This window comes from Aphelocoma coerulescens, chromosome 2, assembly GCF_041296385.1.
Source record: "Aphelocoma coerulescens isolate FSJ_1873_10779 chromosome 2, UR_Acoe_1.0, whole genome shotgun sequence".
Taxonomy (NCBI): domain Eukaryota; kingdom Metazoa; phylum Chordata; class Aves; order Passeriformes; family Corvidae; genus Aphelocoma; species Aphelocoma coerulescens.
In genome coordinates this window covers 166,993,082-167,053,430 of record NC_091015.1, presented here as the reverse complement: position 1 = coordinate 167,053,430, position 60,349 = coordinate 166,993,082, and the positions used below count along the sequence as shown (strand labels likewise).

The 60,349-nt window shown below is 50.3% G+C and overlaps 2 protein-coding genes across 6 annotated transcripts; one reads left to right on the top strand and one right to left on the bottom strand.

The window, feature by feature from the left end:
• Positions 1 to 1,185: 1,185 nt before the first annotated feature.
• On the bottom strand, positions 1,186 to 27,215 carry RHPN1 (rhophilin Rho GTPase binding protein 1). 2 transcript variants are annotated; one of them, XM_069005587.1, is made up of 15 exons: positions 26,572 to 27,215; positions 18,875 to 18,993; positions 14,726 to 14,854; positions 12,431 to 12,506; positions 12,171 to 12,248; positions 11,196 to 11,320; positions 10,663 to 10,829; positions 10,017 to 10,204; positions 9,730 to 9,886; positions 7,561 to 7,680; positions 5,546 to 5,740; positions 5,233 to 5,309; positions 4,369 to 4,515; positions 3,298 to 3,456; positions 1,186 to 3,211 (listed from the first exon to the last, which is right to left on the bottom strand). In XM_069005587.1, the coding sequence occupies exons 1-15, from the start codon at positions 26,659 to 26,661 to the stop codon at positions 3,011 to 3,013; spliced, it is 2,028 nt and encodes a 675-aa protein (XP_068861688.1). In that variant the 5' UTR covers positions 26,662 to 27,215; the 3' UTR covers positions 1,186 to 3,010. The 2 variants fall into 2 exon arrangements, with proteins under 2 accessions (XP_068861688.1, XP_068861689.1); XM_069005588.1 differs by having other exon boundaries at positions 1,186 to 3,208.
• Positions 27,216 to 30,034: 2,819 nt separating this feature from the next.
• Positions 30,035 to 49,436, top strand: TOP1MT (DNA topoisomerase I mitochondrial). 4 transcript variants are annotated; one of them, XM_069005582.1, is made up of 21 exons: positions 30,035 to 30,160; positions 31,125 to 31,222; positions 31,449 to 31,542; positions 31,652 to 31,731; positions 32,195 to 32,288; positions 34,450 to 34,508; positions 36,514 to 36,586; positions 36,709 to 37,925; positions 39,689 to 39,804; positions 41,040 to 41,161; positions 41,695 to 41,817; positions 42,163 to 42,350; positions 43,098 to 43,242; positions 43,978 to 44,121; positions 44,609 to 44,794; positions 45,292 to 45,360; positions 46,504 to 46,618; positions 47,095 to 47,222; positions 47,908 to 48,002; positions 48,465 to 48,614; positions 48,816 to 49,436. In XM_069005582.1, the coding sequence occupies exons 2-21, from the start codon at positions 31,182 to 31,184 to the stop codon at positions 48,916 to 48,918; spliced, it is 3,342 nt and encodes a 1,113-aa protein (XP_068861683.1). In that variant the 5' UTR covers positions 30,035 to 30,160; positions 31,125 to 31,181; the 3' UTR covers positions 48,919 to 49,436. The 4 variants fall into 4 exon arrangements, with proteins under 4 accessions (XP_068861683.1, XP_068861682.1, XP_068861685.1 ...); XM_069005581.1 differs by lacking the exon at positions 30,035 to 30,160 and adding an exon at positions 30,388 to 30,518; XM_069005584.1 differs by lacking the exon at positions 30,035 to 30,160 and adding an exon at positions 30,388 to 30,518 and having other exon boundaries at positions 32,198 to 32,288; positions 48,816 to 49,435.
• The last annotated feature ends 10,913 nt before the right edge of the window (positions 49,437 to 60,349 follow it).

Below are 60,349 nucleotides of genomic sequence, written 5' to 3'. Positions count from 1 at the left end.
TAAGAGCTGCATGAACTGGTCCCAGTCTGGGATATCCAAACATTCCTTGGTTCCTGATTCCCCAGGAGCTCCTCTCTGCACGGACAGAGAGAGCTCAAGTTCTTGGTTAATGTAAAGTTACTTTTGCCCTATTTTTTGTGCTTTTGACCATGTTTTACCCTACAGGACCCCTGTGCCTCCTGGTCAAGCTGGAAAAGACACGCATGGAAAGATCCACCTCCATGGATTTCAGGGAAGAGGGAAGGAGCACCAGGCTCTTGCTGAAGCAGCACAGATCCCACCTGAGCACACGTCACCAGAGGGGGAGGTGATCCCGGCTCCGGAGTCACGAGTTTCCCGCATCCACTGAACGTGGGTGGGAAAAGGATCTTCTGCAGCAGAACTACTTCAGTGTGGGTGGCTTCCAAAATCTGGCACAGGAGGGCTGATGGAAGGGGAAACTCCTTATATTCCGAAACTATGTCCCAAAAAAAAGCTGGATGCTGTTTTAACCCCGGCTTGGCAGACGGAACAAAAAAGCTCCCACCACATTCCATAAATAAATCCAATTTTGAAAGTCCTGGCCCTGTTTTTTTTCCCATTTAAGGGGGTTTAAACCCACCTTTCTCCTGTGGGATGCATGTTCCCATAATCCGGCCCTAAATCCATGGGCTTCGTCATCTTCCCAGGGCAGTGTCCAGGTCCCAAGGGAAAATAGGGGCTCCCATGCCAAGTATTTGCTGTTTTCCAGCCTGAATTCCCACTTAGCTCTTCCAAAAAGAAAAAGGGATCTGAAATCCTTTATGGAAACCCAAAAAAAGCAGTTTAAAACCTGCTGTGTGAAGCAAAAATGACATTTTGGACCAATTCCCTTTTTTTCCCAGGAGAAAAGCCCTCATGGGATCCAACCTGAGCCCCACCCTTCACTTCCCATGTGACTTCCATGAATTCATGTGACAAAGCCACCATCTCCCATTGCACCACACTGAAAATGGAGACCACAGCTCACCAAATTTAATTTGGATGCTTGGGACCTTGGTTTGCCTGGAGCAGCCCATCCTGGATCCAAAGGCTCCCTCCCAACTTCAACAGCTCTGGATTTGTGTAAAAATGCCCCAAAATTGATTTTTTGGAAGACCAGCCAAGGTTTGTTTCCCCTCATGAGTGGTGTACCTGTAATTCCCAACAAAAGTGCTACAAACTGGATTTGAATCAGTGCTTTTTAATCCGTAAAAGGTGAGAATCCATGTACAAATTAAAAAAAAAAAAACACCAAACCCAACCCAACATAAAACCCTGGAATCAGGAAAATGATCCCAATCCCACAAAACCCAACCCCTTTGCCAACGCCGGGGTTGGGTGATGCGGGTGGAGCGCGACGGCTTCTCCTAAATAAATCCCTCTCCAGCTCGGAGACGTCTGTGGTGGCATCCCACGTTTTTAGGACGGTGGGAAGATGCTGCCGGGATGTTTTAAGGGCACGGTGGCCTTTTCCGCGACCCCACCCCCTCCTTTCCTTCCCGCTCCCACGCCGAGCAGCCGGGAAGATGACGTGGGAAGTCTGGCTGCTCCAGATGGCCCCTTGCTGGAAGGCGGATCCAGAATCCGCTGTGGTGATGCCTCAGGCTATGGAGAGGCCTCTTGGACAACAACAGAGCTAAAACCCCCTCCTTGAGCTCATAAAATCCCAGGATGGTTTGGCTTGGATGGGATCTTAAAGCCCATCCTGTTCCACCCCCTGCCATGGGACAACTTCTACTATCCCAGGTTGCTCCAACCCCGTCCAACCTGGCTTTGTTTCTGGAAGTTTTTCCTTAAATAAAATCAGGATGAAGAGCTTGGCAAGTGGACAAGGAGCCACCGAGAAGAAGTCCCAACCCCAAGGGGTGCTGTCATGACGAGATTCTGCTGCTCTTTAAACCGCCCCTAAAAATTCCTTAAAAAGTACAAAAATACAATCCCATCTCTCCCGAGGGAATTTTATACCTCCCAAGATCATCCGAGCACTGAAGGCCGGACAACTCCTGAGCTTTCAGAAAAACAACAGTGCACCAGGCAGAAAACAGGATGGAGGAAATTTTGCCAATCTGTTTTGTGGATCCAGAGTCTTCCAGCATTTCCAGGACAATTACCAAGATGCCTGGATCCATCAGGCCAGCCCAGGAATGCTGACAGCAGCGTTAGGGAATTAGCAACGTGTGCAAGATCCAAGAGTAGCACAAATTTAGGAGTTTAATAATCTGGAGGAGATATCTTCCTGGAATTTTAATCTCCTCCCAGGAAAAATAAACCCCCCCAAGGCTCTTAGCTATTAATCTCCTCACGGAATATTTAGGGCAATCCACCTCTCCTGATTAAAAAAGCCAGACAACAACTGCACGTTAAGTCCTTCCCTTTTCTTCCAAAGAATCTGGCTGGGCAGCTGGGCTGGATTTGCTGAGCCAAGCTAGGGGTTCATTCCCCCCAAAATAACACCCCAAAAGCACTAAAAATTGTCAAACCATCCTAATTTGAACCCATTTTGTTGGGAGAGCCCCAGCTGGGAGATGCTGCTGGGGTTGGACCCCGTGATGGGATTGCCACAAGTCATCGATGCCCGCGCTGTCCCCTCTCCCAAAAAAGGGGTTTTGGGAGGATTCAGCTCCTTCAGCAGCTCTTGGAGAGCAGTTCCACCTTGCACCTTGCAGAGAAAGCCCAGGAGATGCTACAGAAGGTGACACTTTTGCTTTAATGGCTGGGGCTGGCTTTGGCCAAGCAGAAGACACAAACCAGGCCCTGCTTTAGCACAGCTCCCCCCAACCCCCCTTAAGAGCAAAAAAATAATCCCAAAATTAACAATAAACCCGAGTTTCCCCCAGACTGAGGGGATCGTTGGATGCAGGAGCTGGGAAGCGGAGGTGCCTCGCTCACCTCTCGGTGCGGATCCGACCAGCGGCGCATTCCCGGGTCTGGGAGTCCTCACAGCCCAGCCAGGCTTGGGAAGCTTCCTGGGCAGCCAGTCCTGGAGCTCAGGGGACACCACGGCGTGTGGTCAGTACATGGCCTCGTTGTCCCCCACGGCGGTGAAGGGGACACCGCTGTAGGTGCTCTTCTTGCTCCGCTTGCTCTTCTTGCTCCACACCAGGAGCGTGCTGGCGCTCTTGCTGTTCATCAGGCTCTTCCTGCTGTTCTCCTTGTCGCTCTTCAGCATCCCTGATCCCGAGGACATCACTGCTGCCTTCCTGTCCACCTGCTTGGGAAAGGTGGAGAGGGGCGTGAAGGCAGGGCAGCACCCAGAGCTCCAAGGAATTCGGTGGTTTCCCGTGGGATGTGACTTACGGCTTTGGGACATTCCGAGCCCTGCAGGGTGATGACTCCGATGTCCACCCCCTCCTTCCCGGTGCTCTTCAGTAGCTGGACAACCTCGGCGTGCTTGGACCACTTGCAGTCCTTGCCATTCACAGAGATGATGTAGTCGCCCTCCTTCAGGCCGGCTTCCTGGAGGGAATGAGGGGAAACACACATGGATCGTCACAGAATCATGGAATGGTTTGGAAGGGACCTTCAAGATCATCCACTTCCACCAGGGACACCTTCCACTATCCCAGGTTGCTCCAAGCCCCATCCAACCTGGCCTTGGACACTTCCAGGGATCCAGGAGCAACCACAGCTTCCCTGGGCAACCTGTGCCAGGGCCTGTCCACCCTCACAGGGAAGAATTCCTTCCCAATATCCCACCTAACCCTGCCCTCTGGCAGTGGGAAGCCATTCCCTGTGTCCTGTCCCTCCATCCCTTGTCCCAAGTCCCTCTCCAGCTCTCGTGGAGCCCCTTTAGGCACTGGAAGGGGCTCTGAGGTCTCCCTGGATCCTTCTCTTCTCCAGGCTGAGGAGAAGACGCAACTCTGCTACAGGAATGGACCATATGTGGTCCATATCCCAATCTTTGGGAACTTCTGAGTCTTCCAAAACAGATGTGATCCTGCTGCTAAGAAGAGTGTTGTTCCAGAGATGCTGGGATTTGGATGGATGGGTTGGTGCTGAGGGAGCAGGGAGACCTTTTGGGAATCCCACCAGGATCCTCCAGCATCTTCTGCTGGAAAACAAAGCTGCCCCTGTTTTTTGGACCTGCCATCTTGTTCCAGCCATTGTCACATCCCAAAATGAGGGACAAGGGAGCTGGGTGGGCTTCCAGCAGTTAATAACTGAGCAAAATTCCATGTTTTTTCCTTAGCTATCTCCTAAAAACTAATCTTAATCATTTCATGACGCCCACCTGCAAACCCCAGGCTGAGCTCCAGCAGGGATGAGTCTCCTCCTTGAGCAGTTTGAACACCTGAAAACACCTGAAATCCCTCCAGGCAGCTCCCTTCCAGCATTCCCATGGGAACAGCAAGAAATTGGGATACTCACAGCAGCGCAGCCCCCTGGGATGACCCCAGCAATGAGGACGGGGGAGTCTCCTCGCAGGGTGAATCCAAAGCCGTTCTCTCCTCTCATCAGGTGGACTCTCCGGGCTGGATACCACTTGTTCTTGGCTGAGAACACGGAGAGGGGGCCCTGGGATGAGGGAGAAACATGGAAAGCACCTTTTCAACTCCCTGGAATTGTGCAGCCTTGTAAAAAAAACAATTCCAGGGATGGGGAGGGGGCAGAGAAAGGAATCCTGTCTTTTGCAGGGAAAACATCCAGGAAGGGATGATGGGGGTTGATGCGGTCTGGATCTGGGGGATGCCAGACCTGTTTGGTCCAGGAGCAGGGTGGTGGGACAGGCCCCCACTTCAGGGTCACTTTTCCCCCAATTCTCTCCTATTTTCTTGACTTTTCCCTGCTTTTCCATTCCCACAGGAATGCCCTGGGGTTGAGATGCACAAGCTCTCCCTGGGGAACTCAGAAGGTGATCCCACCACAAATCCTACCACACTCCTGAACCCCATTCCTGCTTCCCAGGGCCCCAAAAACCTAAAGAGGGCAGGGATGAAGCTCTAGGGGGATTTTCCTGGCACCTCCTGCCACCAGATTCCCAAGGGTCCCTTGGGAAAAGCCCCCACAAAATTCCTGTGCCTGCTCCCCTGTCACCAGAGGAGCTTTGTGACCCTTTAGGTGTCACAGAGACAGATCCCAGCCCTCCTCCTGCTGCTCCTCCTTGGAAAACCACAGCAGAGAGGGAAAAGAGGCTGCGGGAGGAAGGGATCCAGGCAAGCAGAGCATGGAAGGGAGGAGGAGGAGAAGACGGCTGCTCCCTCGGGATATTCCCATTCCCGGAGCTGTACGTACCAGCCTGTGGAAGAGGTCGGTCACCTTCACCTGGGAGAAGTTGGGGGATTTGATTTCGGGTTTCTGGTGAGTTTTGGCTGATGGGAGGGAGAGAAAAGCACAGACAGAAGGTGACCTCGGGCAGCTGAGGCAGCTGCTGCCATCCCAAAGAGGGACAGTGTGACCCCGTAAGAGCCAGGACCTAAAATCCTGGCATAGTTTGGATTCTCAAAGACCATCCAGTCCAACCCCCCTCTACAGCAGAAGTCCCTGTGAAGTCTTCCCACCCACAAACCCCCTCCCCACCCACAATCCCAAAAAACCCCCCACTCACGATGGATGTCCGGAGCTTCCCCCGTCTCAAAGAAATCCTCCTCATGGTCAATCTCGGAGTATTTGCTCAGGGAGCGTTTGTGGGCAAAGGACAGGACCTCCTGCAGGATATCCATCTTCCTTAGGATCTTGCACAATCCATGGATCCTCATGGCCTCCTCGTGCTTCATGATGGCTTTTTTGAGGTGAGCTTTGCCTGTGAGGGAGCAGAGGGAGCTGAGCCCGACGGAGCAGCAGCTCCGGTGCTGTACCCGCTCGGCTGCCCACAGATTTCAGGAGCGGTGCCACCACCCTGCTGTGACTCAGGGACAGCCCAGTCACGTTCCCAGCTCTAAATGGGGTCGGTCCCAGCCGATGGAGGGCTGGGAAGGGACCTTGAAGGGTGACCTACTTCGCTCCCCTGGTGCTGGAGCTGGCAGATGTTCCTGAAAAACCACCCCCGACGTCCCTCCTCACGCTTAACCTCAATCTCCTGAGCAAATTAACTTCTCTCCATCGCCTCGGATCCCTCGGGAATGGGAACACGGAGAACAACCCAGCCCCGTCCTCCTTGGGAAGGTGCAACACATCCCTGTTTTCTAGGCTAAGCCTTTTCCTTGTCCTGCAGGTCCTGCTCTCCATCCTCTGCTCTTTGCTCCTCTCCACTTGCCTTCAACGTGTTCCCACCCTTGGGAAATGGAAGTGGTCGGGAAAGAGGAGCTGAAATTCCAGTGACCCACGGATATCAACGCAAAGCATCTCCTCCGTGGGAAACTGCAACCAAGGCAGCCGTATCCAAGGCTGAACTCCCAGAAAAGCTCTCTCCGTGTGTCTCATGGAAACACGTGTGCCTGTGGCATTTCACGCTCAGGACACACGGTGGCAACAGAATCCAGGGAGAGGAGGTTTGCTCCAGACTCCCAGGACCCACACCCAGAGGAACTTACAACCGAGGGAATGCTTTGGGGTTGGATGGGAAACAGAGAGGAGACTCCCCCTCGGAATTTTTATCGAATTCATAAAATGTGAAATCATGAGGAATAATGATAATAATAATAATGATAATAATAATAATAATAATTATCATCATGGAATGGTTTGGGTTGGAAAAGACCTTAAAGGAAGGGACATCTTTCCCCGGTTGCTCCAAGCCCTGTCCGACCTGGTCTTGGACACTTCCAGGGATGGAGATCCACAACCTCTCTGGGCTTTTCCCTTCCTGTAAACCAAATCCAAGCTCAGCTTGGTGTCTGCATATCCATTTTTCACCAGGAATGTTGAACAGAGCCCGTTCCCCCCAGGAAAAACAGGCAGAGCTGGAAAAGCTGGTGCAAACCAGGTGACCGCAGCTGAGGGTGTGGGGTGGTGTCACCATAGAACACTTGGATTTTGGGGTTTATTTGGAGGCTTCCACTTCCCATTCCCAGCAGGGAAATCTTGTCAAGCATCCTGAAGGACTTTGCTGAGGCCAAACTCATTCCTGGTGGGATCTGCCTCCTTCCACACGTGTGCAAGGAGGGAAAAGAGCTCCTGGGGCAGGCAATACCCCAAATTCCAAGTGCTGAGTTTGCGCTCGATGCAGCCCCGTTGAGGAGGGGCTGCCAAAACAAGACTTCAGCTGAATAAGCAGCGTCTGTTCTTTCCCTGGAGCTGAAATTCCGCATGGGAAGAAGTTCTTGTCTCCCAAGAATTCGCTGCAGCTGAAAAAGCCACCCCCTGAGCATCTGCTGTGTCTTGCTTTCCAGCCAAGTCAGCCCAAACCAAGGAGCTTCCAGGATCTCTGTGTCCCTACAGATTTTTCTGTAGCATTGGGTGATGTTACCTGGCTTGGAACACCTGGAATTTTTCCTGTCAAACATGGAGGGACAGGTTGGGACAAGCACCATGAGTTGGTCCTCACACCCTCAAGGGGATTCTGATGCTTTCCTGCTTCCCAGGAGAAGAAATCTCCTGAGAAATTCCTCTTTGCACGGAGAGATCCCCCTAAAATCTCATCATTTGTAGGAATCATGATGGGATCCAGAAATTTGTGCTCACCCAGCTTCCTCCTCTCCTCGGGATCCTGCAGCAGGACACTAAGTGACGGCCCCTCTGGCATGGTGACATGGAATTGCAGGAAAGCCTTCTCCTGCTCCGGCAGCTCAGCATCTGAGGGAGCTGTGGGAAGCAAAGGGATGGAGCTGGGATTAGGGAGAGGTCAGGGCCATCCAGCCTCCTGTGGCAGTGGTGACAAGGGGACCAGGAGCCACATCCACATTCAGGTGGCCCTGGCAGCACCTTCCTGTCATCCAACCACAGCCTGCAGGGAATCATGGATGGGCACAGGGATGATCCCAGCCATGGATGCACCAGGATCTGAAGCTGAGGGCCTCCCTTCCTTCCTTTGCTCCAATCTGGAAGCAGGACCAGGAATAGAGAGCCCTGGGATTTCCCCACCTGGAGCTCACTGACATAGACACACGAGACAACGAAATCAGGGAATCATGGAATGGTTTGGGTTGGAGGGGGCCTTCAAGACATTCTGGTTCCAACCCCTTTCCATGGGCAGGGATGCTTCCACTTGGCTTCAAGCCCCATCGATCCTGGCCTGGAACACTGCCAGGGATGGGGCAGGGGGAAGCCATTCCCTGTGTCCTCTCCCTCCATCCCTTGTCCCAAGTCCCTTTCCAGCTCTCCAGGAGCCCCTTTAAGCACTGGAAGGGGCTCTGAGGTCTCCCTGGAGCCTTTTCTCCAGCTCACAGTGCAATTCATGTCATCCCATGGTCATTCCACTAAAAAGGGAATTGGGAGTCATTCCATGGAAAAACAGAGATGGATACCTCTCTCCCAGGCTCTCCAAACCCCACACTGGGCTCTTTAAACCCCTTTTCCCAGCCCAAATTATTCCTAATCCTCTTTGGCTCACTCAAGGTTGCATAGGAGCCTCTTTCCCTGGACACAGAGTGGGATAAGAAACAACCCAGAGGATTCCAGGGAGCTTTGTTGCTCCAAACAGAGGATCCCAAAGCCTGGTGAGCACAGGGATCCAGAGGGTTGGGAACTGGCAGCTACAGAGCTGGCTCTCCCTGTGCCAGCTCCTGCCACGTCAGCATCCTTGAGGGATGAAACTGCAGCGTAAGGAATTTATTCCCAGCTGGTTATGGAAGCAAAAGATTTGTTATTCTGACAAGGGAGAGGTGGGAGCAGGAATGCGAGATCCCAACAGCAGGCAAAAAAATTCCCAAAGTAGGCATCTCCTGCAGATTTCTGCTTCCCTCAGTGCCTAAGGACACCAAAAAATTTAAGGGAAAGCTTTGCCCTGCCCCTTGGAGCCCCATGGAATTCCATCTCCATCATCATCCTCTCCTGTTTGGATCTTTAAGCCCTTCCAGCTCCACATCACCCCAGTCTCTCCCACCTCCTTGCTGAATAATCCAGCTTCTGCAACGCCCACACGGCACAAGGAAGATTTTGGGCAGGCTCTGGAGCGGGGGAGGGTGTGAGGACAGTCTGGCAGCCACTGGTGTCACTGTCACAGCACCAGTTTTGGCAGCCAGCCCTCAAAAAGCTTCTCAGCCACCCACCAGGTGACACCAAAGGTCACCAGGTAGCACCAAAGGCCACCAGGAGCATCTGCTGCCCACCCCCGGATCTTCTGCTCCATCCCAAAATTGCTCCCAGGGTGTCGGTGGTGGCACAGATGGAGATCAAGGGTCACATCTTGAAGCCACACTCCAAGTGACTCCATGGAGCCATGTGTACCCTGCTGCCACCACCCTGAGATTGCCAGGACATCCATCCATGAGGCTGGGAACCAAATCCAAGGGATTTTCAGATTGATTTTTGAAGCCCTGAGGTGGCCCAACACAAGGTGACCCGAAGGATGTTGGGCTAAGGACACTGACAGGAGGTCAGCAGGCAGGTGACCCCTATTTCCCCACCCAGCCCCAAAGGGGACAGCAGGTGACATCCCTCTAGCAGCTTTTCCCTCCCCTTCTTCGGATTTTTCCCTGTGGAAACCAGAAATACGGGAAAATCTGCCTTGGGGATGAATCGCCGAGCCCATAACCAAGACCCACAGCTCAGAGCATTCCAAAAAACTTCGGGTGTTGCATCCATTGACCTCCCATCACCTCTTTCTTTGGGAATCCCACCTGAAAAACCAGGCAACACGTGGAATCAGCACTTGGATGAGCAAGAAGCTCCCTCCACTCGCCGGACACTCACCGGGGCAGTCGCAGAGAGCGATGGCAGCGAAATAATGGGAGAGGGCTTTGAAATGCTCCGACTTGACATGGACCATGGTGGTCCAGGAGAAGGGAACGTAATCCTTGACGTGGGGCTGGCTCATGGTCTGGTGCACCACGGAATAAACATCTTCCACCTGAAGAGTTGGGAGAAGGGGATGGGATGTGGGATGTCCACCAGGAGATGGTGACAGGAGGTTGTGCTCTCCTGGAAGGTTGTGCCGACCACAAAATCCCACCAAATCCTTTCCTTCCCAAAATCCTCACCCTTGCTGCCTCCTGAGCCAGCTGTAGGCGGGACAGGAAGTCGTTCTGGGCATGCAACAAGGTCATCTTCTCAAAGACACACTCCTGGACCTGGGCCACCATCAGCCTCACCAGCATGGTCAGGGAGGCGGCGCTCATGTCAAGGCTGGGAGCGTTGGAGAAGTTTTCCTTCAAGTAGTTAAAGGCACCTGGAGGAGGGAAAAGCTCCTGGAAGTTACCAGGCTTGTGAGGAGGAGGGTCAGACTTTGGGATCAGGCAGGTTTCCCTCCAGGAACATCAAACATCTCACCATCAGTGGTGGGTATGAAGATCTCGGGTCCAACCCTTGCCATCTAAACCATCCCTGTGCCCAATTTCTTCTCCAAAGCCCTGGGTGATCCCAGTCCAGGCTCCCTTTTTTCCATGAGAAGATGGATCAGCGTCTCTCTTCCCCTCAGCTGGGACATCCCATTGGGTGGCTGCTGGATTATCCCAACTCCTCTTCCCAACCCACACAACCAACGCAGAGCCACCTCGGTGCTCCATTTGTGATCCCTTGGAGGCGCCTCTTCCCACGACTGCTCCCACCCCTTCCTGCACCTCCGTGGATTATTCCCACCTTTGGGAAAAGCTTCCTGGGAAGAGGAGAAGAGGGGAAGCTACGTACCAGCTGCCTTCTGGAAGGCATCGATGGCCTGGTTGAGGCCGGGCAGGGAGGCGCGGTCCTGCCGCGCTCCGATCTGGGTGTGCAGCGCTCCGAGGTTGAAGAGGACACTTCCCTTCTCGAAGGCCAGAGCCCTCTGGTGGGATGGGACCCCCGTCAGGGAGTCGTACCTGGAGAAGGGAAGAGCCAACAGCTGCCCATCCCCTGGTTATGGTCCCCAAATGCCCTCGCTCATGGAAAGGGGCTTGGAACTGGGTGATCTCTAAGGTCCTTTCCAACCTAAACCACCCCATGATCCCCATGGATGCATGAGGAGCCTGAAGGGTTTTCAGTGCTCCCGGGGGGCTTGCAGGCACCGCTCCCATCGTGGTAGGTCCCACGGGATTTGTATTTCCCCCTCCCTCCCCAAATTAACCCACCCAAGGCAATAGCAAACCCAGATCCCGGTGTCCACCAGCACTGGCAGCGATTCCATCATGGAAATTTGGATCCTGACTCCCTCCCCACCCAGGTGCGATGGGGAAAGCTGCACCCACCAGTGGAAGAAGACACCCAAGGTTTTGGTGGGAGGGAAGAACCGGCTGTCAAGGAAGTAGAGCTGGTTGTAATATTCCATCAGGAGCTCCAATCCGGCCTCGTTGCGGCTTGGGGTGCGCATGGCCTGCGGGAATGGGAGAGGAGACACCGATGGGAAAAGAGAAGGAAGCTCCATGGCACAGGTTGAGAGCCCTCAAAGAGTGACGGAGAGCTGGGGGTGTTCACCTGGAGAAGAGAAGGCTCCAGGGAGACCTCGGAGCCCCTTCCAGGGCATAAAGGGACTCCAGGAGAGCTGGAGAGGGACTTGGGACAAGGGATGGAAAGCCAGGACACAGGGAATGACTTCCCACTGCCAGAGGGCAGGGATGGATGGGATATTAGAAGGAATTCTTCCCTGGGAGGGTGGGGAGGCCCTGGACTGGAATTCTTGGAGAAGCTGTGGCTGCCCCATCCCTGGAAGTGTCCAAGTCCAGGTTGGATGGGGCTTGGAGCAATCTGGGATAGTGGAAGGTGTCCCTGCCCATGGAAGGGGATGGAATTGGATGATCTTGAAGAGCCTTTCCAAGCCAAACCATTCCATGATTTTAAGGTTCATCCATGGGGAAAGTCTGGGTGCTGGGACACCCAGATCTGGAAGCAGCAGGCTGGGAACTAAACCATTCTGATTTTTGTTAGGAGAAACTCATGGAAATTCTGATTAGAGAAATCCTCGGGAATAAACAGGATTTTTCCCCCTCCTTTCCCAGATTGCTTTAAATTTCCTCTTCTCCAAGGCCTACCTGGAGAGAGAGTCTGTAACATTTTGGAACCTATAAACAAAAGCCAAGGTGCTCTAGCATGGGAATGCTGCAGGCTGAAATACATGGATAAATGTGGAATTCAGAGAAAGGATGAGAGGACTCCTGGAGGAAGATGAGGCATCTCCAAGGAGTGATCCTGGACAAGCCAAACTTTGGAAGCCACGGGACACCAACCTGTCGCAGCTCCATGAATTCCTTGATTTCCTTTTCAAACAGGACACCCTCCTCTCCATAGTGCTCACTGATGAAATCCTGGATGAGGAAACAGGAGAAAATCCCAATTTTTAGGATTTTAAGGATGACTTTGGACAATTCTGCATAAGGAATTCACCGCTTCTGCCCACAGGGAAACCTCCTCTAAGGAATCATCTCCTCCCTTTCCTACTCTCCAGCATCTCCAGACCCTCAACTCCCACTCTGACCCCGATGCTCACCTTGAGTGGTACCAGCAAATCCAGTTCCTTGGTCTCCTTGAGTCCCAGAGGGATCATGGGAACGCTGATGGATTCACTGGAAGAAGATAAGAATCAATTTGGAGGTTGGATTAAAAATCTTGGATGGATCCTGCGGGTTGGAGATTAAAAAGAAGCAGCTTTTGCCCTGGGCTTGTGCTGCTCCTATTAAGAGACTCCACATGGAAAAAATGCTCTTCCCAAAAAAGATTTGGGAATGGCAGCACAAGAGGAGAGATGCAAAAAACCCCTGAAATCATCCTATTTTTCCAGCACCCAGAGGAATCCTGGATGTTGGGTGGGCAAGGCAGGATCAAGCCCTCACCAACACAACAGCCCCCTCTCATTATCCCCCCAAATCACTGATAACTCGTTAATTAATCATTAATTGGGGAGGAAAAGAGACAAAGGAAGCTATGAAAACCAGGAGAGCAGGGCAGGGAATTTGCACCCATGTTTTCCTTGGAAAAAACTGCTCCAGGAGTTATAATTAGTGCAGAAAGCCATTACTGCTCATTCCCTAATGAGAATTCCACTGGAATCCAATGCCTGGAATAAACAAAGGGGTTTTTGTTTGGCCTGGGCAGGGTTTGGGGTTGTTGTTGTTGCTACTCCTGATTTCTTTTTAAGCCAGGGCAAGCAAGTGGCAAATTGGGAAAACTGAGCATCCCTGATAAGGAATGTGCTGGGAAAAGCACGTGGATGGGCCCAGAAACGTGGAATTATGGAAGGGTTTGGGCTGGAAGGGGCTTTAGAGATCATCTCGTTCCATCCCCTGCCATGGGCAGGGACACCTTCCACTATCCCAGCTTGCTCCAAGCCCCACCCAACCCAGACTTGGACACTTCCAGGGATCCAGGGGCAGCCACAGCTTCTCTGGGAATTCTATTCCAGCCCCTCACCACCCTCACAGCGAAGAATTCCTTCCCAATATCCCATCTAACCTTACCCTATTCCAGTTTAAAGCCATTCCCTGTGTCCTGCCCCTCCATCCCTTGTCCCAAGTCCCTCTCCAGCTCTCCTGGAGTTCCTTTAGGCCCTGCAAGGGGCTCTGAGCTCTCCCTGGAGCCTTCCCTTCTCCAGGCTGGACATTCCCAGCTCTCCCAGCCTGGCTCCAGAACAGAGGGGCTCCAGCCCTTGGAGCATCTCCGTGGCTTCCTCTGGATCTGCTCCAGCAGCTCCACGTCCTTCTGCTGTTGGACCCCAGAGCTGGAGGCAGAATTCCAGGTGAGGCCTCACCTGAGCGGGGCAGAGGGGCAGAATCCTCATTTTCCCTCTGGCCACGCCGTGGGATGAGCCCAGGATATGGGGGATTTCTGGGATGTGAGGGCACATGGATGAGGCATTTCCAGCTTTTTATCCCCCAACACTCCCAAATCCTTCTCCTTGGGGCTGCTCTCCATCCTTTCATCCCCCAGCCTGGATTTGTGCTTGGAATTGCCCCGACCCAGGTGCAGAATGTTGCACTTGGCTTTGTTGAACCCAGTGAGGTTTATGTGGAGCTTATCCAGGTCCCTCTGGATGCCATCCCATCCCATCCCATCCCATCCCATCCCATCCCATCCCATCCCATCCCATCCCATCCCATCCCATCCCATCCCATCCCATCCCATCCCATCCCTCAGCCACGTCACCCACACAACACCTCATGTTACCATCCAACACCATCCACCTCAGGAGGGGAAAAAGAGGAAAAAATCCCAGAATCATTTAGGCTGGAAAAGACTTCCAAGATCATTGAGTCCAACCTGTGACCGATCCCACCCAGCCTGGAGCACTGAGTGCCACATCCAGGCATTCCTTGGACACTTCCAGAGATGGTGATTCCCATCACCAAAATATCCCATTGGGAAGAGCTCCGGTGGGATTCTCAGGAAAGGGGGACAATGCAAGGGAAGATGGTTCTTTCTTCCCTATTCCTCCTGCTTTGGGATATCAGAGTCCAAAGGATGTTCCATCCATCCCGAAACATCCCAGTATCCCCTAGGAAAAGCTGATTTTTCTCTCCTTGCAGCTCTAGAAGGAAAACACTGACAGTCCCAGGATGAAAACTTGCCAGGAATTCTGGCCCATGCCCAAATCCTCCCCAGCCACCACCTCATGGTCCTGATGATGGAAAGGTTTGGGCTGGAAGGGAACCTCTGAAGGTCACCCCAACCCTCGGCCATGGGACAGAGCAGGGTGGACGAGGTGAGAGGAGCTTTGCTCCCAGGAAAAGTTCCATAATAGCAGGAAAAATGAAATCCCAAGGGAACAGGCTGCTCTTCCCAGACCCACCTGTCATTCTGATACACGTCCATGCTGCTGTTGAGCTCTTCCAGCTCTTCCTTCAGGAGCTGAAGGTTGGAGTTGACGTAGCTCAGCTCCAGAGCCACTGTTTCCTTCACCTTATGGTTGCTGGTGGCCCTGCAAGAAACCAATGGATCAAAATTCCCTCTTTCCATCCGCAAATTTATTTTTCCGCTCCAGATTGAGTTATCCAGAGGTGCAATCCAGGTGCATCCAGCCCAACCTTCCCACAGGATTGTGCCTCCAGGTGATGATGGAAAGGTATGGGAGGGAAAAGACCTCAAAGGGTGATCCCATTCCAACCACTGCCATGGGACACCTTCCACTCTCTCAGGTTGCTCCAAGCTCCCTCCAACCTGGACTTGGACACTCCCAAGGATGGGGCAGCCACAGATTCTCTGGGAATTCTATTCCAGGGCCTCACCACCCTCCCAGGGAAAAATTTCTTACCAATATCCCACCTAACCCTGCCCTCTGGCATTCCCTGTGTCCTGTCCCTCCATCCCTTGTCCCAAGTCCCTCTCCAGCTCTCCTGGAGCCCCTTTATGCACTGGAAGGGGCTCTAAGCCCTTCCTGGAATCTCCTCTTCTCCAGGCCGAACATTCCCAGCTCTCCCAGCCTTTCAGGATTAGGAAAGTCAGAACATCCAGGTAGAGGCTGAGCCCAGGCAAAAACTCATCCCAGTGCTGCATCCAGGAATTTCTGCTCCAGAGCCACCTTCCCCTTGCCCATTCCTGCTCCCACCTCCAGCAGTGGCTGTGACCACTCCAGGTGCTCCCCCATCCCAAATAAACGGTGGGTTTTGAGGAGGAAGAACTCATTTTGGGGTGCAAAGAATCCTTGTGGAAGAGAAGGGATTTGCTGAGCTCTCTTCCCTCCCTTCCCTGCTCCCAGCAGGGATTGATTCCAGCTGTTCCCAGCAGGACAAGCTCCCAGGCTGATTATTCCCTGCTTATCTGCTCCGAAGGAAAGCAGGGAGAGATAACTCGGAGCTGAAAGGGGCTCTGGCTGCTGAACCACGCTGGGATCCAGGGAAAACAACACACGGAAACTGCTTCCCTCCAGCTCTTCCCGAGTATTGCCTTTCACGTGGATTTTTTATGGATTGAATCCTTCTGGGCCTGCCCTGCCCTGGTTCAGGGCAGGAGAAAGAGCTCCAAGGTTTTCCTTTGAAAATCTGGTGGTTCAGAGTCTCCTCCTGCCTCCCCTTCACCAGGATTTTCCAAGAGCAAGGAATTTTTTTATTCTAAACAAAGCCAAGCCACAGCACGTCCAAAGATCCCCGTGGCTGCTTCCATTGAAAAATCCCTCAGCATTCCTGCAATTTGCCAGGCAGCACCACCCCATCTTTCCACATAAACCAGTATTTAATCCCTATAAACCAGGTTTTAATTCCTATTTATTTCCCCCACACATCCCAACACCTCCAGGCCACTCTTGGTCCAATTTTCATCCCATATGGATTAAGGAGAGTTTTCTCTCCTTGCTCCCAGCTGCCAACAATTTCTTTGGCTCTCAGCAGCCACCTGATTATTTTCCAGGTGTTTTAGCACAGTTTCCAGGAGGATCTGCTCCATGATTTTGCCAGGAATCTGTCACCAGGTAAAGATCTCCTTGGGGCACTTTACAAGTGCCACACGCAGCGAATAATCCTGGAATGGTTTGGGTTGGAAAGGACCTTCAAAATCATGGAATTCCACCCCACTACCATGGGCAGGGACACCTTCCACTATCCCAGGCTGCTCCAACCCGGACTTGGACACTTCCAGGGATCCAGGGGCAGCTGCAGATTCTCTGGAATTTCTATTCCAGGGCCTCACCACCCTCACAGGGAAGAATTTCTTACCAATATCCCATCCATCCCTACCCTCTGGCAGTGGGAAGCCATTCCCCGTGTCCTGTCCCTCCATCCCTTGTCCCAAGTCCCTCTCCAGTTCTCTTGGAGCCCCTTTAGGCCCTGGAAGGGGCTCCAGAAGCTCTCCCTGGATCCTTCTCTTCTCCAGGCTGGACATTCCCAGCTCTCCCAGCCTGGCTCCAGAGCAGAGGGGCTCCAGCCCTTGGAGCATCTCCGTGGCTTCCTCTGGACCTGCTCCAGCAGCTCCACGTCCTTCTGCTGTTGGACTCCAGAGCTGGAGGCAGAATTCCAGGTGGGATCTCACCTGAGCGGGGCAGAGGGGCAGAATTCCCCCTTTTCCTGCTGCCCACGCTGTGGGATGAGCCCAGGACACAGGGGATTTCTGGGATTTGTGATTTATTTTCTTTCTTTCCAAAAACCTGGACATTTTTCTCTCTCCCATTCCTCCACTCAATCCCATGATTTGAGCAAGGAACGAAAAGGTTTCCTCTGGCTCTTCCCATTTAATTACCCAGCAAACAAATAATGGATTTTTCCACCACATGGATATTTTTTTTTCCAATACCTGACTCTTGCCAACTTTTCCAGGAAAAGACATGGAAAGGCTGAATAGGATCATTTTTTCCAAGCATTGGTGTAGTTTGTTTATAAGTTTAGAGGCAAAAATCCCAGGAAATTCAGCTCCAAACTGCTCCAGGCTGGACAATCCACAGCTTTTCCCCACCAGCACCAGGCTAGAGATCCAAAGGAATTTTATCCACGCAACACAAATCTTTAATTTTAAAAGCAATAAACTACAGACTTGCAACATAATCCCCACTCCTCCTCAGCCTTTAATGTCAGGCTTAATTATTCCTTCCCTCCCCCCCAAGATTTCCCAAAGTTTCATAAGCTTGGAGCACCGGAATGCCGAGAAATCAACTTCGTTACTCAGCTGGATTTGTGGGAGGGAAGGAAAGCGGCACCCAGAGTGCTGAGCCAGCAAAAAAGGAGCCCCCTCCGTGCCTTTCCCTGATAATTAAGATGTGTTCTGCATCCCGTTTTTCCTTACTCCCCCTTCCCCCAGCTCAAATTCCAACCAAACCAGGCTGATTTCTGCTGAGCCAGCACATTTCCCTCTGGTTTGGTGTTGGTGTTTTTTTTTATTGTAACACAGAGGAGAGGCAGAAGTTGGGATTCCATGGCTTTTTTTCCATAATTAAATGAGGCACAGCAGCGGATGCTCCACAGGATGGAGCAGTGGGATGTCCTCATCTGCCATTTTTTTAGGGATCAGCCGTTATTCCCCTTCTTCCAGGTGCAACAGGAACACTCCGTTGGTGTTAAATCATTTTAGTTCAGGAGTGGAAAGTTAATTTTATCTTCTTTTATTTGGGATAAAAACAACCAGAAAACTGGCACAATGTTCCTAAAAAGTTGATTTTTAAGGCAGATTTACGGAATTTTTTCTATTAAAGACCTGCCCAGCCTGGAATGCGCTCCAAAATATTAAGGAAAAATGAAATAAACACAAGTTACGCTAAAAAATGTCACCCTTGGGATAAAATCCATGTGGATGTGGCACCTGGAGCAAGTGGTAGCCTTGGCAGTGCTGGGGGAATGGTTGGACTCAATCCTAAAGGGATTTTCTGATTCTAAAGCTGGATTTCATGGAATGGTTTGGGTTGGATCTTCAGGAACCTCCAGTTCCACCCCCTGCCATGGGCAGGGACCTCTCCCTATCCCAGGCGGCTCCAAGCCCCATCCAACCTGGCCTTGGACACTTCCAGGGATCCAGGGGCAGCCACAGCTTCTCCAAGAATTCCAGTCCAGGGCCTTACCACCCTCACAGCCAAGAATTCCTTCCCAATATCCCATCTATCCCTGCCCTCTGGCAGTGGGAAGCCATTCCCTGTGTCCTGTCCCTCCATCCCTTGTCCCAAGTCCCTCTCCAGCTCTCCTGGAGCCTCTTTAGGCACTGGAAGGGGCTCTGAGGTCTCCCTGGATCCTTCCCTTCTCCAGGCTGGACATTCCCAGCTCTCCCAGCCTGGCTCCAGAGCAAAGGGGCTCCAGCCCTTGGAATACATGGACTCACTCCAACAGTTCCATATCCATTGGATCCACTTCCTGGGTTTTCACACCGGAGCTCTGCATTCCAAGCCCAACCTCATTCCCATTATCCCATCTGCTCCCATCCTGCTTTTTAACAATCTTCCACCAGCTGAATCTTGGATATCAAGACTCTGTTCCTGTCTCCAACCAAATTCCAGAGCCGGGGGATGCTCAGGGGGATCAGGACTCACCGGAAGAGGTTTTCTGCTCCTGCTCTCATCCGCATTTCCTTGTTGATCTGTTGGTTGATCCGGGCCCGGCGGTGCTGGAGTTTGCTGCGCTGGGTCTGGGCAAAGGGGTCACAGCCCTGCTGAGAGACAAGGGCAGGATCTCATCCCAAATCCACATTTTGGGATTCAAAAAAAATTCCATAAATTGTGCACTTTCAGAGCCAGAGTCACGGAACGGTAGGGACACCTTCCACTATCCCAGGCTGCTCCAACCCAGACTTGGACACTTCCAAGGATGGGGCAGCTGCAGATTCTCTGGGAATTCTATTCCAGCCCCTCACCACCCTCACAGCGAAGAATTCCTTCCCAATATCCCATCTATCCCTGCCCTCTGGCACTGGGAAGCCATTCCCTGTGTCCTGTCACTCCATCCCTCGTCCCAAGTCCCTCTCCAGCTCTCCTGGAGTTCCTTTAGGCCCTGGAAGGGGCTCTGAGCTCTCCCTGGAGCCTCCCCTTCTCCAGGCTGGACATTCCCAGCTCTCCCAGCCTGGCTCCAGAGCAGAGGGGCTCCAGCCCTTGGAGCATCTCTGTGGCTTCCTCTGGACCTGCTCCAGCAGCTCCACGTCCTTCTGCTGTTGGACTCCAGAGCTGGAGGCAGAATTCCAGGTGGGATCTCCCCTGAGGAGGGCAGAGGGGCAGAATTCCCCTTTTCCTGCTGCCCACACAGTGGGATAAGCCCAGGACACCGGGAATTTCTGGGATGTGAGCACACGCAGCCAGGTCACATTGAGTTTCTCACCCCCCAGACCTTCCACTGCCCTTGGAGTAACAATTTTATTCCCCAAGTGCAGCCATGAACAAGAATTCCACATCCCCTTTCCAGGCTCTGGACATGAGCCAAGGTCCAGGGGGGGCTGAAGATGAGCTCAGTATGACCCCAAAGCTTGGGAACAGATGTGATCCCGAGGCTGTCTCCGGGATATGCAGCACAGGGAGTCAGGAGTTCACGGGGATGAAGGAATGAGAGGCACAAAGCACTAAATTGATTCCATCCTTCCCTCGGCTCCAGCTCGGAATTTCTGCAGACAGGGAAAACACGTGGAATTCCCAACTCCAGGAAACAGCAGCCAGCAGATTTCCCTCTGGCTTACAGGGTTATTATGGGATGCCCCCAGGGAATGGGGCTGTCACGAGGAGCATCCTGAAATCCAGGGCCATAAAAGCTCTGCTGAAACGGGGATGATTCCCATTGTGCAAGGGAAGATTTAGAAGGATGGAAGGAGCCTCTGGAAGATCCCTGGATAAAAAATCCCTGGTTGGGAAGTTTAGGAGCATGAGGAGTTCTGAGCCTGCAAAGCATGGGAAGGCCCCAAAATCATGGAATGGTTTGGGTTGGAAAAAACCTTAAGGATCATCTCATTCCAACCCCTGCCCTGGCACAGGTTTCCCAGAGAAGTTGTGGATGCCCCTGGAAGTGTTCCAGGCGAGGCTGGATGGGGCTTGGAGCAACCTGGGATAGTGGGAGGTGTCTCTGCCCATGGGATGAGATGACCTTTAATGTCCTTTCCAACACAAACCATTCCATAATTCCATGGAATGCTTGATCGCCACTCCGGTGGGAGCTGGCAAGGAGGAATTGGAAAATTTTGCATTTCCAGGGACTTCAGCTTCCTTAAAATGAATTCCTCGTATTTGAAGTCCAGTGAGCGCTGCTTCCTTTGGAAAAGGGTCTGGGATTAACGTTGCGATTTTCATTTAAGGGAAAGATCGGAGCTCCTAACTGGCACCTTGGAGACTGAGGAATCAGAGGGACTCCAGCTGGTCCATAAATCTGTGGGATTAATGCTTTACAGTAATCCACGAATTTGATGAAAGGAACAAGCTGGAAGCATGAGATCCCAATTATTCTGGAAAAGCAGTTCAGTGGGATTTGAGGAAAACACCCCGAAAGCTGCACAAATCTTGGGTGTGAAACACCCAGGAGCAAATATAGGGAAGTTTGATCCAGAATTGCTACTTCTGGATTTGTTCTGGGGAAAACCCACCCATTCTGTTGTCTCCCTAGGGGGGGAGAAAAATCTAGGAATCAGAAGAAAAAAGGAAAGGATGAGGAAACCAAGCCAAGACGTAAAGAGAAGGTGCTCATTAAAATTTTAAGGCTTAATTTCAAATTTCAAGATGAGATCTCTGAGAACTTGACAGATCCAGGGACAAGAATGACAAAGGAGTATGCAAATATACCCAAATATATGCAAATAAGACAGTTCCGGGCTCCCTCTCTTTGCCCCCAGAGGCACAGAAATCCATGCAAAGCTCAACAGGTGGGAAGTTTCTCTTCTCCGACTCCAGCTCTTCCTGCAAATTCCAGCACCCTGGAGTCCTTTCCGCCTCTGGCAAAGGTTTGCTTGGAAGCAGCCAGAGAATTTTAAGGGATTTTTTGTGGGGAAAAGGAGCAAAAACCACCTGGAGACACAGGGAAGAGGCCTGGGAAGTGCAGGTTGGGATGATGGAAAAGGCACAAGTGGAAGGATTACCCAAACCCAAAATGAAGATCCTTGTCTGGAGGGAAAGCACCGGGAATGAAGGAAGGAAAGAAGTGGGATGAGAAGACACTGGGATGGCTCCACAAGATATTCCAAGAGGGTTAAAACCTCTTCCCTGCAGGAGCCATGAAGGGATTTAGCAAATTGATTTGACTTCTCCTGCTGGGGAGCACTAAGGCTCTTCGTGGAGCTGTGAGGGGTTTTTTCCCTGGCTTCTCCATCAGATTTAATGGGATAAGTTCTCAATCCCTTATCCAGGCTCCTAAGCCAGCAACAAAAAGGTGCTGGAAAACCAGGAGCACCTGATATAAACCCAAAGCCTTGGGAGGTTAAGTCAGGAATTCAAGATCAAGGATTTCCTGTGATCTCCATACATTTTCTTTTCCTCAACATTTATGAGGCTGGAAAAGTGCCGGAATATGGGATTGCTGCTGATCTTCCCTCAAGGTGCTCTTCCTTGATCCCCAAAAATCATCCCTGGCTTGCATGGATCAGTACAAACCTCATTCCATGAGGAACAACCAGGCCCCATCTGCAGGAGTTCCTGGAGCATCACAGAAACGTTGCAATTCCACAAATCTTGGAACGAGAAGAAAATTGGGCTCCAGGAAAGTAAAAAATGCCATCTTTAAATCCAAATATAGATAAGGGAAATAAGGAGTCAAGGGAAGAGCATTCCACCTTCCAACTGTTCAAAGGATCCCAAAGCTTTTCCTGAGTTCCAACCAAAACCTAAAACCCACAGAATGAGTTTCCAGGGATTGAAACATTAACTTGCATAAGAGGGGGAAAATAAAAAATCCCACCAAAATCCCATGGTTAGGTTCCAAAAGGGATTTTCCTCACTTAATTCTTCTTTGCTCTAGCTCTCGAGGTCACCCCGTAAGAGGTCAGAAGAAAGAGGGGCTCTTTCATCCAGGCTTTGGGGGGCAGCTGGGGACACCTGGAAAAGGGAATTTGGGGGTTTAAGAAGTGGCTCTGGAGAAAATCCTACTTTTCCTTCCTGGTTTAAAGGTTTTAAAGGAAAAGCAAGCACAGAAGTCTTCCTTAAATTGCGTAGGAGCCAGGGAACTGCAGCTTTTGTTTGTACACGGGGAATGACAGATCAGAAATCCATGAAAATCAGTGAGGTGTGGCCAGCCCTGACGTTTATCACCTGTGACAAAGCAGGATTAGGGTCAGGAATTGGACTCTGTGATCCCATTGAATCCACTCCAACCCATATCGTATGATTTTATTGGAAAAAGGCCACTTAGGCTGAGAAAAATTGGGGAAATCCCTCTGCGTTCCACCCTCATGGGGATGTGACAACAGCACTGAAAATCCTCATCCAGGGTCTCCACATGAGGGAAAAAAGATTCCCTAAGACCTTTCCCAAAAGGGAACAAGACCAACAGCTCCCCTCTGAGGGACATCAAGGATTCTCCAACCTTATCTTTGCAGGGAACACTGGGAATGACTCAAGGGTGTTTTTCCCTCCCAGACACCTCTCCCAGCTCCAAAGGGCCCATCCCGCGTGGCAAGTACAAGTCCTTAGGGAATGTTTGCTCAGGGTGGACTCTGAACTTCCCACCCCCAGGAGATGAAGCCTTGGGTGACTCCTGGGTGACAGCCACACCCTGAGAGTCACTGGTGACCTTGTTGATGAAAACAAGGCCTTGGGGCCAAAACAAGGCTGCAGCCTCCCAGTTTTCCAGCACTGGGGACAAACTGAATCACCTGGAGGAAGAGCTGGAAGCCAGCAAGTCCAAAGGGTAATTCCATGACAAAGGGATTGATTTCTGCTCCTTTGAAGCTGGAAGCACCAGAGGAAAAGTGAAACTGAAGGGTATTAATGTGGGAAGGAGAAATTGGGATCCTTGGAAGTGCTGCTAAAGTTTCAAGGAAGAGAGAAATGGAGATGCAGATCCAGGTCCTGAAGAACTGGCACAGATCAGGAATGTGCTGGTAAAATCCAAGCGTGGATCTTCCCACAGAAATGAGGAAGGGGTTGGTAACTGGGAGTTATAGCCCCAGCAAGGAATTGCAGGAAAAGCTCCTGGAGATACTGGAAAAATCCAGCTGGATCCCAGAAGCTGCTCTAAAGCCCAGCTGCCCAAGCTGGGCCATGTCCAAGACCAGTTTTGGCCACAAAGGAGTCACCACCACGATTCCTCCCAGTTAGGGAAGCCAGGGAATGCCCAGAGAGAAACTGAGGAAGTTTAATTTGCACAGAGACTCGAGACATCCATAATGTGGGAAGAGGAGTCATCAGCTGGTGCTGAGCTCAGCTCCGCAGCCAGCCCCACATCCAGGGAGACACCTTCCCATTCCCAAGGACAGGGAATGAAGGAAAGAAGGACTCCAGCCAGCCTGGATCACTGCCACGGGTGTGGGCAAACACACGGAGACCCTCTGTGCCAGGAAAAGGGATATTGAAGGGATGACAGGATCATGGAATCGTTTGGGTTGGAAGAGACCAAAATCATGGAATTCCAACCCCTGCCATAGGCAGGGACACCTTCCACTATCCCAGCTTGCTCCAAGCCCTGTCTGACCTGGACTTGGACAATTCCAAGGATGGGGCAGCCACAGCTTCTCTGGGAATTCCATTCCAGGGCCTCCCCACCCTCCCAGGGAAGAATTCCTTCCCACTATCCAATCTAACCTTACCCTATTCCAGTTTAAAGCCATTCCCTGTGTCCTGTCCCTCTATCCCTCGTCCCAAGTCCCTCTCCAGCTCTCCTGGAGCCCCTTTAGGCCCTGCAAGGGGCTCTGAGGTCTCCCTGGAGCCTTCTCTTCCCTTCTCCAGGCTGGACATTCCCAGCTCTCCCAGCCTGATCCAGAGTAGAGGAACTCCATCCCTTGGAGCATCTCTGTGGCCTCCTTGGGACTTGCTCCAGCAGCTCCACGTCCTCCTGATGCTGGACCACAATCCCTGATCCCAACCCCATCCATTGGGCCCGTGGTCTGTGGCTCCAACCTCAAACCCATAAATTTCTCCCACTAAACACCCACATCCCCCACCCCAAAGCCAAAAAAATCAGGGATTTATTTCCATCCCCTCCCAGCAGCACCAGCATTTCCTAACACAGAGTTTTCCCCCCAAACAGAAAGCTTCCAAGTGCACAGATGATCCAGCAGCTGGAAAACCTGGAATAGGATAACCCTGAGCACCTGCTTTAATTCCAGAACCACACTGGTCTTTAAATCATTTTCACAGAGCCAGAGCTGTCAGCTGTAATTTTTATTCCTCTTTGGAACCCACAAGTTTTTGAGTCGGGAGAAGTGGCCAAGTGACCCTGCTTTAGCCACATTATCCCATGGGATAGAGAGCAAAACAAAAGCCAGGGAACCACTCTGCACACAAAAACAGGCTCGGAAATTCTCCTTTTTTCCCCCAGAATTATCCAGAATTTCCTTCCTTTTCCAGCCAGAGGCATTTAAGAAATTAATATGAGCTCTTCCAAGACAAGCAGGAGGTGACAACAAGTGGGCTTTTACTCCCTGAAAATCTATTTAATCGGAAATTCCCTATCATGGAATTAATCTCATGGAGCACCCTGGCTCCGAGCTGGGTTTCTGTGGGAGACAGGAGCAGCTAAAACCTCTAAAACCTTTTATTGAGAATATGGTTACATCACAGAGCCTTTGAACAAATGAGGGGAGGATTAAGGTTTTAAATTTCCCAAGTGGCCTCACTGGTGGCTCATGCAGTCAGCAAGAGGAAGGAAAAATAAACCTGGGGGTGGGAATAAAAATCTGGGGGGTTGGGGGTTCTAAACAGCACAAACTGTGGCTAAAAATTGAATTTTTAGGGCGAAAATGCTCTGAGGAGGCAGGGGAGGCATGGAGTCAGGGCAAGGTGCCAGCAGGAAGCAGGTGGATTAAATCTTCACTCCTAGGACAGAAAACTTGGCCAAAAAAAAAAAAACAACCAACTTGGCCAAAAAAAAAAAAAAAGCATTAAAAAGCATTTTTTTGGCAACATTCAGAATCCCCTGCAAGGGTGAAAACAGGGATCCCCACTCCTGATGTTGCCAGGGTGATAAAACGAGCAGGAAAAGTTTATATTGATAATTTCTCTCTAAATAATACTACTGCTAATAAAAAAAATAAATAGAGCTGATCAGATGTTCTGCTGCTTTGATTAAAAAATAATCATGTTATGACAGAGCTGATCCCCTGCCCGGCTCCCTCTCCAAAGCTTGGCAATATTTTCCATGTTATTCTTTGTGCTCCGGATCCAAACAGAATAAATTGGGAAAAAAAAGTCCCAAATCCTTCCCTTTAATCTTCCCTCACGAGCAGCACCTGCTCTTTAGACCAGGCCCCCGAGTTAAACCCCGACCTAGCTTAAGGTTGCAACCTCTTGAGCTGCAGCCCAGGCTCAAGTGACTCCAGATCAGACAGATCCAAGGGGAAAAAAAACCAAATCCCTTCCAGAGCATGGCTGAGTTTGGCTTTCTTGGTTATTTGGGAACCTTTTTAGGGGTGTTTTAGGTGTTGGGACTTTTTGCTCTGCTGGAAGTGAGGGATTTGCAAGAAGAGCTCAGATTATGGAGTGAACTCGCTGCTGGTTTATCCCACTGGATCTCAGGGGGAAAAAACTAATGGGAAAAACACTTAAATAGACCCAAAAATGAATGTTTTCCATGTTTTCTTGCTCCCTAAGACCTCTTTGACCCCAAGACATCAGGGGCTGAGGACAATTCCCACGGATTCCATCCCAATTGCTCCTAAATAAACAACGATGGGCAGAGCAATCAGCCCCATCTCTCCCGCACATCCCGACCTTCCTCGGGAGCAGCTCCCGAAGGAAAAAACTCAGGAAACACCACCCTGCCCAGCACCTGTGGGAGCGAGAGGAGGAACAGGGAGCACCTGGATCATCTTCCTGCAGGCAAGAAGGAGGAAAAAAGCCAAAATACGGGGGAATTTGGTAAAAAGTAATCACTGGGAAGCTTGGGGATGGAGCCAGCGGAAAAGATGGGACTGAGGAACAGAGTTTTAGGGATGAGGAGCTGGGAGAGAGGTTTTAGGGCCGTTTATGGGGCAGCAACAACATTTCCACCCCCAGTCCCTGCTGGGCCCTGTCACCCCCAGCGGGGTTGGATGTCCCTGTACCCTCATCCATGGGGACAGCCATCCCTATGGATAGGACAGGGATATGGGGCCAGCCCATCCCATCCTCACCTTCCGTGTGCTGCCGCTCTTCGGGCTATGCAGGAGGACAAGGCCACTGTCCCTGTCCCCATCCGGGCTCTCCTCCTCGGGGGGCATCATCTCCAGGGATGCGACATCCACAGGCAGGGAATGGGGGGCTGGAGCTGGGGGGCTCCTGCTTGAGCTCACAGCGTTTGGCTCAGGGGGGTTTAAGGGCTCGGTGACCCCTCCTTTAGACCCCAGGCCTGTCCTAAGTGGGGGTTTAAATCCTCCCTAACCCCTGCTCTGTTCTGCTGCAAAACCCCCTGCGCTTAACATCTGGCCAGATGTGAGCCCACAGCGTCCCCCCCCCGGCAGAGAAAATTTAGGTAAAGGGGGGGACACAAACCCCACAGACCCCCTTTGTAAAGCTACACTAGATAGGGGGATGTTAAATCCTACCAGACCCTAAATGGGGGATGTTTAAACCCCCCAAAACCCACTTGAGAGAGCTGCTCTAAGTAAGGGAAAGACGGAGTTTAAACCCCTCCAAACTCCCCTTGCAGAGCTACCATAAATAGGGGGGAATATTTAAACCCCTACAAACCCCCCTTACAAGAGTTACTCTAAATGGGATGGGGGGGGTTAAACCCCCCAAAACCACCTTACAGAGAGAGCCGGGGTGGGGAGGGAGTTAAACCCTCTGAAAACCCCTTTACAGGGTTACCCCAAACGGGGGGGGGGGGGGGGGGGGGGGGGGGGGGAAACCCCCCAAACTCCTTTGCAGAGCTACCCTAAGTGGGGGGGGGGGGGGGGGAGTTTAAACCCTTCCAAAACCCCTTTTCAGAACTACTCTAAACAGAGGGGGCTTAAACCCACCTTACACAGCGACCCTAAATGGGATAGGGGGTTAAACCCCCCCAAAATCCCCTCCTAGAGATGCTCCAGCCAAGGGGGACCCCTCCCCCCCGCCGCCCCAAACTTCCTTCCAGAGTCAAACCCCGCGGCCCTACAACTCCCCAACCCTTCCCCGTGCAGACCCCGCCTCGGGGTGCCCCGAGATCCCCCCCGGCCGTGCCCCCGCTCACCCCCGGTGCCCCCTCAGGCCCCGCCAGCCCCGGAGCGATCGCGGCAGCTCCGCCGAGCGCGGGGCATAAGCAGGGCGGAGGGGCGGGGCTTATTCGCCAGAGAGCCAATGGGAGAGCGGGACGGCGTTGAGTGACAGGGTTTCTGCCCAATAGAGAAGTGGGATTTGGGGAGGCGGTGGGGGGGAGGAGCGGAGGGGCCGTTGCCCGTGGCAACGGTGGGAATTAGAACGCGGGTGACGTCACGCGAGGGGCGGGGCTACAAGCCCCGCCCACAGGCACAGCTGGACTCGCCCCCTCCCCCCCCCGCGCCGCATCTGGGGGGGCTCCGAGCCCAGTCCGGACACATCTGGATGACCCCAGCTAAAACAAGGGGCACCTTCCCCGTCCCGGCCACATCTGGGCGACCCCCAACTCCAACCAGGCGCCCCCCCAGTCCGGCCACATCTGGATGACCCCCACCTCCCACCAGGAGTTCTCCCTCCCCCCACCCACCCCCGACCCCAGCCACATTTGGGCAACTCAGCTTGTAACCAGATGTTCTCCCTCACTCCCCTGGCCACATCTGGGCGGTCCCTCCCTCATTCTGCTCCTACAATCCCTGCACCCACCTTCCCCCGCCTTCCCCCCTCCTCTCCTCAACATCTGGGCTGCTGTTCCCTTGCCCTGTTGCAGCCGCTGGATGCTGCTCCTGTAGAAACCATAATTTAATATCAAATATAATAAAAAAAAATAACGAAGAAATAAAATCGAACTCACTTTATTCCTTTTTCCAGGCAAATCCTGCCCCATATTCCCGCTCTGAACCTTTGTCACTGACCACAAGAAGGTCCCTTGGTCTTTCCCTGGGCCACAGTGAAATTAAAGCGTGATAAATCCCATTCCTATCGAAAGGACACAGGGAATTCTGTGCAGATCCAGCTGTTTATTGAGTGGAAAATGTTAGCCTAGGATACATTAAATATTTTATAGGGTGTGGATTTATTTTATAACTGCATTTATTAAACCAGTTCCACCTTTCCCAGTCATTTTTTCCCATCAGGGCTTCAAGGATTGTGTGATGCCAGGGAAGGGCTTCTCTCCCTCCTGGATTTTCCCATCCAAAAGGAGCTGCTGTACTAGAAAAGTGGAATTAATCTGGAATATTGTCACTGATACATCTCCACAACAGTGCAGGGATCCCATTCCAGCCTGGTTTTCCCAAAGGATGAGCCAAACCCCCTCTGTTCTCCACTTTTCCCAAGTGGAGCTCTGGATGGAGCCATCCCATTCCCATTCCCCCATTGCAAAGAGCATCTGTGAAGGGAAAATCCATAAAAATACACAAAACTCATCTTAATTTTTAAGGGATTTATCCCAGGTTGTTCTTGGGTGGGACTGAGGAGCAAACTGGAGCTGCTCCAGGCTAGGACAGGTTTTTCCCAACTCACATCCCTGCAAAACCCATCTTTTCTCACCATGGACACACAAAACTTAGGAGAAACCTCCACCAAGCTGAATAAATCTTATGGAATCCAGGGAAAATGGGAGGAATTCAAACCCGGGCTGTCCTTGGAAGGAGGCGGCCAAGGGCAAACAAGCCCTGGCTTGAAATTGTCCTTCCCTGCTCCCTTCCCCGGGGCTGGCTCCCATCCCTGGACAACTTCTACTCACCCAGCCAGAAAGGTGGCTTGGATGTGTTTTTCCTGGGATGGCGCAATTGGGATCAAAGAGGCTTTCCCAGAGCCAGCCCTTGCCCCGGGGCTTTCCGCTCCCGGCAGCGAACCGGGCGGGACCTTCCCAGGGGAACGCAGGGCCCCGCTACTCATCCCGGCTGAGGATTCCACATGGAGCAATGCCTGTTACTGACCCAAATCCCAGTGTTTTCCTGGAATTACAGGGTGGTTCGGGTTGGAATGGGCTTGAAAGGTCATTCAGTAACAGAAGCAGGGAGACCTTCCACAAGACCAGGTTGATCCGGGGTGTTGGACACTTCCAGGGATGGGGCAGCCGTGGATTCTCTGGGATTTCCATTCCAGGGCCTCATCATCCTCACAGGGAAGAATTTCTTCCCAATGTCCCATCTCATCTCACCCTATTCCAGTTTAAAGCCATTCCCTGTGTCCTGTCCCTCCATCCCTTATCCAAAGTCCTTCTCCAGCTCTCCTGGAGCCCCTTGAGGCACTGGAAGGGGCTCTGAGGTCTCCCTGGATCCTTCTTTTCTCTCCCAGTTTGGGGAAAGCTTTTGCCTGTTGTCCCTATTCCCCATCCCCTTCCCAGGTGTGCTCCTTGCACCTCCTTTGGGATGGATGGGGCTCAGCTGGGATGAGGTCCCTGATGACATCAGGGGCAGGTGAAAGCGATGGGCTCATCCTGTGAAAAAGGCTGGAGAGGAGTAGGATGGGTTTCCATGATGAGGGTTATGGGCAGTAGGATCCCGAGGGATCGGGGCTTTGCTCCTAGACTCCTCCAAATCCAACTATGGAGCTCTGATGGATGGGAAGCAGCTGAGAAAAGATGGATTTGGGGATTAATTTAATGATGCAATTAAAGAGGAAGCATTTCCTGCAAAGCAGGTTCATCCAAGCGATTTTAAAATCCATGGTTTTGACCCTGTTCTCCACCTGAGCGGTCCAAAGTATTTCCCTGCTTCCCAGGTCTCCTTGCTGAGGAGTTGCTGTTGAGGGGCATTCCCAAAATTCCGCTTTTGGGTTAAAACTTCATTTCCCAGGATGCATCTTGGGGTGGGAGCCTCCAATCAGGCTGCGGGAGACTTTAAAGGAGTTTCCCGGGACAGGGGGGATTTCCCTTAGGGAAGCAGCTGGGTGAGGAGTGAGGTCTTCTCCAGGCTGGGGGCGATTGGGAATGTTCTCCTGTGCTGACTGAGCTTCATCCCTGCTGCAGCTCCAAGTGCTCCTGGCACAGCAAAGCCTGGTGAAATATGGAATTTTTCCAAGTGTTTTCAACTCCTAGAAAAGTTTTCAGGCTGTTTCATACTGGTTTTCACTTCTCTCCTTGAGAAATCCTGGTTTGTTTTCCTCAGTGTAGAGGTTTTTTTATGGATAAGGACCAGGAATATGATCTGTATTTCTTGAATCCTCTTGAATTTTTAGGGAAAGCAGGGATTTGGGAGAGTCTGGCTGCTCCAGCCATGGGGAGAGGGGAGAGGTGGTGGTGGGGACTCAATATCTCAATTTACCCCATTTCTCTGCTGTGCTTAATTATTACTAATTATGGTGGTGGAAACTGTGAACTCCTGAATAATTTTGGGGAATTTCCTTTCCTTTCCTTTCCTTTCCTTTCCTTTCCTTTCCTTTCCTTTCCTTTCCTTTCCTTTCCTTTCCTTTCCTTTCCTTTCCCCACTTCCAACAGCAGTTCAGGGACTGAGCTCAAGGATTTTCCTTTTTTTTTTTTTTCCTCCTCAGCTTGGGTCCTCGCTAAAGCTGAGCTTGACCCTGTGGAATCCAAACTTTGGGATTGGGATGTTTGGGCTTCCTTGGAGAGCAAAACCAACCCTGTGTTGTTTCTGTCTTGTTCCAGTGACCACCCTTTGGTTCTCTGCCTTAACATTCCCAAGAAATTGTGGATGACGGAGCCATGGGGGTCTCAAAAGCCAGTGGGGTGAAGAGCAGCAGCAGGTGGGTACTGTGGAGCACGGCAGGAGATTTTGGGAGGCTCCAGCTTTATCCCACTGGTTTTCCTGGGAATTTCGGCGCTCAAGCAGAGAAATTCCTCCAAAGTTCCTTTTGGGAAGCCATTTTTGGTGCTGTTGGGCGTAAGGATTAGGAATTATGGCATCTTGCTGTGGTTCATTGTCACCACTGCAGGGTTGGTTTCAGTGGGATCAATTTTTCCCTGTCTCAGGAAGCGAAAGAATGAGTTGGAAAAGGGGCAGGATAAGGCAAAGACGCTCCCAGTGAGGAAGAAGAAAAAGAAGGAGCTGGAATGCACAGTGAAGGTACCAACCCCCCCATGTGCATTGGGGTGACCCTTGTAATTATCCCCAAAAATTTTGTGGGAATCAAACCTGTGGCATGAGCTTCCTTCTCCCTTATCCTGGTGCAAAGCCTTCCATGGGAAAAGGGAAGAAGAAGAAGAAACCATCAAAAGTCAAGGAAAAGCCACTGCAGGAGAACATCATCAGCAGGTAAATCCTTGGATCGGGATGGAGATGGGATCTGTAGGGCTGGGCTCTTCCATCTGGGTTATCCCAGAACTGCGCGTGGGAATGGCGCGTCCAGCTCTGCTCTCCTTGTGGTGCTTTGATTATCACAAGGAGATTTTAATAGGGGAAAAATAAAGGGCTTGGAGTGATGGGGAAAGAGGGAAATCACCTTAAGCTGAAGGATGGAGGGTTTAGATTGGATTTTGGGAAGGAATTCTTGCGTGGGAGGGTGGTGAGGCACTGACAGAGGTTTTCCAGGCAAGTTGTGGCTGCCCTATCCCTGGACGTGTCCAAGGCCGGGTTGGATGGAGCTTGGAAAACCCTGGGATGGTGGGAGGTGTCCCTGCCCGTGGAAGCAGCTTGGAACAACACAATCCCTTCCAACCCAAACCATTCCATGATCCTAAAAAATGTCTGTCCCTTCTCTGTCCCCTTTCTGGCCAAGAAGCTCCCTAAAGCAGGAGGCTGCAGGTGGGAAAGGCCTTGGCTCGAGCCTCTGGAATGGGATCCAAGCCAAGGAGGGAGCTGCATCAGGGTTGGTAGGTGGTGATCACTGTGCTAAAGGATTTGGGAGCATTCCCATGGTTTGTTCCCAAGGGAGCTGGGAGGGTGGGCTCCTGGGGTTTGGTGCAAGGTCCTAAAAGGAGTTTTTGAGCATCTGTGATTAAATTAAGCAATAAATTTCCTGGTTTTGGGGTTGAATCCATCACATTTTGGGGTTGGCCCAAACTGGCACCAGTGGGGAGCACTGGGACATGGGTGACTCTCACTTTCTAAGCAGGAAGTTCGGATTGGGAATCCCTTCCTCAGGAATTTGGTCTTCACTCCTTCCCTTGTTCATGCCTCATTTCCTGGAATTGTCCAAGGCCAGCTGAGATGGGGCTTGGAGCAACCTGGCCTAGTGGAAAGTGAGGGTGGAACGGATCCTTAAGGTCCTTTCCAACCCAAAACATTCCATGATTCTTGGCTGGTGCTGGAGAGCACAAATCCCAGGAAATTCCTGCTGTAGTTTGCTTTTCCCACATTAATTTGTCCTCTTGGTGCGTAAATCCAGCAGAGACACTTTTCCTTTTTCCATCTTTCCATCCCTCTCCCAAAAAGGATCCCAAATGTTGCCAGACTGTCCTGGATGGATCAAATTCAAGGAGCAGCCTTGAAACCCCTCAGGGGTGCCTGTGGTCCTGGTGCTCCCAGTATTCCCAGTACAACCATCAGGCATTTGCAGGCAGGAATGACTTTGTGGAAGGTCATGGCTCTTCCTGAATTTCCCAACGGGGTTTCTGAAGGATTGTGAATCCAAGAGCAGGCGTATTCCCAGGGAAGGAAAGTTTATATGGACATAACCAGCCTGTAATTAACTCAGGGTTTTATTTTCCCCTTAATGAGTTCACCCAGCAGCTTTCAGGAACAATCCCTGTGTGGTTTTGGCTTCCCTTGAAAGCCTTGGGAAGAGAAACTTGGGGAAGTCGGGATTTAGAGTGAGAACCTCGGTGCTTGGCAAGCCCTGGGTGAGGCTGGGATGGGTTTTGGGATGCCTTGTGTGGTCAGGAGCAGGAGAAGATGGTTCCAGCTTGGAAAACAAGTGTAAAAACAGTGGGATGGAATTTCTGGTGGCTTCCAAGGGACAGAATTTAGGGTTCTGTGTCCCCTCAGAGCTTGTTTTCTTCTAGGTCTCCATTTTCCCTATATTTTGATGGTTTTTCCTTTCTCCAGGAATTCTGGTGGCCTCCACAAGTCAGATTTTAGGGCTGTGTTTGTGTCCCCTCTGAGCTCATTCTCTTTGAGGTCCTATCCCCATTTTCCCTATGTTTTGATTTTTTTTTTTTAATTTTTCCAGGATTTCTGTTGGACTCTGTGGATCAGAATTTAGGGCTCTGTGTCCCCTCTGAGCTTGTTTTCTTCAGGGTCCCCATTTTCTCTATATTTTGATATTTTTTTCTCTCCCCAGGAATTCTGGTGGCCTCCACAGGTCACATTTTAGGGCTGTGTTTGTGTCCCCTCTGAGCTCATTCTCTTTGAGGTCCTATCCCCATTTTCCCTATGTTTTGATATTTTTTTTCCTTTCTCCAGGATTTTTAGTGACTTCCACGGGTCAGATTTTAGGGCTCTGTGTCCTCTCTGAGCTCATTTTCTTCTAGGTCCCCGTTTTTCCTATATTTTGATTTTTCTTTTGCTTCAGGGTTTCTGGTGGCTTCCAAGAGTCATATTTCAGGACTGTGCTTGTGCCCTCTCTGAACTCAATTTCTTTTAGATCCTCTCCCCATTTTCCATACTTTTTTCCTTTTCCTTGCTTTCTGCTCGTCCCCATTGTATTTCCCACCCCGTGGCTTTGCCCCCCACCTCTCTTTCCCTCTAGCCATCTGCTGCAAGGGTGATTTCATCTTCCAAGCACCTGGAATTTGATCCATCTTTGTTTTGGAGCCCTCCCATCCCTTCTGTTCCCTGGATTGCTCTCCCAGCACTGCTTCCAATGAGCAGGTGGTTGATGAGGGCTGGGAGTTTTCCTATATTTATCCATGAAATTCCTTTATTGTGCTGTTGGAAGGAAAATAGGGATTTCCTAACCCCATAAAACCTCAAAACTTGGAAATTTGGGATTTTGGGCTCCTGGGTCCCAGCCAAGGTGTCTGAGGAAGGGAGAAGTGCGGGTTTGGGGTACCTGTGCCAGGGAACCTTTCCCAAATCCTTGATATTTTCCAGGAGGAAACCCAAGCAAACCTCCCCCAAGGGCCACCAGTGGGGCTGGAAGACTCTTCCAGGTGCGTTGGGTTTTTTGGATAATTTTTGGATAAATAATATTTTTTTGGGATAATTTTTATCCCCGGGAACTGGAATTTTGTCCTTTTTCTTCTCCTGTGGAGCTGCACAGTCCTGGTTCTCCCTCCTGGATCTCTGGTGCCTTCACGGAGCAGCTTCTCCACATCCTGGTGTTTTCCATGACTTTAAAGCTTCCCAAAAACATCCCAAGTGGAATTTGAGGCTCAGTCCTGGGACTTGAGGGTAGAGAGGGAAGTTCCAGCCCCATCCACCCTCCCCAGCCAGCAGGGTGTGATCGCTCAGGTGCACATTCCTACATAAATTTGGGGAAGTCCTGGTGGGAACAACCGCCCTCCCAAATCCTGGGAAAAGGCCGTTCTTTCCCTTTAGATGCTGGCAGAGATAGGAAGCAGAATTCCTAAAGCTGGTTAAAGTCTCTCTGCCTCTTAAAAATTCTAATAAAACCTGGGGAGGAAAGAGCCGATCCCAAAAGGTGCCGGGATTTTGCTTTCTGAGTCATGGATCCGCTCCCTGCCAATGGGATTGGAGGGGCTGAGCGTGTTTTGCTGGGTGATTTTCCCTAAGGAGTTTCGTGGGAATTGTGTAACGTGTGTGTTCCAGTGTGGAAAAAGCATCCAGCTCCTGGTTTTGTTTTTTTTTTTGGGAGCTTGTTTCCATCCCAAGCCAGCTCGAAGGCTTTCCTCAGTTACTTTGATGTCCCACAGCCGGATAATTCATTATCAGTCTAAATTAATTTTAAGGGGCCAAAATTCCCACTTTCTGTTGCAGAAATTTTGGGACATTTTGGCTAAAACCAGGAATTGTGGCTCTTCTCTCTTTGGAAGTCCAGGGAGAGCCATCATTATCCTGCTTGGGAGGAGGAAACTGGATTTCCAACTCTTTTTTTGGGACAGCTGGCTGTGCTTCCAAAGAGTTCCAGCTGGGGGGATCCAGGAGCTTGGAAAAGCAGGGAATGGATCTGATCCATGGCTTGAGCTCAGCTCCAGGCTTACCTAGGATGGACCAGAGGATTTGGTTGAGAGGTGACAGTGACCAGAGAAGGCAAAGCCCCAGGTTTCCCTGCGGGAAAGGGACACCATCACCTCAACATTGAACTCATGGAATCTTTAAGGTTGGAAAAAACCATCCAAGGTCACCACTAAACCATGTCCCAAAGCATCACAGCTCCAAGGTTTTGGAACATTTCCAGGGATGGTGATTCCAGCCTCTTCCAGTGCTTGACCACCCTTTCAGTGGGAATTTTTTCCTAATATCCCACCTAAATCCACCCTATGGAGCTGTAGGCTCAGTCTAAGAGGCATAAGCTTGGTTTAGGCTGTGTCGCTGTTCCCTCATTCTTATTTTTCTTGATTTTTCTGGAATATGAGCAACTTGAAGACTCCCAACTCCCTGCGTGGCTTGGAGAAGCCTTGGGAGAAACGATAGGGGCAGGCTGGTGCTTTATAATGGTTGCAAAACCCCCAGAATTCCCAATAATCCACCTGATCTCTCTGCTGAGCGGGAAAACATTCCTGGGTTCCTCACCCATACGGATGGGGGAGATCATGGATCTGGACACTCCTTGTCCTGTTGTATTGATGAGGCTGCTTCCCTGTTCTTCCCTTCCCATTCCCTGTTGGAATCATCCCCACGGTCCCAGGAGTTGTGTCCCATCTGTCTCCTTTTCCCGTGTGTCCATGATCGACCTGATCCTGTCCTTTGTGCTGTTGGTGCTGCCACACTGTCCAAACTTTTCCCCTGAGGTTTTTCTGGGAATATTTCCTTGGGACCTCCCCCACTGGGTCTGGAGACCTTGTGGTCCTGCTCCTTTGAGCTTCCTCATCCCATAAAATCCATCTTGGGGCCATTTCCTGCTGCCTTGGGATATCTCCATCTGTGGTGCTGCCATGGTTGGAGGGAAATGAGGGCTCGTTTGGGAGCAATTCCCTAAATTGGGATGTTAGAAGGGAATGCTGGTGGTGAGAATTGGCTGTGATGTCGTCGTAGATCCCCGGACAAATCCCAGAGAACAGGACCTGCCATGGGAGAGCAGCCCTTGGAGACCCAGAATGGAATTGGGGTAGGAAAACCGGGGGGGTTGTCACCCCCTGGACTTAATCCTGCATCTCCTCCATTCATTTGGGATTTGGGATAACCTCTCTCCTTTCCCAACATCTCTTCTCTTATTCCTGCTTCCCACAGGTTCCAAGTGAAGGTGTTGGTGGTGGGGTTGGGATTGCATCCCCCTCTGGAGATCCTTTGGAGATGGATTTGGGGCTCACAGCCGTGAGGGAGAGTGAGGAGAAGGAGCTGGATCCCCCTATCCCACAGCAGGAAGAGGATTCCCAAGCCCTGAAAAGAAAAAGAGGGAAGAAACAAGAGGAAAATAAGCAGGAAAGGGGATTGAAGAGAAAAAGAGGGAAGAAACAGGAGGAAAATAAGGAGGAAAAGGGATTGAAGAGAAGAAGAGGGAAGAAACAGGAGGAAAATAAGGAGGAAAAGGGATTGAAGAGAAGAAGAGGGAAGAAACAGGAGGAAAATAAGGAGGAAAAGGGATTGAAGAGAAGAAGAGGGAAGAAACAGGAGGAAAATAAGGAGGAAAAGGGATTGAAGAGAAGAAGAGGGAAGAAACAGGAGGAAAATAAGGAGGAAAAGGGATTGAAGGGAAAAAGAGGGAAGAAAGCGGAGGAAAATAAGCGGGAGAAGGGATTGAAGGGAAAAAGAGGGAAGAAACAGGAGGAAAATAAGCGGGAAAAGGGATTGAAGAGAAAAAGAGGGAAGAAGGAGAAATTCGAGGATTTGATGGATGGCATTGAGGAGGAGGAGGAGGATGAGGACAGGAACTGGGAAGAGGGACAGGGAAGAGCCAAAAGAAGGAGGAGCAACAGCAGCCAGGGAAGGGATGATGGGAATAAAAAACGGGAGAAGGGGAAAGCAAGGAAGCACAAGAAGGGGAAAGTGAAGGGGGTGGAAAAGGTGGGGAAGAGGAAAACAAAGAAGGAAAAATTGCTGGAAGAGATGGAGAAGCATGAGGAGGGAGAGGAAGGAGTGGGAGGGGAACTGGAGGAGAGGGTGGGAAAGGGAAGTGGAGATGGAAAAGGAATAAAGGAGGAGGAAGTGGATGAGAAAGGGGAGGAAGGATTGGGATTGGGAGAGATTCTGAGTGCAGGGATAGGGCAGGAGGTGAAGGAGGAGGATGAAGGGAAGGGAGATATTCCAGGGAAAAAGAGGAAAAACAAGAAGAAAAAGCCAGAGGGGGAAACAAATGAGAAGAAGAGTGCAGAGGAGGAAACCCCGGGGAAAACTGGGAAAAGGAAATCTAAGGAAGGAGGAGAGGAAAAGAAAGGGGAAGAAAAGAACAATAAAAAGACTAAAAAACAGAAGGAGGAAGAAAAAGAGGCAGAAACCAAATGGAAATGGTAAATTCCAGCGTGCCTTTGGCAGCTCTAACCCTGGGATTGGGATTTAAATTTTATTTTGTGGCACAAAACGGTGAAAATTCCTATTTTTTGGCTCTTTTCCTGTATTTCCTTGAGCCTTGAACTTGTCACTCTTGGAAATGGGTGAGGGATAACTATTTATAATATTTATTTCTCCTCCAATGATTTTCCTGGTGCCCATCCCGGGAAGGGGGAAGCTCATAATTATTGGAAGGAGATAATTATTATGTTTTAATATTAATAATAAAACATCTTGCAAGACAGCAGCACCTCTATCGAGGGGCTGAATTCCTTCCCCACTTCCTTCTCCAGCAGTTTTGGGATGATCCAGGCAGGTGTTTTATAGGAAAGGATGAGGAATATGGCTGCTGGACGCTGGATTATTTTTGGAAGTGCAGCTTTAACCACTTGGTGTCACTCTCTCCCAGAGTTCCCCAAGATCTGGGCTAGAGCAGGAGGAATTTTGGGACGGTTTTTGGGAGCCTGTGGCAAACCCTGATCTGAGAGGAGATGTTATCCCAGACAGGGATATCCATGGATACCTGGAGCCTTGAGGCGGCTCTTGGAGGATCCAGGCTGACGTGAAATGTGGGTTTTTATATTTTCTTTTCCTAATGAATGCCTTGTTTGGAATGGCTGGATCCCGGCACAGAGGAGAGAGGCTGGTATGTAGGAATTTCATCCCAAAAATCCCATCCAGGACTGCATTTCCCATGAGGAAATTCCCATGGGTCACTCCCTTTGGCTTCCGGATGGGCTCAGGGGGCTGTGGAAGGTGAGTGTGGGGGATGCTCTGCTGGAATTTGGGATCCCAAAGTTTTGTGATCCTGACGCTGCCTTTCTCCGATGCTTTCAGCCCAAATTCCTGGAGCTTGTTGATTTTCCTTGAATATTTCATTTCCTCTGTTTTTACAGCAAAACGCACCTTGGGATGCCAGGGGTTTATTCCACTCCACTTCCCATGGAGAGGGGAAAAACAATCACACAAGAAACGGGAATTTTGCTTTCTCCGTGTGGAATCTTGCTGTGTTTTCCCAGAAATCCTTGGCTTTTTTTTCCCCCTGGTGCTGCTGGGTTTAAGAGTTTCTGTGGTTTTTCCCCTCTTTTGAAGTTCTGCTCCTGATTTTCCGGATGGATCTTTCAACAATTTTTTTTTTTTTTTTTTTTTTTTTTTTTTTTTTTTTTTTTTTTTTTTTTTTTTAGTTTTTAGATTTAATTTTGTTGGAATTTCTGTTGCTGCTGCTTTTAAAATGTTCCCAGTTAAAACTTGCAGTGACTTTAAAATCCCATTTGCTCTGGCAGGAGGGAGATGCCTTAAGATCTTACTTGCATTGAAACCAAGTTATGAATATTCATGAGGCACAGATTTCCCAGAGAATCGTGGCTGCCCCATCCCTGGAAGTATTCCTTGCATTGGATGGGGTTTGGAGCAACCTGGATTAGTGGAAGGTGGCCGTGCCTGTGGAAAGGGGTTGAAATGAGGTGGCTTTTAGGTTCCCTTCGCTCTCCCCTTGAATCCTTCCATGTCACCCCACCAAACATTAGCTTCCTCAATTCCCTGGATTCCATTCCAGTCTCTTTCAAAGAACAGGGAAACTGAGGCAGCAGCAGAGAAAATGGGATTTCACCTGGAGTTTGTGCCAGCTGTCACTGCTCCAAGCATTTTCCCGGTGTGACCTTGGGAGGAGGTGCCCGATCCCAGATTTGGGATATTCTCATGGATTCCTGTGTGTCTGTTCCAGGTGGGAAGAGGAGAAGAAGGAAGATGGAGTCAAATGGATGCAGCTGGAGCACCGAGGGCCCTACTTTGTGCCCCCCTATGAGCCCTTGCCTGAGGATGTGCAGTTTTATTACGATGGTACATCCGTGGGGGGACCTGGCGCTCGGGGTGGTGTCCTCTCCTTAGGGAAGAGGAATATCCCATTGGAAAAGCCATGGGTTCGAGCTGGAGGATCTTACACATGGTTGGAGTTATGGGGTTTTTGGGGAGCTGATCCTAATGGCTGTTTGTTCTCATTAAGCTGCAGTTTTGGGTTTGAGCTTTGTCAGCTCATCCGTGTTTTCCCACGAGCTGGAAAAACGGGATTTTACTGGATCCATGGCCTCAGTGACTGACACATCCAAGGATTTGGCTGGGCTGTTCCAAGCTCCTGGTGTCCCCAGGCTCACTTTGCGTCACCTTAGAGCAGCTCATGGTGTCACTGGCAGGACAGATCCAGGCCTTTGGTGCCTCCTTGTTTTCCTGCCATTCCCGCTGGATTTCCTCCCTTTCCCTGCCCTCAGGTCATCCCTGAACTCCTTTCTGATAGATCAAGGGGCGGGGGCAGTAAGGACATTGGGGGTTAGCCAAGGGATCACATTCCCATGGGATCTTGGTGATCCTCAGTTCCCTGTGGCTTCCCATGGGGGTTTCTTTGCAGTAGGAAAAAGCCCAGTTTGGGAAAATGAGGTGCCCAGAGAGGGCATTGCTGGGAGATCCATGGGATTCTGGCTCCATGAGGAGCCTTGACAGGGTTTGGACTTCTCCTGTGACCTCGGAGCTGCTGGAGACACCGATGGGTGTTGTGTGGATCTGGGCTGGTGGCTTTGGACTTTGGCATCTTTGATGTTGACTTTTTTTCCCTAAAAAAAAGTCACCGTTCCTGGATGGAAAAGTGTTTGTGGACAGACAACAACCCCAAGTAGGAAGGGCCCATGGATGAGCTGGTGTGTGTGGGTTGTTATGGGGCTGCTCCAAGGCTCCATTCCCTGCTGTCCAGGAATCCCAAAAACCAGTGGTTCAAGTTGGATTCAACCATTCCCTGGATCTCTGCAGGGCGCTTTTTCCTTAAAAAAAGCTCTTTCCAGGCAATTCCTAGGATGAGCCAAGATATTTCTTGGTTTTGTTGTGTTTCTCCAGCCAGAGGGTTCAGGAGGGGATGGTGGCTTTGCCACCTCCAAGAAATGATCCAATATCCTTAGAAAAAGCTAAGAAATGATCCAAGATTCTACCCAGAGAAGCTGTGGCTGCCCCATCCCTGGAGGTGTTCCAGGTTGGACAGGGCTTGGAGCAGCCTGGGATAGTGGGAGGTGTCAGTGCCTCTCTTTTCCCAGGAAAACCCTTGAAGCTGAGCCTGGCCACGGAGGAAATCGCCACCTTCTATGCCAAAATGTTGGATCATGAGTACACGACCAAAGAGATCTTCCAGAACAACTTCTTCCATGACTGGAGGAAGGTACCTTCCCTGGGATTGCTCCTTGATATCCATGAAATCCATCATCCCCAGGCTGTGGTGTGGGATGGAGCGAATGGGAGCGGGATTTGTTCCTTATTTATAATTAAGGTTCTAAATCCTGATTTATTTCCATGGGTTTTTTTTGTGGATTTGGGCTGGGATTTGCTCTCTGTGCTCTGAGTTTTAGTGATGGAAGCAGGTGGTGGAGAGTCTTGGAAACAGCTCCAAAACCAGTATGGGGACACCAAAGGAATAAAGGAGTGAAGGAATGACCTCTGATCCCCCAAAAAAGCAAAACTCTTCCTAGGGAATATTTACACCTCCCAAATACCTTTGGTGCTGTCCCTGCAGTTGTGTTTGGGGCCTTTTCTCCATATGAGGTTCTTCCACCCCAGAACTGGCTGGGATTTTTCCGAGGAATTGGGATGTGGGTCTCTGTTCCCTCTTCTGGGAAGGAGAAGCCCAGGCAGAAGCTCTGTGTGGAATTAGTTTTGCCTCCTGGCTTTTCCCAGTCCTCCTCATTTTTTTCCCAGGAAATGACCTCAGAGGAGCAGGAGTTAATCAAGGATCTGGACAAGTGTGACTTCAGGGAGATCCACAAATATTTTGTGGAAAAAAATGAGGCCCGGAAAGCGCTTCCCAAGGAGGAAAAGCAGGTGAGGACTGGTTCCTATGGCATGTTTTGGGTCCAGTTTTGGGAATTTTGTCTCTTCCTTGTTGTCTTTCCTGGTGTTGTGCCTTGGGCTTGGAGTTCTTCAATCCAGCTCTGTCTCCATGGCCATCACCCTCTCTTCCTGAATTTTATCAGCAGATCCTGCACATTCCATGGCTTTACTGGGTTCCAGTTTTCCTTGGATGATGTTTTGGAGTCCTTCCCTGTCCAGAGGATTGTGGACCTGGCTAAGGGAATGATGGCACTTAGACTTGTTGGTTGGAGTGTTAAAGATCCCTTCCAATCCAGTCCAAACCATCCTGATTGTTTTGTGGTGTCCTGGTTTCAGAAGCTGAAGGAGGAGGCGGATAAGATCCAGGAGGAATATGGATACTGCATCCTGGATGGGCACCGGGAGAAGATTGGCAACTTCAAAACTGAACCTCCAGGGCTCTTCCGTGGCCGTGGGGAGCACCCCAAAATGGGGATGCTGAAGAAGAGGATCATGCCAGAAGATGTCGTCATCAACTGCAGCAGGTGGGTTGTCCTTGGAAGTGCTGAGCTCCTGGGACTTCCTTTGGGATTGGGGGCCTGGAGTTGGGGTTTTTCCATCTTCTACAATTCCTGTTTTCCATACCCTGAGAGTATTTTTCCCTCTGAGTTATGTGAGCTGGACTGGTCTTAAGCCACCCACTTGAAGACCTTGGTTTAAAACATTCCTCACCAGTCCAGAAAGTTTTCCTGTTGTTCCCAGCATCCAAATGATAAACACCTGGTTGTGGGAAAGGTCTGGAGCACCGGGAGCAGCTGAGGGAGCTGGAGGGGCTCAGCCTGGAGAAAAAGAGGTTCAGGGGGGACCTTCTCACTCTCCACAACAGGAGGGTGGATCCAGGTGGGGCTTGGTCTCTTCTCCTGGATAATAAATGATAGGAAAAGAGGAAATGGCTTCAAGTTGTTCCAGAAGAGGTTTAGGTTGGATAATTGGGAAAACTTCTCCACAGAAAGGGTTGTCAAGCACTGGAAGAGGCTGCCAGGGCAGTGGTGGAGTCACCAGCCCTGCAGGGATGTGAAAGCTGTGTAGATGTGGCACTTGGGGACATGGTTTGGTGGTCCGGGCAGTGCTGGTTCATGGTTGGACACGATCTTGGAGGACTCTTCCAACTTTAACGATTCCATGTTGTGGAGCAATTTCGGGTGGATTCCACGTTTTCTCAGTGGTGGTGACCATCCTTGGCTCACCTCTTTCTTCATGGCCTGAGGGCTCTAATTCTGCTCTTCCCACAGGGATTCCAAGATTCCCGAGCCCCCAGAAGGTCACAGGTGGAAGGAGGTGCGCTTTGACAACACGGTCACCTGGCTGGCCTCATGGACAGAGAACATCCAGAACACCTTGAAGTACATCATGCTGAATCCCAGCTCCAAGCTGAAGGTTGGAATGGTGTCTTTGGTCAGGTGAAAAAATCTGGGAAAGCTGGGATATGGAATATCAACAAAAAGCTCCCTTTTTTTGGCCCTTTACTAAAAAGGGCATAAGCAAAATGAAATGGTGAGAGGGAAAGGACAGATGATTGTGAAGCATCAAACTTATTCCAAGGAATGGGTTGCTCCTGGCTGAGTCATCCTGGTGCCACATTCCTCATGTGTGTCCAGGGAAGGCTGCTGGAAGCCAGGAAGGGGCTGAGAAGATCCGTATGGGCCAGAGTTGGGCTGAGTTCATTTATACCAGGAAGTGGAGGGTAGGAAGAGGTGGGATTCAACTCTGTGGGAAGAGAAAGGGGATTTAAGGCTACTTTCAAGGGCTCCAGGAAAGTGGGAATGCTGCCCAGGTGTGGACACAACTGAGCAAGTCCTGTGTCAGTCCACACTGGTGTCCGGGGAGCCACCTTTGACCATGATTGGACCACTTGGTCCTCGCTGTGCTCTGGCTAGTGGAGAACACCCTGACTTGGCCAGGATGCAGATCCAGCACGGCCAGCAGAGGGCACAGAAACCCTGGATGAGCTAATTCTTCTCCAATTTATTCCCTTCATGGATTTTTCCCAAGAAAACAATGGGGTTTGAGCAGGATTTAGATGCTGGAGGTGTTTCTAGAGCAGGACTTGACTGGTAGGGGTGGAACAAAGATGGGGCACAGAATGGAAAATATCCTGGTTTCCCATTCCAGGGGGAGAAGGACTGGCAGAAATATGAGGTAGCTCGGCGCCTAAAGGATGTTGTCCACAAAATCCGGGCTCAGTACAGAAAAGATTGGAAATCCAAGGAGATAAAGAAGCGGCAAAGAGCGGTGGCCCTGTACTTCATTGATAAGGTATCCACAGCCTCACCCCAGGTCCCCCATCCACGTGGAAATTGGGAATTCACTCCCCTGATCCACCCCACTTTGCAGTTTTTGGTGTTTATTGGTTCTACCGCCCAGAGTGGCTCTACGTGAGGAATCTGGGGATGATTACGGAATCCTGGAATGGTTTGGTTGGATAAGACCTTAAAGATCCTTTCTTTCCAACCCCCTGCCATAGGCAGGCACACCTTCCACAAGACCAGGCGGCTCCAAGACCCATCCAACCTGGATTTGAATATTTCCAGAGGTGTGGCAAGATGAAAATTGTCCCTAGTGGAAAGTGTCCCAGCCCATGGCAGGGGATTTGGAACCAAGAGATCCTGAAGGTCCCTTCCAAATCATTCCATGAATCTACAGATGGAGATGACCCAATCTCCCCTAATCCTGATCCACTTTAACAGCCTGGGAAAGGGGAATTGAGGTGGGATGGGATGGATGACTCCCTGTTTCCTTCCAGCTGGCCCTGCGAGCTGGGAATGAGAAGGAGGAAGGGGAGACTGCAGACACGGTCGGCTGCTGCTCCCTGCGCGTGGAGCACATCCAGCTGCACCCCCAGCTGGATGGGCAGGAGCACGTGGTGGAGTTTGACTTCCTTGGGAAAGACTCCATCCGTTACTACAACAAAGTGTCCGTGGAGAAGCTGGTGAGTGGGGAAGGAATAGAGGAAGTGCTTGGTTATCTGGATTCCCTCAGTGTCTGTCAGTCCCAAATTTCCATCCAAAACCTGTTACCAAGATGCCTCCTGTGCTTTAGCCCTGGAGAATGGGGGGAATTTTGGGATAGAACTTCCAAGGTTGTTCTACCCCAGGAACCATGAGGGAGAAGTCTCACTTCTTGCTGGAGCACCCTCAGTTGGCTTGTGGGCATCAGGACTTGAAATATCCCCATTTATATTTAATTATTTTCCTTTGCCCATGGGAAAGAAGATTTTAATGATGTTTGTGGGGAAACTGGAATGTCGAGATGGGAAAGATGGGGGAAACACCCATTGGCACCTTGAAGTTGAGAAGGTTGGTGGGATGTGCCAACACGAGGGTGAATCAGAGTCCATCCGGAAGAGGAGGAGGCAGAGATGAGGGAGATGTCTGGGAGCAGTTCATTCCTTGGCCCTGACCAGGGCTGTCCTTTCACCCTCTTCAGGTGTTCAAGAACCTGCAGCTGTTCATGAAGAACAAGGACCCCACCGATGACCTCTTTGACCAGCTCACCGTGAGTTGTCACCTCGAAGCTTTCAAAGAGCACCGGTGGCCCTGAGGGAGGAGAAGCCAAACCATGACACCCTTGGCCACCTTTGGTGGTCATCCCTTTGCCTGGTTTTAGCTCTTTGCTCTCCAGGGACACCACTGTCACTGTTTGAACACCCTGTGATATTTTCTAGCCTCCTTCTTCCCTGGAGCATCTCTGCTTCCCTGTGTCCCTGCTGAGGAGCTGGATTCCTGCTCCTTCCCTCCTCCAACTCATCCACTTGGGCTTTTTTTAGCCTGGGAAAGGCTGCCCACATTTGGGAAATTCCTGGAGGTACCAGACCTCGGCTTTTTGATGCTTTTGCACCTCATCGGGGCTCCACAGAAGTGGGAGAGATTGCTGGAGGGATGTGCTGCCTTCCCTCCTGGAAAAACCTTCTCCCTCATCTTCCTCAGGATGGGATATGTGATCCATGAGCAGCCCCATGTGCTCTGTAGAACAGAGATGTGATATTGGGTGTGAGGCCAGAAAAGACCTCTATGCTCATCAAATCCAAGCGTTAACCCAGCACTGCCAGGTCCACTGCTGAACCGTGTCCCCCAGTGCCAGTGTGTGTCCTCTTGGACATAGATGCGCAGAAATTGTTGACTTCCAGAGAGATTTTTTTGTGGATTTAGGTGGAATTTCAGGCCAGTTTTGGGTAGATGATTGACCTGACCTCACAAGTAGCTCTACAAGCTGCAGAACTTAATTTTTTTTTAATGCCTAATTTTGGTTGCTTAGACAGAAGATGGTCTGAAAAAAAAAAAGATTTGTCCCGGCTTCTGCTTGTTCTATTCCTGCTCTTTCATGGAATCATGGAATGGTTTGGGTAGGAAGGGACCCTAAAGACTGTCAGTTCCAAAGCCCTGCCATGGGGAGGGACACCTTCCACTATCCCAGCTTGCTCCAAGCCCCGTCCAACCTGGCCTTGAACAATTCCAGGGATGGGGCAGCCACAGCTTCTCTGGGAATTCCATTCCAGGGCCTCTCCACCCTCCCAGGGAAGAATTCCTTCCCAATATCCCATCAAACCCTTTACCAGTTTGAAGCTGTTCCTCCTTGTCCTACCGCTAGAATTCCTGATGTGAGTTTCCCTACACTTTTTTCCTCTTTTCCCTCCTCCAGACACACTTCCTGAACAAACACCTCCAGCACCTCATGGATGGTTTGACGGCCAAAGTCTTCAGGACCTACAACGCCTCCATCACCCTGCAGGAGCAGCTCAAGGCCCTCACCAACCGTGAGTTCCAGTGGTTGTGGTGTCACCAGCTGCACCCTGGGACCAAAGGGCTCTGGAATGTCCATCCATTGCCTCAAGATCCCTAAAACTGCCCATGTCCCACCTGGGCAGGTGATGCTCCACATAGCAGGGTGGGAGTAACTTATGGGGGTGAGCAGCAGGTTGGGAATGTTGGTAAGTGAGAAATGGTGAACTCTGGGATACTCTGACTAATTGCTTGCCAAAATGGGAATATTTTTCCCTCTTTTCCTTGTGCTGCTGGTTGGTTGCACTATTTTTGCCTCTTTGTGTGCATGACTGATGAGTCACAGCATCAGGTGGTGGTGCTCAATTGTCCTTCCCCAATTTCTACAACCATGATTGCTCTCCCTGGAGAGAAAATGCGACAGCAACTTGTTTACCCTTCCTTCTGCTGTATTCCCTGCTTTTCCCAACTCCTGGAATGGAGACAGAGTGATGCTTTCATTTCTTTCCAGCTGAAGACAACGTTGCAGGAAAGCTCCTGTCCTACAACCGAGCCAACCGAGCCGTGGCCATCCTGTGCAACCATCAGAGGTCTATACCAAAAACCTTTGCCAAGTCCATGCAATTCCTCCAGGAAAAGGTGAGACATACCCAGCTGAGAGATCCCAGACCTAATCTGGCCTCTGAATTTTATTTTTGGGCTGGGGTGATGTCTGAAGGAATTACCTCGGTCAACAACATCAGGGAATGTCCTGTGAATAGTGGATTGCAATCCAGGGGTGGAGAGGGATGTGGTGACCTCAAATACTGGGGGGAAGCACACTTGGCACAGAATTTGGATGAGTTTTTATGAGTTTGGGGCATTTTTCATCACTCTGTGTGTTCAAACCGAGCTGGGGGCCTTTTGTGATGGCAGCTCTGGCCCAGTTGGATCAAGATCAGGGAAATTGGTTTTCCTGCAGAAAGAGCAGCTTGAAAATACCTCAGATTACCCCTTTTAATTGTCCTCAGCTTTTGCTCACACCCCACTGATGGACTGGGACTTTTCTGAGGTCTCTGGTGCTGTCCCAAGTCCCTCAGTCTCAGGCAGGTGCAGAAGATGAACAGATTTAGGAGCTCCAAGTGTTTGTGGCATCTGGGCAGTGATGATATTTTAGAAAATGCTAAAAAATGCTTGAGACCAGAAAATGCTGCAGGGACAAGTTGGGGAAGTAGGGCTGGAAGAAACTGAGGAATGGTGTAGGAAGGAAAAGAGGGAGGAGGTTGAAACCTTCAGGGAGTTTGGAAGTGTGAAGTGTTGTCTGACTTTATTTTCACCTTCACAGATTGACGCCAAGAAGAAACAAGTGGAGGAAGCCCAGGAAGAAGTGAAAAAAGCTGAAGATGAGTTTGAAGACACAAAAGACGCCAAAGCAGAAGCGTGAGTGGCTCTTCCTTGGAATCCTCGCTTGCAGAAGTATCCAGAAGGCCCATGGATGGGGAAGATGTGTCTCAACAGCCCATCAGAACAGGAATGCCCATGTTTGGGATTGGGGCCTTCTTGTTCCATGAAAGATGGTTCAGATCTTGTAGATGGTTCTCTTAAGGGATGCCTTCTGCTCTCCCAGGTTGCTCCAAACCTTGTCCAACCTGGTCTTGAACACTTCCAGGGATGGGGCAGGCACAGCTTCTCTGGGCAACCCATTCCAGGATGCTGGATTTTGTTTGCCCAACTTTGGTGGTGGAAATTACATTTTTTATTGTTAATTTTTAATATTACAAAAGCATCTCACCAGATCCAAATCCTTGAGAAACAGGTGGGTCCTGAATGGCACCTCTGACTCTGCCATTCCAGAGAATTCCTGGCCTTTGGGACATTGTGTTGTTCCTTCTCTGCCCTCAGGAATGTGGAGAGGAAGAAGAAGCTGTTGAAGAGGCTGGAGGAGCAATTGGCCAGGCTGAACGTCCAGGCCACGGACAAGGAGGAGAACAAGCAAATAGCTCTGGGCACATCCAAGCTGAATTACCTGGATCCCAGGATTAGCGTGGCTTGGTGAGTCTTGGGTGTGAAATCATGGAATGGTTTGGGTTGGAAAGGACCTTAAAATTCCTGTTGTTCCATGGGCAGGGGCACCTTCTGCTATCCCAGGTTGCTCCAAGCCCCATCCAGCTTGGCCTTGGACACCTGCAGGGATGCAGTGGAGAGGACCCTGCTGGGTAACTGGTCCCCACTGGTGTCTTGTGGTCTGCACAGGTGCAAGAAATTTGGGATTCCCATTGAGAGGATCTACAACAAAACCCAGAGGGAGAAGTTTGCCTGGGCCATCGACATGGCCGGCGAGGACTTTGAATTCTGAGCTGGTGCCTTCCACGTTAAATCCCAAATCCTACTCGTTTGGTGCTGTTGGGAAGCCCTTTTTCAAAATTTGCTGCTGCTGGGGGCTGAGGGTTGTCTGAGTTTGGTGCCTTTCTTTTGTATGGAAAAGCAAACACCTGGATTTCCAGTTGGAACAGGTATTGGTGATTGGGATTTGGGACTTTGGGAACTCTTAATTCCTCTTCAGAGTTGCCAAGTACTTGGGATTTTTTTTCTTTCTTCCTCTGGAGTCTTGGAAGGAAATTAAATAAGAGCCTTAATTGTGCTGATCAACAAGATCCTGTCTCCTTGGGGTAGTGGATCTGTGCTGCCCTTTCCAGACTGAATGGGATGGATGGGGAAACACAAAGTGATGACAGCAGGAAAACAGGGAACTGCAATAAAAGCCCTGGGATTGGGTTAGGGGTGCACTGTGGGGAAAGGAAAAACCTCAGGGTTTTACATTTTGGGGGACTTTGTGCCCTTTCACCTCCAGGAGAGGAGAAAGTTGTGCAATGGCAGGGATATTAAATGGAAAAAACACAGGACGGAATTTGTGTCATGGCAGGAGAAGGTGGGAAGGGAAGATGTTGGATTTAAAAGCAGTTTCACGTTGCAGGGGGTTAAAATTCACCTTGGCCATGAACAAAGTGTATTTTAAGCATCCCCATGTGGTTCAGTTTTTGTCTGGGAGAGGACATCTCACTTGAGGCCATGTTTATTCCCTTATTTTCTTCACTTGGCCCTGGCTCAGCTCCTGTATCCAGAGCAGAAACTGAACTGTCCAGACAGAGGTTTAGGACATAGGAAATTTCCTAGGAAATAGGAAAATGCTGGGCCAGGCTCTGTGGGATGTGTGGTGGGGAGTGGGGCTAATATTCCTGGAGCTGCTCCTGTGTTGGGATGACACCTTTGGCATCATCCTTCCCACTCCAGCTGCGAATGGAGCAGGCAGGGATCAACAGCATAAACTGGTCGTGTTTGCTGCTTAACTGCCTGCTTTCCACATCCCCAAAAAGGTCCTATCAGCCCGTTCCTGGCAGAATTCCCACATCCCAGTGGATACCAGGTGTGAGCAAACTGTTGCATTGGCAGCAAAACCTTCTGGTACATCCGGGCTGATGTCCAGGGCTCTGTATTCCAAAGCATCCCATGTGTTTATTTCCACTCATTCTAGTGTTGAAATTGTTGCTGTTTTGGTTGGAAATGGAGGGCTTGGAATGCATTTCATTAAAACTGGGAGTGGCTTTTTTTTTACTGACTATCCATGACTGGAGGCTTTTTGCAAACTCATTCCAGGTGTGGTTCTGGATGTTCCATCCCTGCTCCAAAGCCAGGTTGGATGAGGCTTGGAGCAACCTGGGATAGTGGAAGGTGTCCTTGCCCATGAATGAGCTTTAAGGTTCCTTTCAATCCAAGCCATTCTGGGATTCTATAAAATAAAGGAGTAATTCCAGAAAGGCTGGGTTTTTTGCTGTCCCAAATGGTCCTGTCCATCCTCATCCTGTTTTTCCTGGAGTCCTCTGAGTGTTTCTGGCAATATTCCATAGACCTTTCCTATTTCCTAATGCCCAGGAGCTTTTCCTACTGCTCAGGATCATGTTCTTATCCCAGAGAAGAGGATCCCTCTCCCATCCCAATCATTTGGGGTTATTTAGTGGCTCCAAGCAATACTGGTGTGCTAGGATGAACCTCCTCACTTTGGCCCTTCCAGGCATGGTTTCAACTCTCTTTTTCCAGTGTTTTTCTGAAGTCTCCATCCCTGGCAGTGCTCAGACAACCTCTGGAAATGGCACTTGAGGACATGGTTTAGTGGTGATCGTGGTGGTTGGACTTGATGGTCCTAAAGGTCCTTTCCAACTTTCTGTGATGATGTAGGCAGAGGAAAACCTGTGTTTGAGGCTTTGGGTAACCCAAAATCAAGATAATGACAACAAAAGTCAAAAGGGCAAAAGTTTAGCATTTTTTCCTTTGTGATGACTTCCTCTTTTTCTTTAAAAAAGGGAAGTTGTGGATTGTGACAAAATCAGGAGTGACACCTTCCCCTGTGACTTCTTGGTTGCCTAATTTGCTTTTCATAAAAGCTTTTTGTTCAATGTGGGTGGGAGGAGACCTCACCAAAAATCTACCAGGGACAAAGTTGACTGCTCAGGCTGGTGCTGGACGAGCTTAGGGTTGTTCTAGATACATAATGGAGCTTTAAAGAACAAATTTTTAAAAAATCCAAACAAACAAACAAAAAAATCCCGAAAAACCATCTGGGGGTTGGGAAGTTTGTCCCCTTCCTGCAGCCTGGGGATGTCCTGCATTGATGCCCCTGGGCAGTGGTGATAGAGGGGCTGTTGGAGAAGATAAATTTAGGAGGTGGTGAGAAGTTCCTCTTGTCTTGCTTTGGTATCTGCTGCCCCTGCCCAGATTCCTCCCAGAAATCCAGGGTTGGGATGGCCTCTGGAGGGCTCGAGTCAACCTTCTCCTCAAAGGAGGGTCAACTTTGGCTGGGTTGTTCAGGGTTTTCTCAAACTTAATTTCAGTGTTTCCACAGAGGGAGATTCCTCCACCATCTCTCAGGGTCACTGTTTTGGAAATGAATCACTGCCCTGGTGTAGGAACCCAGAGTGCTGAGAAGATTTCTCTGCCTGCTTTTAAGGGTTCTTAGCCCCCTGAACAGCACTGTTTTAACCTCCAACCTTGGAAAAAATTACTAACGGTCAGACAAGAACTAGAAAATACAGTGGTGTGAATTAAGTGATAGACTGCTGTGTAAGATTGTCACAGGGTGAAAAATTTAGAGGTTTTGGGCTTCTCTTTATAGTACATAGATAAGAGTAAAAAATATCAAAATGGAGGATTGTTGTTGTTCTCTAAACCTTCTTCTCCTTCTTCTACTACTCCATGTTCTGCAGTAAAAGTAGTTTGGGATGATTGGATAGAGAATTCCGCAGTTCCTGCCCATGTTACTGAATAATTGGTAGGAAAGTGAAAATGATATACATTTTTAGTAACTATTGGTTAAATTATCTTTAAAAGGCTGTGTAAATCTTGATAATTAGAGACTTCTCTCCTGCTTTCTGTGCTCTGTGCTGTACCTGGGTCATGCTGGTGGCTCTGTTCCTCTGATAAGCCTTAATAAACAACTATCCAGCAGCATTGAAACTCCAGGAAAAATCTCAGTTTATCTTTGACACTCCTTGCAAGGACTTTTAGAAAATTCTCTCCCATCAGGAGGGATTTGATTTATGGCACGGTTCAGTGTCCCCCTGGCAAAGCTTTTCCTTCCTTAGATCTGGTTGGAGTTTCCCTTGATGCATCTGGAAGCAGCTGCTTGTCCTTTGTGCAGAGCCAGAGCCAGATTATCCCTGGACATCAGCTCCATGATTGTCTGTTAAAGGCAGCAACTCCATTCCCCCTCAGCCTGTCCTGTTCCATGGGGTCATTTAGCCCCAAATCTGGGATTTTGAACTTAAAGAATCATGGAAGGGTTTGGGTTGGAAGAGACCTTAAAGATCATGGAATTCCAACCCTCTGCCATGGGCAGGGACACCTTCCACTATCCCAGCTTGCTCCAAGCCCTGTCCAACCTGGACTTGGACACTGCCAGGGATGGGGCAGCCACAGCTTCTCTGGGAATTCCATTCCAGGGCCTCACAACCCTTACAGGTTCCCAGTATCCCATCTATCCCCGCCCTCTGGCACTGGGAAGCCATTCCCCCTTGTCCTGCCCCTCCATGCCTTGTCCCAAGTCCCTCTCCAGCTCTCCTGGAGCCCCTTTAGGCACTGGAAGATGCTCTAGAAGCTCTCCCTGGAGCCTTCTCTTCTCCAGGCTGGACATTCCCAGCTCTCCCAGCCTGGCTCCAGAGCAGAGGGGCTCCAGCCCTTGGAGCATCTCTGGATCTTGGAGATCCTCTGGATCTGCTCCAGCAGCTCCATATCCTTGTGCTGATGATCCCAGCATTGGATTCAGCTCTCCAGCTCTGGTGACTCCAACCCAAGGATGGCTGGGGACTCTACAAACAATTCCCCTTCCTGCAGAAGTTGTTTGAGCAGCTGGAAGCTCCTATGGGATCCATCCCTGCTCGTTGCTTCTGCCATCAGCATCTTGGAGACTTGGGAATATAAATCCATTAGCCAGAGCTGCGCTCATCACATCACGAACCTTCCCACGTTGTGCTCGCTCCTTGGGATGAGTCAGAATCTTGCTCCGTGTCCAACAGATTATTGGTCCTCGTGGATGAACAAACCTCATCAGCCTCCTGTTTTCCAGAGCCACATTCCATATTTTCTCATTGGCAGGGCTCCTCCCCTCCCCTGGCCCATCACATGATCTAAATCATGGAATCCTTTAGGTTGGAAAAGCCTTTAAGTTCATCAAGTGCAGCTGTTAATTGCTCTGTTCACCACAAGACAACGTCCCCCCCACATTTCCATGTCTTTTAAATCCCTCCAGGAATGGTGACTCAGCCACTTTGGGAAAGGGAGCTCATCAGCTGTGCTTGGCTGCTCTCATCTGCTTAATGATGGGGCCTTCAAACGTATGGGACATGGAATTTTGGCTGATTTATCTTAATTGGTGTGGAGAGGGAAGGGGAGGTGATGGGGCATTTGCTGCTCCACTGCTGCTTCTCCCTTGCATCCAATCCCTGGAGCGATGGGATGAAGGGAAAACCACCCAGCTGCAGCCTGGCAGACTCGTGAAAGGTGGGAAACCCCTGTGGGGATTTGAGGAAGGAAAAGGTGAAGGATTTCCAGAGGGTTTTTCCTCCCTGCCCCTTCTCCCTGTGAGGTCTGATGTTGCAAAAATGAGGAAAAGAAAAGGGAAATAGAGAGCAGAAACTTTCAAGGGAATGTTTTGTCGGCTTGAGAGGAAAGGGGAAGAACATTTGAGGCTGCGGCTGCTGTGATTCAGACGCTGTCTCTGAACTCCGTGAGTGGAGACATTTCCTTTTCTAACCTTTTTTAGTGGGAGATAAGAGTGTGGCTGTGGTTTGGCATAAATAAAACATGTGCTGAAAGAGCTCCCTGGATTTCTGTCCCTTCACACTCAGCCAGCCTCAGACGGATGGAAAATCAGCCCAAATTGCAGAGCCATTATCCCAGGCCACGTGTTTGGAAGTGCTGATGCCAAGGAAAGTGGCTGCAGGGAAAGCAGCCTGGGAGAAATCAGATCCCTGGGATCAGGTGAAGGACTGGCTAATGAGGAGCAGAGGAAAGGCTTCCAAGGAAGGATGAAATTCCAGGATTTCAGGTTTGTTCCCTGTGAAGGAGAGCTGACACTGGCTCTGGGGTGAGGATGGCTGCACATCCTGGGTCTCCCCCTAGGAATGAGTGGATAACATCCAGCCTGGCTCTTCCCATCCCTATTTTTGGCCAGTGGACACCTCTGTTACTCAAAACAAAATAAAGAATCAGGAAAAGCTCAGCTGAGTTGTCCCAAGCTCTGAGATTGGCTTCTCCAGCCCTTAATCCTGAGCCACTGCAAGCTGGGGCAGGAGAAATCCCAATAAATTACTTCGTTAGTATTCTTAATCCAAGTCAGGATTAAACTGCAATTATGATTTCATTGGCTTGGCTCAGGAATAAGCCTTGGGATAAAGGCTCTCCCATCTGCATCAAGGCTTTTAAGTTCCTTCAGCTGCTGAGAGCCTGGAAGGAAGAGGGATCATGGAATCATGGAATGGTTTGTGTTGGAAAAGATCTTTAAAGATCACAGAATTCCATCCCTCTGCCATGGAGTGGCTTGCTCCAAGCCCTGTCCAAGCTGGCCTTGGAGTACCTCCAGGGATGGGGCAGCCACAGCTTCTCTGGGAATTCCCTTCCAGGGCCTCACCACCTTCACAGGGGACAATTCCTTCCCAGTATCCCATCTAACCCTGCCCTGTGGCAGCAGGAAGCCAGTCCCCCCGTCTTAGTGTAAAAAGTTCCTCTTCCAAGTGATGTGAGGTCTCTCCAGACCCTCGGAGCTCCCAGAAGTTCCCTGGGATTGCCCTGTGTTGCAGTAGGCAGACAGCTGATTGCTTCCCAAAAAATGCCATGTTTCCAGGTGTGTGGGTGGAACTCAGGCTGCCCTTCCTCTTGGAAACAGGGCAGACGATTTCCCTGACAGGATGGGATAACAAGGAAGTCTCCAATCCTTTCCCAGGGTCACTTTGAGTTGAATGAGCTCATTCCATGGAATCTCTTCCATCTGTTTCTCAAGCTTTTGTTGGGATCTTCTACTCCTGAAGGCTGGATTTGCCAAAGTGGAGGAGAATGGGGTGGCAATTAACTCAACCAGCTTTAATTAGGGCTCCTGCTTCATTCCTGGTTGTCCCCCAAGCAGAAGCAGATCCTGATTTCCCACAGTCCATTCCTGGAGCAGGAAGCAGCACTTCAGTTGGAAGGGAACACCTGGAGGGGTTAAGTCTCCACCTCCACCCCTCTCCTGTGCATCCTTGGATCCAAGACAGGATTTCTGACAAAAACAGGCAATGAACTCAAATGTCCTCAAACCCAAATCCTGCTGCTGCTGGGGCTGGAAGTTGAAGGTGGTGAGGGGAGATAAACTGGCCCTAGAAGGTCTGGCTGCTCTTCCAAGCCCAGGAACTTGGCACAATCCCATTTTTTTTTATTTGGCTTCTCTTCCTTTGCCCGTGGGACCCTCTATTGGAAGCCTACAGCCATAATTTCATTGCATTTTTCCTCTAGCCACTTGAGCAGCCTTTGGAGTGTGGTCCTTTAAGCAAAAACCTGGCTGAACTGAGGCTGTGTAACCCCTGACTCCCTTTTGTGATTAAAAAAAGGTTATCTTTATTTTTTTATTTATTGTTTGATTTTCCTCTCTGTTCTCACATTTGACAGAGCTCCTCCAAGGGGCTGGGCTGGGTTGTCCTCACAGGGCCTTCCTGTGTGCTGGGAAACATAAAATAACACCACAAAAATTACAAAAGCGGGAGATAAAATTCCAGAAATAGAACAGAGAATTGCTCAGTCCAGGTCTTCCTCTTTGAGTCTGAGACAAGGCTGTTTGTTTTCCCTTTAATTTGGTATTTTCTGTGGATACTCCTCTGCCCTGCTCAGGTGAGACCCACCTGGAGCACGGTGTCCAGATCTGGGATCAGAAGGATGTGGAGCTGCTGGAGCGAGTCCAGAGGAGGCCACAGGGATGCTCCAAGGGCTGGAGCCCCTCTGCTCTGGAGCCAGGCTGGGAGAGCTGGGAATGTCCAGCCTGGAGAAGGGAAGGATCCAGGGAGACCTCAGAGCCCCTTGCAGGGCCCAAAGGGGGCTCCAGGAGAGCTGGAGAGCGGCTTTAGATAAGGGATGGAGGGACAGGACACAGGGAAGGGCTTTAAACTGGAATATGGTATGGTTAAATGGGATATTGGGAAGGAATTCTTCCCTGGAAGGGTGGGGAGGCCCTGGAATGGAGTTCCCAGAGAAGCTGTGGCTGCCCCATCCCTGGAGTGACCAAGTCCAGGTTGGACAGGGCTTGGAGCAAGCTGGGATAGTGGAAGGTGTCCCTGCCCATGGCAGGGGTGAAACTGGATGATCTTCAAAGCCCCTTCCAACCCAAGCTGTTCCATGATTTTACTACTGGCCATGAGCTTTGAGTTTGTAAAACCTCTGGATTGAGGCTTCTTAGATTTGCTTGGACTGAGTTTGTCTTGACCTGCCTGGGGCTTTTCTTCTTTTTTTGTTTTAATCTTGGCTGAGTGGCAAGAGCAATTTTCCTAATTGACCAAGTGGTTCTGGCTAATTAGCTCTGCTTTTGTTTAGCTTTGTATGGAGCAGCTGTAGATTTGTATAAATAGCAGTGCCAAGGCATAATTCAGTGCAGGATGAAGGATTTGTTACTCTGATCTAAGGACACAGAATAGGGAAATTCCAGCTTGGAGGTCTTGAGGAGGGGAAATGCGGGATGTGAGAGAAGGGCAGGTGTGGGATGATTGGATGAGGTAAGGCACAGGTTGCCCAGAGAAGTCATGGAAGTGCCCAAGGCCAGGCTGGAAGAGGATCTGAGTAACCTGGGATAGTGGAAGGTGTCCTTGTCCATGGCAGGGGGTTGGTTCGAGATGATCTTCAAAGTCCCTTCCAACCCAAACCATTCCATGATTCATCTTCGAAACAGGAATTAACACGCATGGAAAAGCCTCCATCCAGCTTTTCCCCAGGTGTTCTGCATAGGATTAGTCTGTCTTTCCCTGCAGTAGGCAGGACTTTGGATGATCCTTAAGCAGCATTTACACCTCAGGATATTCTATGGAGTCACAGGAGAGAAATCCACATGCCCATAGCAGGATCAAGCCCTTCCCAAGGCTCCAAGGTTGACCCCAACTGGGCAATCAAAAGTGGGGTCCTGGTTCTCCCAGAGTGGTTTCTCCTGGCTGGACCCAGCACATCCCCTTTTCTCTAGAACCATGGAAATCCAGGAATCCCCATCCTGGGGTATTTAGGAAGTCAATAGACATGGATGTATTAAGGGCTGGCCTGGGGATTGGTTTTCCTTCTCCTTCTTGCTGTCACAGCTCCCAAAAATCTTGAGCTGCAGCCTTGAAGTGCACTTGGAAGCTTCTTCTGCCATCCTGATTCCCCAGAATCATGGAATGGTTTGGGTTGGAAAGGACATTAAAGCTTATCTTGTTCCATCCTCTGTGGGTGGAGACACCTTCCACTATCCCAGGTTGCTCCAAGCCCCATCCAACCTGGCCTTGGACACTTCCAGGGATTCCAGCTTATGTGGGCAACCTGTGACAGGGCCTTAACACCCTCACAGGGAAGAATTTTTTCCCAGTATCCCATCTAAATATTCCCTCTACATCCAGCATTAAAAAAACCCCCAAACAATTCCAAGATGTTTATTATTTATTCTCTTTTTATGGAGAGCTGACTCATAGCAGGGCTGCTGGTTGGGAACAGGCTGTTCATGGAATTACACAGGGAATAAAACAAATGGAAGTGAGTAGGAGGAAGATCCAATCCAGATCAGCACAGCCCCAGCTCTCGGTATGTCCCAGCCAGATGGAAATTCCAGGAGGTTTATGGGAAAAAAAAAAAGTCTTGAAAAATAATGGATTTACAGCTCCAGTGGCATGGTTCCAGTGTCCTCTCTGGAGAGGATCTGAGATTTTGGATATGAGATTGTCAGGGATGGTCCTACCTGGTCAGGTCAAAGCCACACTGAGGAACGCATTAACAATTAAAAAGTGTGGCCAGCTGTGGGATAGCCCTTGGAATTGTGCATGGGTTTTCAATGTATTATTGGTATAGATTCCATGACAGCTCTTCTGCAGTGATTCCAGCCCCAGGGAAGCTTGAAGGGCTCCTTTGGAGCTGGACATCTCTGTTGGATCCCCCATTAATGTCCCCAATTACAAGTGTAATCCTTTATGTGACTTAATCCAGATCCATCTGGGATTTGGGCAATACAGGAGTCCCAGAGACACCATAAAACCAGGTCACATCCATAACCAAGGATTTGGGATGGTCCTGGGGCACCATTTCCCTGTCCTGCTTGGAAGAGAGGAAGCCAAAGGGCAAATACTCGGGATTTCAACACCTTGGTGTATCCCAGCCCCAGGCTGCCCACACTTGGGTCCTGATCCTGAGTGTATCTTCCCCATGGGAATAGACATGGGGAAGCACCTGGACACATCCAGAGCACCCAGGAATGGGGAAAGTGTGGGAGATTGGCAGGAGCAGCCACAGAGACCGAGTCCTTCAGTGTTCGGCACGCAAAGGGTTTAAACCAGTGTGGATCCAAGATCTTCTTGGTTTCCCTGGAATCTGAGCAGCTGTGAAGGTCTGATATGAGGATAAATCTGTGTCAGAGGGATGGTGATGATAGCTCACCTTGGTGTCCTGATTCTGAGGAGGTCACAACCAGGAAGGATGCAAAGAATGAGCCTTGCAGGATCGGCACAGGGAAATCCCTGTGGAGAAGGACAAAGATGGAAAAAAGAGGGAAGGAAAAATCACTGTTCGGTGTCATTGGGGTGAGGAAGGGAGGAGCTGGAGCTCCCACTCATCCAGGAGGTGCTCAACACACAAAGTTCCTCTTCTCCCAGGGCCATGGAAGTGTTGTCATTCCTGCCAAAAAGTGATGCCATATCTGGCCTCTTCTTCCCTCAAAACTCCACAAAAAATGAAGGATGGGGAACAAGATTCTGCAATTGCTTCACCAGCTTTTATTTAGGACTGGAATATCCCCAGTGCTGAGAACCAATTCCATCCTGCAACCTCTGGTGCGCTAGAATGGGGTGGGGGAATGGCACAACAGAGATTGGGATAGATGGAATTATCTGGGAATCATCTGAGATGCCACCTGAGAAGGGATGAGGCAGGTGTGTCACCCTCTGACCACAGGGAAGCTGAGTGGGTGAAAACTTCAGGACAAATAACAGGAAAAGGTCCCATGAGGCCAATCCATGATTTTTCTGTCCTTCCTCATCACCACGTTTCCTATGTGGATACTTTTCTCAAGGCCATTTTTGAGAAGAATCCAGTATAAGGCTCCCAAAAAATGAGCAGATCCCTATTCCTTGACTTCCAGTCTCTGTTCTACATCCAGGAAGACTCAACAGAATATTCCAGAGGTCAGGCAAACAAAGCCACGTTTCCATGGCTCCAACACAGGCATGCAGTGCAGTGTTCCAGAGCCAAGAATAAATCCAGGATCAAGTCCTCATCCTGAAGGATGTGATTCACACACCTGCAAGGGCCTGATCTCTGAGGATAAGCCTGAGCTAGGGAAATAAACAGTTGCTAGGAACATCCCTGGTCTGGAACATCATCCACAGCATTTAATTGATCATTTTAATTGTTGGCACGTTCCCTGGCAAGATTCTAGGATGGATCAACCACCATTACTCCACAGAATATCTGGAATAAAACAAAGGAGGTGGCACAAAGGAAGGATTATTCCCAAGAGACTGATATCCGCCTCTTGGCCTCTGTGCTGGAGATGGTCCTGGAAAAGTTGAATTTACTGCCCCAGCTGTAGCCTGTGGATACTGGGACATCTTTTTTCCAGATGTTTGCCCTGACCCAGCCAAACCTCCCATGCTCCAGTCATGCTGCTGCCATGTGTTGGCCATCCAGGGTGACACCACCATCCCGAGGCTCCTGAGGAAATGCCAGCCATGGCAGTGCCACACCTCACATGTGCATCACACATCCCCAAGGCCAGGATGGTAACTTCCCAAAAATCTGGCTCAGTGGGCCACTGGCAGCCCCCAGAATGGGAATTGACCCATTGTGCACCTTTGTCCATCATCCTTGTTGTCCATCAATCCACTCCTCCCATTGGAGCTGTGGTGGACCACTTCCCATGGCCTTGGAGATCCTCTTCCGGCTGTCAGTGAGGAGCAGATTTGAATCCCTGGTCAGGCAGGAGATATTTGTGTCATCAGTCCTTGGAACTGAGGGAATAAACCCTGTTAATCATGGAATGGTTTGGGTTA

Bases quoted from the DNA above. Each gene is read 5' to 3' on its own strand.
- RHPN1 (XM_069005587.1), bottom strand. From the start codon at position 26,661: ATGATGCCCCCCGAGGAGGAGAGCCCGGATGGGGACAGGGACAGTGGC. The intron at 10,830-11,195 runs GTGGGTGCAGCT...TCCCTTCTCCAG, and splicing joins TTGGGTGTCTTCTTCCACTG to GTACGACTCCCTGACGGGGG. The intron at 5,310-5,545 runs GTGAGTGGGGGG...CCCTCCCATCAG, and splicing joins GGAAGCTCCGGACATCCATC to CCAAAACTCACCAGAAACCC.
- TOP1MT (XM_069005582.1), top strand. From the start codon at position 31,182: ATGGGGGTCTCAAAAGCCAGTGGGGTGAAGAGCAGCAGCAG. The intron at 31,543-31,651 runs GTACCAACCCCC...CCTGGTGCAAAG, and splicing joins AGCTGGAATGCACAGTGAAG to CCTTCCATGGGAAAAGGGAA. The intron at 34,509-36,513 runs GTGCGTTGGGTT...ATGTCGTCGTAG, and splicing joins GGGCTGGAAGACTCTTCCAG to ATCCCCGGACAAATCCCAGA.